This window comes from Vanessa cardui, chromosome 21, assembly GCF_905220365.1.
Source record: "Vanessa cardui chromosome 21, ilVanCard2.1, whole genome shotgun sequence".
Taxonomy (NCBI): Eukaryota; Metazoa; Arthropoda; class Insecta; order Lepidoptera; family Nymphalidae; genus Vanessa; species Vanessa cardui.
In genome coordinates, this window is record NC_061143.1 from 6,693,479 (window position 1) to 6,765,567 (window position 72,089).

General features: G+C 32.7%; 1 protein-coding gene across 1 annotated transcript; it reads right to left on the reverse strand.

Annotated features, from left to right (window-relative positions):
• Positions 1 to 1,519: 1,519 nt before the first annotated feature.
• On the reverse strand, positions 1,520 to 35,866 carry LOC124539096 (dopamine receptor 2-like). The gene is made up of 2 exons (XM_047116419.1): positions 34,443 to 35,866; positions 1,520 to 1,616 (listed from the first exon to the last, which is right to left on the reverse strand). The coding sequence occupies exons 1-2, from the start codon at positions 35,699 to 35,701 to the stop codon at positions 1,520 to 1,522; spliced, it is 1,356 nt and encodes a 451-aa protein (XP_046972375.1). The 5' UTR covers positions 35,702 to 35,866.
• Between the last annotated feature and the right edge of the window lie 36,223 nt (positions 35,867 to 72,089).

A 72,089-nucleotide genomic window follows, 5' to 3' on the forward strand; every position in this document is an offset into this window, starting at 1 on the left:
GAGAATAAAGGCTCACCGCTGTGAGTTTGCGGAAATGCGGACCAAGGTAGCAGGGGCAAATGATGCTTCCGGCTCGGCACAGGATGCTCAGATGGAGAAATTTAAAGCCTCCATAATTTCTTCGGTCGGTGATATGTTTAACGCACGGTTTGCCGTACTAGAGGAACGGTTGCCTCCCGCAAAAATACATCGCCCTCGGTTAGCGGCGGATAAGAGGCGGGAGTCAGTGCAGCAGATTGCTACACCCTATACGCAGGCAGTCTAGCCTGCTCCACCGCCGAAAGCTGCACCCGCGCTAAAACGGGCGCCACATGCTGTTCCCACGGCATCTATTGGTGTTCCCTACGTCGGAAATGATTCCGTCACAGATGGACTAGGAAGTGTCCTGGTCCACTGTGGTTAAAAAGGGAAAGAAGGGAAAGCAGGCTTCCCTTCCGACTGTTGCAAACACAACAATTGCGCCTACGGTGCCTAAGGCAGGACGAGCGACTAAGCCTAAGCTGTCCGCAGCTCGTACAGCTGCAGTGGTATTAACGCTGCAGCCAGAAGCGGAGCAGAAAGGCATCAAGTATGTTCAGGTCAGCGCGCTGAGCAGAGCGTGAAAATCCAAGAACTTGGGATCAATGGTAGGCTAAAAGTTCGACCCTCAGCGACGGGGGCCAGAGTGTTGGAGCTGCCGAAAGCACAGACGGAACAGGCAGAGAAACTAGCCGACAAGCTCCGTCCGGTGCTGGATAGAGTGGCCAACGTTGCTCGCCCCATAAGAAAGGTGAACATCAAGGTGACGGGGTTAGACAACTCCGTCACTAAAGATAAAATTATTGCCACAGTCGTTCGCGAGGGGAGTTGTCCCGCTGAAACGTTAAGGTGCGGGGATATTGCACAAGGACCCGGTTACATGGGTATGGTCATCGTGTCTTATCCAATAACTGCGGCAATAAGCTGGCTGACACCGGTCGTCTTTTGGTTGGGTGGAGCTCGGCCAGAGTGTACGTGCTGGAACAGCGCCCTCTGCGCTGCTACAAATGCATGGGTCTAGGCCATACAATGATGCTCTGCCCATTCAGTGCGGAACGAGGAAGCCTTTGCTACCGGTGCAGCGTTGATGGACACAAATTGTCTGCATGTACCGGAAAGCTGCGCTGCGTAGTGTGCTCAGACGCCGGCAAGCCCTCAGGGCACGTGATGGGGTCGAAAGAATGTAACCCCCCCCATCGCGAAAGGTAAGGTGGTCCTCGCTACCCAGACTACCAATAACTTCGGACGATGCCAGGCTGAGGAGGAAGCTGCAATGTCAACATGAGCGCAGACTTCAGCTTTCTTCAGACGAATATCAACTACTGAGCCGGGGCTTAGGACCTACTACTGCAGTCCATTGCGGAGTATCAGGTAGATCTGGCGGTGGCCTGTGAACCCTACTTTGTCCCTCCCCTACCTCACTGGCTGGGGGACTTGGGTGACACCGTGGCGGTCCTCACGAGAACGAGGCCCCCCTCTCACTCATCGAAAGGGCTTCGGGCTAGTCGTGGGATGGGGGGAGTTCGCCGTCGTCGGGACGTACTTCTCCCCTAACCGCAGCCTGGTTGAGTTCGAGACCTTTCTCGGCTTGGTCAGAGCTGCGATGGCCAGGCAGTCGCCGAAACCGATAATGGTTCTCCACGACTTAAACGCGAAGTCGTGTGCCTGGGGTAACCCCGAGGGCCGTCCAGGTGTGGGTCCTGCTCTCCAACCTGTCCCTTCGCAACAGGTGACAGGTTCACACCTGCTTGCGCCATCAGGGGGGTTCCGTTGTGGACGTTGCAGATGCATGCAGAGTCATTGATTGGAGAGTGGAGGACTGGAGGGGTCCCAGTACCCTGGGAATCCCCTCTAGGTGTTGGAGGCCCGTATAGGCGAGCCGACCGTCAGGGCGTCACGGTAGCATGCGTAAGCGATCCCGTGGCGTTCGCCGAAAGACGGAGAGGGTATCGCTGGTTTTTAGTGGGTAAACCCGGTGTGCTTGGGCGCACTCGGCGTTCAGGGCTCCGGGGAGTCCCACATACCCCCCTACTTTCCATTACGTGGGGGAAGCGCGTAATGCGTTTTTCCAGCGAGAAAAAAAGGTATATGTACCATGTAAACGCATTTAGTAAAAGACCGTTATTTTAACATTGCAAATAAACAATTTTATTATACATATAAATGTGTGATGTGTTAGTTTTTTACGAGTCAACAACAGCCGTGACTGGCGTTGCGTGTAAAAGGTCCCTTTGTCAATTCGAATCACTTAATAACTACTATGATTTGAATAACGAATTAATATGTAACCGGGTAAAAATTACAAAAGGTTTTGAGTGATTACCTTTGATGTCATTGAAAAGTAGCTGAAATCGAAAATCATTCTTGAAAATAATCATTGTTATATATTAGGTATATAAATGTGAAAGTGAGTTTGTTTATTTGTTACGTTTTCGTGTCTTAATTGTTAAATCGATCATCGTAAAATGCCCCATATAAAATTTATAGTATATCATAATATGATCTAATTTTCAATATATATTTTGTGTTTTATAGGATAATACTAATCCAACAGCTAATCATTTAAAAAAGTACAACTATGCTGTTACGCGGTAGATACTAAACACGTGACGTAACGAATCCTACTATATTTTAGCCAATATATTATATGTTTTATGTAAATTCTTTCTAAGTAATGAAAAAAAAATTATACTGGTTGAATTGTATTAATGTTCAATTAATTATTTCTAACACGTTTTATCGAATAATAGTATATTATTCCACTTAATTATGCAAACCATCGAATCTTAATTATTATAACAATTATAATATACATTCTCATTTTGATTTCGTTCATTTATCACGTTTAGTACGACACAACTTATATGCAGCATCGGCAAAATTCGTAAAATCGATCACATCCGAATTGATACGCTATCCCAAATTATCAATATTTATTTCTCATAGCGTCATATGGCGCGATAGGGAGCTATTTCTATTGGTTATATAAATCGGCGGTAATCGGTTTTTTTTTATTTCATTGCATTTTCCGATGCTACATTTGTGTCGTATTATACATGTGTCGCAGGATCAAGTTTACAATTAGAACAGGGATAACCCCTGTCGTACATTCATTAGTGTCGTACATTTTTTCTTAATAATAATAAAATTTAATAATAATAATGACTCATTCATCTACTGATATCACATTCTATATTATCTGTAATAAAGAACGAACTTATGGAATTAATATTAACAATAATATTAGTAATATAAATCAATTTTATGAATTACATTTAATATCTCACGCATAATATTTATTTTTTACAATGAAATGCTACATATGAATCCACCAAACATATTAAAGCAAATAATAATAATTTTAATTACTAAAACATTTGAATAAAACTTTAATTAAATAGTCCTAGTGACATAAATTAAAGTAGCTTGCAACACTATTTCACAGGAACTTAACTTCACAATATAAACTTAATGTAGCACTGCAACTTGTCAGTTCCGGTGACCGACTTCACACGACGGAAGAGTAACAATATAGTTGTGTATTTGACTATTTAATAGCAGAATAGATAGATTTAATAGTTTCTGTATTAAATTAAATACGTTGTTTAGTGTAGGGAGCTCATTCAATTAAATGTTTGTTTTGTAAACATAGTTACGATATTGATTTAGTTTATGTATCTTCAACAAGTCTTCACTGACGTTTTGCGATTTATATGTATCTTAGTATTTTAATTAAGTCTATTCTTATTCAGCTGAGATGGTCCAGCGATTAGAACTCGTGCATCGTAACCGATGAATTCGGGTTCAAATCCAGGCAAGCACCACTATGTACATGTGCTTAATTTGTGTTTATAATTCATCTCGTGCTCAGCGATGTAGGAAAACATCGTGAGGAAACCTACATGGTGTCTAATTTCATCGAATTTCTGCCACATGCGCATTCCACCAACCCGCATTGGAACAGGCTTTACTTTTAGAAATAAGAAATTACAGGCTGTTACTTTACTACTACTTATTCTTATTTTGCTTACGTGTTTTTGTTATGAGGCAGCATCACAATCTAAGCTAAATTTCAGGATCACGATTTTAATTGCCTTCTGTGGTTAATTATAGTTTAGTTGTCTTCCTTGGAAGGATGTTATTGATCATAAATTATGCTTTTGTTGTTGCTACGTCTGTTAATAACGTAATAACACCATGATTAACTGCTTCCTCGTAAGCAATGCTAAATTTCTGAACGAATATAATTTCATTATATATCAAGAAGTCGTTGCAGTAGCAAAACTAGAAAAAGAATATGTTTTATTTGTGAAGGCATTGCTGAGCCAAAAAATCTTCTGTACCATTTAGATTTCATATTACTATTGGTGAGAAAAATGTACTCTATGTACTAGATTATTGTCATAGATTTAATAACAAATCGTTGATGAGTTTAAAATAACTCATTTATCCTTTTTCACTTCCCTTAGGAAATAGAGTATCATATTATTAAAAACAATTGGTATAGACAACGTACGATACTGTAAGAATTCACTTTGTTTCTCATTCGAGCAATGTTGACAATCAACTTACGCTATTTTATATTATTAGGTTGGGGAAAAAGTCTTTTCGCATATAGCATGTATGAACTTGTAATAAAATCTCTTTGGCTATACCATTTGTATCTGGTTGGTTTTGGTATCATTAAAAAGTTTTAATTTTAAAGAAGGCACTTCCAAATTCAAATTAGGAATTTGTGTGATTTTTATTTGTTTTTGTTGTTGTTAAAATGAGTGAATAATCTAAAGAAGAAATTCGATACATTTTAAAATTTTACTATAAAAAAGGTAAAAATGCAACTCAAGCCGCGAAAAAAATTTGTGATGTTTATGGACCTAATGCAGTATCTGTGAGAGTAGCGCAAGTTTGGTTTAAGCGTTTTCAAGCCGGAAATTTTGATATCAAAGATGCATCTCGCTCTGGTCGCCCTGTTACGGACAAAATTGTTGCCATTTTTGAAAAAGTGGAGCAAGATCGGCATATTAGTAGTTACGATGTAGCTGAAGAACTGGCAATTGACCACAAAACGGTTTTGACTCATTTGAATAAAGCTGGGTACACAAAAAAGCTCGATATATGGGTGCCTCATGAACTCACTGAAAGAAACCTAATGAACCGTGTACTCATTTGTGATTCTTTATTACGACGTAATGAAACCGAACCATTTTTGAAGAAGCTGATAACTGGTGATGAAAAGTGGATCACATACGACAAGAACGTGCGAAAAAGATCGTGGTCAAAGGCCGGTCAAGCTTCACAGACTGTGGCAAAACCCGGATTAACTCGCAACAAGGTAATGCTGTGTGTATGGTGGGATTGGAAGGGCATCATTCATTATGAGCTGTTACCGCCCGGCAGGACCATCGATTCAGAACTGTATTGCGAACAATTGATGAGATTGAAGCAAGAAATTGAGAGAAAGCGGCCAGAATTGATCAACAGAAGGGGTGTAGTTTTTCACCATGACAACGCTAGACCTCACACATCTTTAGCCACTCAACAAAAATTACGAGAGTTTGGCTGGGAGGTATTAATGCATCCGCCGTATAGTCCTGACCTTGCACCTTCAGATTTTCATCTGTTTCGGTCTCTGCAGAATTCCTTAGGCAGTGTCAGGTTAACATCACGAGAGGACTGCCAAAACATTGTCGCAGTTTTTCGATCAGAAGCCCCAAAATTTTTACAGCAATGGGATAATGTCACTACCAACAAGATGGCAAAAAGTTATGGAACAAAATGGCACCTACATACTTTAGTCAAATGTAAATAAACTATAAAAAAAACTTTTTGAATTTTCATATAAAATACGAAGAAACTTTTTCCCCAACCTATTATAATCCATTATAATTCATCGCGTGCTCGGGGGTGAAGGAAAACATCGTGAGGAAACCTGCATGTGTCTAATTTCATCGAAATTCTGCCACATGTGCATTCCACCAACCCGCATTGGAACACCGTGATGGAATATGTTCTAAACCCTCTCCTTATTAGGAGAGGAGGACTTAGCTCAGCAGTGCGAAATTTACGGGCTGTTACTTTACTTTGTTTTTTAAGTATCCTGTAAAGTTAAAATTATATGAATTTGAATGATTTTTTTTACTCCAATTCTAATGAATTCCAAAATCTAAATATATTTTAATGATCCAATATAATATAAAAAAGTCAGCTTTAGTCGAATCTAGAAAAATGTATGTATATTAGTAGTTTGTATAGACTTACCACATAAGATAAACACATAACAGCATTATCGTGACTCACGAACGCAAAATACATAAAATTCAACTCTTTATTCCATCCCCAATACTACTTATGCATACAATATTCTCAACACATTTTTCGATAGTGTTTAGCTCAGATCGATATTATGAATACTTGGGGTATATAAATTTCAAATTTCGTAAGGGAATATAAAATTCATCGATTTTTAAGTATCCTCTGTAAATATAGTGTAGACTAGTGTTTTAAATAGTAAACCAAATTATTTGTCTGATATGTGTTTATAAAAATATTTATATTAATAATAGTTTTCTGTTCTATAACTTGCCGTTATAATACAAATTTTACTATAATACTTGTGACGCATATGTACATATATATCACAATGTTATATTAATATCTTAAATAAATTGAAGCAAATTCTCATTTTCATTCTCATTTACGAAAGTGGGAGACGTGTTCAATCATGTACACTAATATATATAATATTTAGAGCATAAAAAATATAAACACATTGTATTAAAGATTTTTATTAATTATACGCAATACTCTATGTACCTCAATATGACCTAAATCTAAAAATAAATGTAAAACTCTTCACTTGAAATATGTTTTGAATAGTTACACTGGTAAACCCAAAATTGCTAAGTCTAGCTTGACTTTCAAACTGAAAATGCAGGAAATTAATCACCTGCCGCCGCCACACACATGATTACGCATGCACGAAGGGCTGTATGATCAATAACGTTAAAAGTCTTCATCTTATTTATAGTATAAAGTAAGGTTTGTATATTTTTGCCAATCGACAGCTCAAACGTCTTTTATGTCTTTGACTTAGCCAAACATAGATCCATATGGCACACTATCGTCAGTGAAAAGAACCTGAGAAAGGTGCAAACTTAACCTTACTGAATATAGGATTAGAGAAAGGGATTAAATTAGAAAAAAAACATTGGTAGGAAAAGGCAGGAAAATAGGTACAAATTTTGACCAACAATTATTCTAAAAAAAAAATTATTTGGTGGTAGGGCTTTGTCTGCTGGATTGAAACCTCTCGCTCATAAGATATATAAGCACCAAAATAGTATCTTTGTGTTCCACTAAGAGCCGAGATGGCCCAGTGGCTAGAAGGAGTGCATCTTAACCGATGATTGCGGGTTCAATGCGGGTCCACCGAATGTGCTTAATTTCCATTTATAATTCATCTTGTGCTCGATGGTGAAGACAAAAATCGTGAGGAATCCTACATGTCCACCAGACCGCATTGGAACAGGGTAGTGGAGTATGTTTCAAATTTTCTCCTCAAAGAGAGAGGCCTTAGCCCAGCAGTGGGAAATTTACAAGCTGTTGTTTTTGTGGTTGTATTCCACTTATATACGAAATGGTCAAATAATATACATATATATCTTAGTTATAAATTCAGTTTACTTGGTGGTAGGGCTTTGTGCAAGCCCGGCTGGGTAGGTACCACCCACTCATCAGATATTCTACCGGCAAACAACAGTACGCAGTATTGTTGTGTTTCGGTTTGAAGGGTGAGTGAGCCAGTGTAACTTCAGGCACAAGGGACATAGCATCTTAGTTCCAAAGGTTGGTGGTGCATTGACGATGTAAGGAATAGTTAATATTTCTTACAGCGTCATTAAAATAAAAAAACGTGCTCTCGGGAAAATCGAAGAAAATAAGTAAAGAAGTGATTTAACATATCATTATTTCATATTAAATATACATTTCAAAACAAACTCTTCTAAGGGCATAATGACGTCGACCGCGTAACACCACAGACTCATGAACATTGGTATTCTGCGTACGACGAAAGGGGAATCGGAATGTTCGTCGGAGATAAGAGACAAGTAAATACCTTACGAGGACAAAACGTAGGTAATTATAAATATGTATTAGGTATCTACATGAAGGCTTGGTTGTAAGGCTTGTACTCATCATATAGTCTACTGGTTTCGGTTTGAAGGCAAGCACAAGGGTAGTATTTTTTAAGACGCCTATTTCTATTTGACCACTTATATGGCCTATCTATCTTTTATTATATTTCATTTCAGTGCATGTTTATTCTTTATAAATGTAATCAAAATAAGGACAACGTCTAGTCATTTACATAAAACGTCGTAAACCACAAGAATATCAGCTTAAACAATGCCTTTTTGGCCTCCATTAATTGCATCCTTTCATATATAAAATAGTATAATAAAGCTGACATAAAAGTGAAATTAAAGTAAGATAAAGTATTTGTTTTTTCTGTCCTTGCTTAGTTCTAGAAATAAATAAGAGAATGTATTTAATACGTATTGATATGTAATTTATTGTTTTAATTGACCTAGCAATTGAACAAAAGACTACGTGAGGGCTGGCACTTTTATAATTATAGACACTGGCACTCTAAAAAGTATGAAACGTTAGTGTGGTATTAAGATGTCAAATTTTTCGTTAGGAAAATCCCCTTGAAAAAGTCTTCGTAAATCCATCTCACGTAAATAAGTAAGAGTTAAATAAAAATAATGAAATACGTTTTAGACTTGCAAATTATTAAAATTAAACGTCATGTGACATCATAAACATTGAACTTATAAGGCGTTGATAATATCTTATCAGGATACATCTACATCAACACATGTATTTTTCAAGTATGCCCATAAAATGACTTTTGATCTAAAAGTCAATTAATTAAATATAAAGCTGCCGCTACCACTGCAACCAATACAAATCAATATGTAATATAATCGTCTAAAGTAAGACTAAATGACGAGATTTAGTCTTTACCGACGATTAAATTCTGTCTTATCAGTTTTCTTTAGTAGAAACTACGAATAGGATTGTAAGTGGGTTGTAAAATTTGTTTTTTAAAATAATTATTTAAACGTGCTTGTCTTATCCGACCTGAATAATTTGATTTTAACTTCATATAACATATGTCTTTTTATGAAATTTAACAATAATTTATATTTTATTGTGTTGTAAAGATACGTTTATTCGTTCTTTAGAATAAATTAAAGCGATCAAACTGCTGAATTCATTATTCTCGTAACATCTCTGTCGTCACGCCCAGGGGGCGTTGTAACAGCTCCACACCACGCTGAATGAAGTATTGCTCAGTCTGCTTCGATATTCGATGAACGATCGTTCACACCTCACTCAAAAAAACTGAATAATTTTTTTTAATAGATTCAGTTATCTTTTATTACAGGAACATAAGAAACATAGCAAAAGCAAATCGATTAGCTGTCTGTTATATTGTTGATACTTTTAATTACATGGAATAAAAAATATCAACAATAAGTCTATTGTACCGGCTATACAGTTTGTTTCGATTAAAACTAAGAGTCGATGGATCATTGATGACTTAAGGAATAGTTAGTATTTTTACAGCGCACTGTTTACAGTGGTAGTAGTGATCACTAACCATCAGTAGAGCCATTCGCTATTCCACCTACCTACTCGAATATCATCAAATGTAATCTATAAATCGATACGTATCTGTAATAATAGTAATCGTAATATGTAACGATATAATAGGCTATTTGACAATGCGAAAAATAAATTGTGAATTATTGTAATCAGTGTATTTTATGAGTTTAAAAATGGTTATTTACTAAAGTTGGGAATAATACTTAATTTATTCAAAAATCCATAAATAAAAATGCAAATTTTCAAACGTTTGTCACGAGACACAATACGCTCCTGTTTGGCCGGGCTTATGATGAAGTAACTTTCTTGTAAAGCTTTTCTGCTATATGTACCACAGATTAAAATACAGCAAAGTGACGTCACCCACCCCATTGCAGCGCCATGTTGTCCAAATAGCGTTTAGCGCGCTATTTAAATATAGAATTTTTAATATGATATTTTTCGGCAAATATGTAGTAGAAATAAAAAAACACAACTTTTACTAGGTTCCTTAACTTCTACTAAATAATATAAAATGGATTTTTAAAAACCAGTCAAATGTCCTATTTGGCACTTCACTTGTTTTATTTTCCATAACATTAAAAATTCAATAAACGATACTGTCACGCCCTTCATAATAAAATCACGCAAGCTGTTATTCAAGTTCGCCAACTTGTTACATATATTCTCATTGCCTACATCGAATAGAATTTTATGATACATGCGTTATTTTGTTTCATAAAACGTATGTATTTAATTTTTTTTATTTAATATTTAAAATTGGTATTGGTCATATATATTTTGTAAATTCATAAAGACAAAGTTTCGCTATTAATCTTTATGTGGTCAATCTATATATATATATATATATATATATATATATACGAGTTAAGCTATATAAATTTTCACGAAATTTGACATACATACATTGGAACCTAAATATCTATGTATATAAGTTAATAAAATATACCATAATTACACTATTAATGTGAGAAATGTCTACAATGAAGTTGAACTACAATGAAGTTGAAGGGAATGAGTTTGTCAAAATTATTTAACACGTTTATAAATTGCAAGTATTTCAATTTTGTATCTTAACAATTTTATTTATTATAGTGGTGTACTAGGATTTATGAAGATTTATAAATACAATCTCAAAGTAAGTCACGAGCGTATCGGCTTCAAGCAGTAGGAGAAAAACTAAAGCAATAACATTAACTAAATGACATTACCAGATTCGGCCACGCCGCATTCATAAGTGCAAATAATAATATTCTTATTTTAAATATTCCCATAAAAATACGTAAGAACGTAAGAAGCAATTAATTGGAATTAGTTTCATTTTCCGTTCACAAATTAACCCTGATGCATTTCCTTTTATGCGTAGAAATTGATCAATATGAGTTTTGGTCCCAAATATAACACGTACATTAATAATATATGTTTCAATTAACTACATAAACGTACTATTATATTAATAATAACAATTGTGCGCAATAATTGTGTATATCGTAAGGTTGTCTACATTTTAAGAAATCGAACTTATCTACTTATCAATCACTTATTTACGTGCCATACCTTGATTGGATTGGTTATCTGGGTGTTTTAAAAAGATCAAAGAAAAAAATACAGTCTGATTAAAATTGAGCCTTTGTGTTTTTATTTAATATTTTTTTCTTATATTCAGAACATTTTTTCGACGATCACTATCAATAGCTATTATTTTCAACCGACTTCCAAAAGGAGGAGGTTATCAATTCGTCTGTATATATATATTTTTTTTTTTTTTTTTTTTTTTTTTTATGTTTGTTACCTCATAACTTTTCACTGGGTGGACCGATTTTGATAATTTTTTTTTGTTTGAAAGGTAGTGCTTCCCGTGGGGTCCCATTTTTTTTATTTTTTTTTCCGATGATGGTATCCATGTGAAAACGACATAAGTCTTAAATTTGCATTATGTATATGCGCGACAAATAGGTGAATAACTGAAAATCACGTTAACCAATTTTGATAATTCTTTTTTTATTATAAAATATATACTTCAAGGGTAATTTGGTGAAAGTTTGGTAAGGTTCTGAGCACAGGATCCATGACAAAGTAACGGAACGGAAGGGAACGGAACAATTCTGAGGAGCACGTTAGCGATACTCGGTCGAATCTTTTATTTATAGCTTATTTGGATATTTGAGTCACCTTCCGTAATGTGGTTATGTTTATGTAATTATCATAGTCGAATATTATAATCAACTAGCTACCCACCCCGGCTTCGCACGGGTGCAATACTGATACTAAATATACTACAGAATTTGTTTATATACGATATCACATCGCAAACTTCTAAAATTATCAGTGTTTCTTTACTATATTGTTCATGTTTTATATACACAAACCTTCCCCTTGAATCACACTATCTTTTAAAAAAAAACCGCATCAAAATCCGTTGCGTATGCGATTTAAAGATATAGGGACAGAGAAAGCGACTTTGTTTTATACTATGTAGTGATGGAACTCCTATACGGCTCGCAGTTAGGGTGCGATATGGGGCAGAATTTCTTACTATCTTTAATCAAATTTTGTGTATGTGATGTGATGTCATATGATGTACGAAATATAGTTGGTCTTTTTCAAAGTTTTTTTGCTGAGTTCGATTACAGCTCTTTCGAGGGATCCTTGTAGTTTACGCCGCGTGACGTATTAAATCCGCATTTTCGAAAGTCTATTTTTGCTTTATTCGCAAGTTTCCTTTGAAATTGTCCTCGAAGTAGTTTCTGACTCATATAAACGGAACGCTTAATCTATCCATATTAAAAAAAATTAGTTAGTCTACATCAGCTTCACTTAAAATCAAAAAATAAATAAAATTTTAACAAAAAGAAAAACCGACTTCAAACAAAACACTATTTTAAAACAAATGAATATGCACGAAAAAGTAATAAAAATAATTGCGTATTCAACATATTTTTTAGAGTCTTCCTAAGTTAAATGAAATGAAAAATATTACACTACTTAAAAGTCGATTAACGATTATATCATGTAGTTATAATTATTGTTATATTTGGAGTCGGTGTCAGCCAATAAAACCCTACAGTATATCTAACAAAAAACAATACGAGAATACTTTGACAAATATGTTTTTTACAAATTACCTTTTACACAATAATATACTGGATCAATCAAGGGGCTCGTATCGCTTCTTTCTTTTGATTGTTGGGGCAAGGGCACCGTGGCTGACACCGGCTCCAAATATACCAATAACTATAACTACATGATATAATCGTTAATCGACTTTTAAGTAGTCTAATATTTTTCATTTCATTTAACTTAGGAAGACTCTAAAAAATATGTTGAATACGCAATTATTTTTATTACTTTTTCGTGCATATTCATTTGTTTTAAAATAGTGTTTTGTTTGAAGTCGGTTTTTCTTTTTGTTAAAATTTTATAATATGAAAGAAACCTTTAAGCCGAAACACAACAATTCATTAATTCAATTTAATGAAAGTGCTTTTTTTTATTTAAAGTTTTAAATGTACTCATTTGTAACGCATTTTTTACTGACTAACACGCGCTCTTTTTGATACGTCCTTATAATTATTTGATAATTAGGTCACTGGTTTCGAATAGAGCTAAGTAAACTTAAGCTCAAATTTAATTAAGGTGACGAAGTAACATTTAGATTTGAGTTGATTAATTAATTAATGTTGCCATGATTAATAATAATTTGACAGTTTGAATTAGAAACTCCTCCTAAGATAATATAATACACATATAATTATAGTTACTAACGAATACAAGAGCTTCTAGTCTTTGTTTTAGAGTTAGGGGAAGATTTCAATTTACGAAATTAAACCGTACTTTGTGATATTTTTAATATTGAAGACCTTCATGGTCTAGTAGTGTGTATACCGTGTTTCATGGATACGCCACTCCGAGATCCCGGGTTCGATTCCCGACCGAGTCGATGTAGAAAAAGTTCATAAGTTTTCTATGTTGTCTTGGTCTGGGTGTTTGTACTATCATTGTTACTTCTGATTTTCCACAACACAATTGCTTTAGCTACTTACATTGGGATGACAGTAATATTGTCTGATAATGATTACTGACCAATAATATATATATATATATATATATATATATATATATATATATATATATATATATATATATATATATTTTATTATTATTTTGATGAATGTCAGGATAATGGGTCATCTGATATTAAGTAGTCATCATCGCCCATAGAAAGTGTAACCATACCTTAGGTCACCAAAGCAGCACCAACCTTGGGAACTATGATGTTAATAATGTTATTCCCTGTGCCTGTAATACACTGACTCACCCATCAAACCGCAACCAGTAGACTAAATGATGAGTGCGAACCTTCCACAAGCATTTATATAGATACCTAATATCTACCTACGTTTTGTCCTCGTAAGGTATCATGTACAGTATTTACTTGTCTCTTATCTCCGACGAACATTCCGTTTTCCTTTCGTCGTCCATAGAATATCAATGTTCATGAGTCTATGGAATTACGCGATCAGCGTAATTTTGTCCGTAGAAGAATTTGTTTTGAAATCCACATTGAATTTGAGTTCATTACATATTTTATAAATTTCGTCAATACTTTGTAAACTCGATTTTACTCAAGAGCACAGAATTCGAATATATAATTAATTCGAAAAACACGTGTCCAAAAATGATTATATTAATAATTTAAAACTGTTTGATTGTTTAATTAATAATTATTAGTGAATTTTGAAATGTTAAATTAATCTGAAATATTTTAGTGTTTGTAAACAGCTGTTATGTTGAGTGAATAAGTCTACCCACCTATTTTTGTTATAAAAGATCAAGCGCCCGCCGGTATCGAAAGGCTTGGTCGAGCCTACGGAGCGATCGGACCGCCTCATATTGGAATAAATCAGAGAAGCATATTCCCTGAGTTTAATTTAAAACCTCCGAGGATGGATAAAGATCGAAACATTGACACTCGTGACATCAGCTATGCTGACGTCATGTTTTTTAAAAACGGGCTCGGACATGCAGCAGCATGGAGCACCATTATATATTATACAGTTAAAAAAAGAAAATTGCATGCAAGTCGTGCTCAACCCATTTAATATAATAAATGAACGGCCTTATTTATAAATTTTGCACAATGCGTTGCCCTACAATACCTATCTATCTAGGTAAACGTAAGTCGATTTTTACGAGTGAGATACAAAGTGAGTTCCTACAGAATACTGGTGTTTACTTTTTATTATATAGATGTATCATGATGACGGTGACTTATTATATGTATGAATTCAGCTGGGTTCAGTGTAGCAGATATTTTCATACCCAAAAGGGCTTTATTACATTTTAATGAGAGCAAACGTCAAAATATTTAGAACGCTGGGGGCTGTTATGAAACATAATACTTTCTTACCCCCACACCGTACGTTGATAATGTTTCGTATTATAATAAAAGCTTATATAACTTATGGAGTAGGATGACCTTTTCAGTGATCTATTCACAAAACAGTCCCACGTCAAAATTCATTCATTCAATCTTTAATAAGCTTGGAGTTTTTATGTTATTGTTAGTTATGTTTTAGGTTAAGATTTTTATTGTTAGTTGTTTCAGGTGAGATTTTTCATTTAATTTTGTTTTTGAGACGTGATTGATTTGATGACGTTATGATGCTTTGTCATCATACCCCCTCTTGGCCGCAGTTCTCTGCTCCTTTGTGATTATGTGACACTTTTATATTATAATTCGTTCTGAGTGTGTGTACTGCACACGAAGCAATGATATACGTATTTATTTCATTAAATAAACTCTTCGTTTTATTTTATTGACATCTTTAGTTATAAATTATTTGAATAAACATTAATCTCGATGTATCACGTCTGTTTAATGTTCCGTAGCGGATAAAGTTATAATGAGTTTAACAAATTGGGCCATATCGGTGAAATTGAACTATATTCATAAAAATGGACGATAAATACTTTATACCAAATAATAGCTTGCATCATTTTTTTCAATACTAAGGAATATAAATCGATTGAGTACAATTTTGTATATCTGATCTTCAGTTTTAATTACTTAAACTAGCGAATTTATCTTTTTTTTTCTGGAGTTAAAACACGAATCAACACCTAAAAGCCAGGATCAGGAATTTATTTCCGGTAGCTAATATATTCAAATATATGTGTTAGCTATGTTAATCTAATTTGTTAAAGGCATTTGTTTATATACATATGCGTCTTAGTATTTTACTTCCAAGACCGCGAAACAATCGCGTCATGTATTTTATTAATGAAATATATTTGTAAGTCGTAACTTAGCAAGAAAAATATTCGAATGTAATATTACAGTTTTGATCTAAACGTTTTTAGTGGATATAATCGTTTTCATTCAAACTTGTCGATCTGAAGAATGTTGAAATAATAAATACTATTTGGTGGTAGGGCTTTGCGCAAACCCTTTGGGCAAGTACCACCAACTCAGATATTCTACTGCCCAACCCACCCTAAGTTTTGTTATGCTTCGGTTTGAAGGGTGAGTGAGCCAGTGTAACTACAGGCACAAGGGACATAACATCTTAGTTTCCCAGTTGATGACTCATTGGCGATGTAAAGAATGGTTAATATTACTTACAGTGCGATTGTCTATGGGTGCTGGTGACCTTACCTTCTTACTTACCATTAGGTGGCTCACATGCTCGTCCACCAACTTATAAAAAAATAATAATATTTAAATACCGTTTGTACGTAATATATTTATATGTTGCTATAAAGTAATTACCAACGCGCTGTGTTTCAACGGGACCATTCCGTTAAAAGAAACGAGTGAAAAATCCCCCAGCTTAATATCCTTGTTCGACACTAAGGGGTGCTCGAAATAATATCCCTTTCAATGAAAAAATAATTATTCAAATTGATTCACAATCTGCAATTACATCGCGTAACATACAGAGAAAAAAAGATTCGAATTGATAACCTCTTTATTTTGATATTTGCTTAAAATACATAATTTAGTGATTATTTGATTGGACTCAATGCAAAATTCTGTATAATTAACTACATATCAATAATTTACTTATTATTAATGAGTTCTTTTGGAAACAATACTATCGATTTTGCTATTAATATTTTGAACGTAAAAAAGTCGAAGTAATTAATAGTCTGTAAATAGCGTATTATTGAGCACACCTTCACAAGGAGTTCTTCTTGCAAAAGTTGGAGCCGATACCTGTTTGAAAAATCTAAATATTCTTATTCGAATCCACTCGAGGCGAATTTCCATCCGAAATAAACCGAAGATTCACGATGTTTTCCTTCAACACCGAGCATGACATTAATTGCGCGTTAAATTTCAGTCTAAGACTTGCAATTTTCTTTTGACCACACCACGTTCACATGTAAACCACAAGGACCTCAATTTGTGGTATTGTCGGTTAACAAAGTAGTTTTCTTCCAGGGTACTCCATTAGCGCGAGAAAAGGTCACAAGGCGTATTTTTTCACATTACAATACAAAACGGTAAGGTAACGCCTTTCGTTGCACGGAACCCGTGAGTGCATAAAAGTGTACAAGTAATATTGTTGGGTGAACTTGATTTATGATGTATACGTGAACGGCTTCGCTGATGGTGTTTCGATTACGTTCGGTACTAACACTTCCAGTAAATTTCATTAGTGTTGAACAAATTGGCGATAAAATTTATAATATATTTTCGTTACTTTTATTCCGCTTGTTTCAAGCTGTGGTCACTTAAGCTCCAATTAGAATTATAATTATTTTTCACTTCATTATTTCCTGTATTTTTTTAGATGGTTAAATTAAGATGAATAATCAAAGTATGTTCCAAGGATTATACTTGAATTATGACACTTATGGCAGAAGGTGTATTGTATATTTTGGAGACCTTCAAGATATTGGTTAATATACTTGGTGAAATAATAATTATACAAGTTCATCTGGGTAGGCACTACCCGTTCATTAGATGTCTGTTATCAAAAATAATACTTATGAATCTATCTTAACCTAGCTTCAAGGATTAGTGAGCCACTGTCACTACAGGCACAAGAGCCTTAATTCCAAAAGTTGGTGGTGCAATAACGATATTAGGAATCGTTATTTTTCGAACATCACTAATGCCTATCAGAGTTAGTGGCTCGCTTACCAATATCATATAATAAAAACTTATATAAAAATAATTGCATTCATTAACGACTATTTCGAATACGATCGAATTTGCCTGTTACATAACGATTGCGCTTTGTACAGATTAATTTACAATATTTAAATTCGGAAATTATATTTCATCTTAACAATGAATGAATTGAAAATTCAGTCACATATAAAATAAATTTAAATTACAAAATTTTCAATGTGAGGCTTAATTATGAGTAAAGGCCGTATGATTTTTTCTAAGTGAAAATGTCTTCGTTTGTTGGACACGAGGAGGGGAATGATTCAGTATTACGGACTCGGTCTTTGAGATTGATTGCTTTACATGGTTCTGTGCTGCTCTGATTCAGTTTACTGCCACATGGGTGAGCCCCTACAAGTATATTAAGGCGCCATTTGTACCATTACTCACAAATGTGGAAAATTCTACCACATATTACCTACTACCGCATTCTAGCAGCGTAATATTGTAAACTCCATTATTCTTTTTGAATGCAAAGTAATTGTAAGATAGAAAAGGATAGAAAATAGATCGCCTGGTAAGATAAAACGAGAGAACTAGATAAGTTTGACTTATATGACGTGTGCTGAATGCAAGCGTTCCATTGTTATAATTGATTTACGCTCTTAAACTTGATTTACCAAAGGATGCTTACTGATGCATACAAGTCTACCACCTTAAGTAATTAATGCACAGTCATGTTAACGAACGAATTTACATAACATAAGATATATGCGACATGAAACAGCCATTTATAACGGCACACGTGCTCTGAAACTAATAGCAATAATCTTATAACTTAGACGTATGTTCGAAATATAACAATGCTGTCGAATAATCGCCGTGTTGTTATCGGTAATACGGCGAACGTCGAATCATCTACGAATTCGTGTAATGTTTCAATTTCGTGCTGCGGTATTAATGATGATATTTTGGTTTTGCTGATGTGTCTGTTGAAAGATCTAAATTAACATTCCACGTCTATTACGTAAATGTACATTTATATACTTTTGTCAGATTTTGTCGGAACCTGCGGCTTTCCCCGCGCGAAATTTATGAAACTCTATCTATAGCACACAGACCGTCACACCTCAATTAAACCCCTTGAAGGGGTGAATTAAAAATAGTAGCCTGCCCTTCCTCGGGAATCGAAATATCTCCGTACCAAATTTTATGTAAACTAATTTAGCGCTTTAAGCGTGAAGAGATAAAAGACAATTTCACACTTAATATATTAGCCAATAGTCAGAGATACATCAATGTCTCTGACGTAAAAGTAGTTGGGAAATATGTATTTGTAATCGACAAATTTTATAATTTCAATATTCATACATTAACATTAATAGCATGCTAATTTCCCAATGTTGGGCTTAGGCCTCCTCTCTCTTCGAGGAAATGGTTTGAAGCATATTTCACAACGCTGCTCCAATGCGGGTTGGTGGATACGCATATGGCCGAATTTCATTGAAATTAGACACATATAGGTTTCCTCACGATGTTTTCCTTCACCGCCGAACACGAAATATAAACACTAATATTTATATCAATATCCATCTACACTAATATTATAAAGAGGAAAACTTTGTTTGTTTGGTTGTAATGAATAGGCTCAAAAACTACTGGACCGATTTTAAAAATTCTTTCACCATTCGAAAGCTTAATTAATCCCGCATAACATAGGCTAAATATTATCTTGAAAAAAAAAATAGGGTTCCGTGAGATATTTTAGGTTTTTCGGACAAAAAAGGAAAAATCTACCAAAAATGTTGATTTTTTGCGTATGATGCCTAAACTATAAAAGATAGAACTATAAAATGTTCTAATTAAGTATAGATCTCATTAATATCTACATAAATAAAAATTTTAACAAAAAGAAAAACCGACTTCAAACAAAACACTATTTTAAAACAAATGAATATGCACTAAAAACACCGACTCCAAATACAGCAATAACTATTACTACATTAAATCGTAAATCGACTTTTAAGTAGTCTAATATTTTTCATTTCATTTTACTTAGGAGGACTCTAAAAAATATGTTGAATACGTAATTATTTTTATTACTTTTTAGTGCATATTCATTTGTTTTAAAATAGTGTTTTGTTTGAAGTCGGTTTTTCTTTTTGTTAAAATTTTTATTTATTTTTTGATTTTAATAGAAGCTGATGTTGACTAACTTTTTTTTCTTAATATGGATAGATTAAGCGTTCCGTTTATATGAGTCAGAAACTACTTCGAGGACAATTTCAAAGGAAACTTGCGAATAAAGCAAAAATAGACTGTCGAAAATGCGGCTTTAATACGTCATGCGGCATAAACTACAAGGATCCCTCAAAAGAGCTGTAATCGACCTTAGCAAAAAAACTTTGAAAATGAGCTAATATATTTCGTACATCATATAACATCACATCACATACACAAAATTTGATTAAAGATAGTAAGAAATTCTGCCCCATATCGCACCCTAACTGTGAGCCGTATAGGAGTTCCATCACTACATAGTATAAAATAAAGTTGCTTTCTCTGTCCCTATATCTTTAAATCTACGCAACGGATTTTGATGCGTTTTTTTTTAATAGATCGTGTGATTCAAGGGGAAGGTTTGTGTATATAATACATGAACAATATAGTAAAGAAATACTTATAATTTTAGAAGTTTCCGATGTGATGTCGTAAATAAACAAATTCTGTAGTATATTTAGTATCAGTATTGCAACCATGCGAAGCCGGGGTGGGTAGCTAGTATTATAATATAATTACAAAAACAGTTAATGTCATCATTAGTAATTGACTATAAGTGACTTCAAAATCAAATCCTTCTTTTCATTACAAAAAATATTAAAGGAATTTATTTCTCCATTACTCAGAGTTATCAGCATTGTAGGTATCGATGTAGGTATAAGTAGTTCCGACGCGTGGGTGTTCACGTCATTTGTGAAGATCGTAGAATTGGAGCTGTACTTTTGTCAAACAATACCTATAGTTCTTAGGCTGACGGCACTACAGTTCTTCTGAGACAATAGATAGAGGCTTTATACCTTTACGTAAAGCATTCGAAGAATACATCTTAGGAATAAAATTTTATATTGGCCTCAATGCGAAATTCACTTGATATGACGAAATTTTTACATGAAAATGTTTAAAATTCGATACTATTTTCAAAGGAATGAACTTTATTTAATATTTATTATTATGTTAATGAAAGCGCAATGGAAATACTGTCACTTTAAAAAGATCACTAATGAATATGTATAATTTTATTTGGCTCTAGTGCGGACAATCTCTATAAAAGTAAACTAAAACAAGTCATAATTTGGTGAAGTACAAGTTGTATTTGTTTTATAGTGTAATAATCATTGCCATTAATACATTAAAATCAGATATCAGCCAGCTTGCGCGAAGTATTACATGGTAGTAGTTCAATGTTTCTATAACTTGCTCAAACAGCGATTGGACGCCTCGTCACTGTGTCGCCGAATCGCGCGGGGTCCTGTGACGTCACGGCATTGGCAGTCGGCCACACGCCAAGTAATTTAAGAGCGGAAAGAAAAAGTATCATAACAACGTTATTTATAAAGATAATTGAGAAAAAAAAAACACCGAACATTATTCTTAGCATAACATAATATAAAAAAATAGCCTTAATTTAATTTTAAATCTCTTTCGTTTCCTGAAAATAATCAAATTTACACAAAGAGCCTTGCAGATTGCAGAGCCATCAATTTCCAAGACGGAGTTTGTAATACGGATATTCCAAGAGGAATTAAAGTTGGAAACGTTAGATTTACGGCGATCAATCTTGAGTGAAGCTGAACAGGACATGTGATTGAGAGAAATGACAAGATGATGACGGTATTCTTGGTGACGAAGAAACAAGAGAAGTGAAAAGGTTACAAGATGAGCCGAATAAATTTGCAAAGTCTGGAATAGATAGCGCAGGACCTAAAAGCCTATATTATCAATGGGATAATGGTTGTGCATGGTGATGACAATTAGTATTATTAAGTTTCCATCTCTTTAACTTTAAAATCCTTGTAATTTTATAAAACCGCAATTCGTATTCCTATTTCATTGCGCTGATAATATCCGTAATTTTTTTACGTCGTTGACCTCAATACACACTTTTTTTAATTTTAGAAAGGTCGTCAAGGGATAAGGATAATTTTCTGGTCGACTTGCTCTGGTAATTGCACCCTTCCTTGGGCTAATCGGATACTACAGGGCAGATGTAAGTGATACTCGTTTAAGTGTTTTCCTTTTAGACCATTGCCTGAGTCAATTGGGCGTGATATTGTGGATGTCGTTTTGTGTATTTACAATATACATTACGTACAATAGATTAAAACTCGTTATACTATACAATTATATTGTATAGTGTATTAGTGGCAATCAACATGTAATCAACATTTATTTTCGTATATTTTTCTTTATTTTGCAATGATATAATGATATGAGATTCCATTTTTAAATTTCATTGTTTCTTTTTAATCCGATGCAAAAAGGTTAACTTACTTAAATCACAGAGTTTAGTATGTATTTGCTTATGTTGACTGTCTGTTATCTGTAAAATTATATGTAACTTGAAAGTTAGTTAGTGATTATTATTGTATTATTGTTAGGAATAAACTGGTATAAGAATGATTTGATTGTTTTAATAAGAATAGGAAAAATATTTTTTAAGATAAAATATATCACAGTTCAGCCTTCTATCTATAGATTTACTGGATATAGATTTAAATAGTATTCAAAAAATCACATAGTGTATCTAGTAACATTAATTGACACGATACCTAAAAGATTTTGATATAATATTTCCTTAAAATAAAGAAAAATCCGCTTCCATAAGCCACTGAGAATATTTAGTGCCATTCCCAAACATTTGTCGTGAAACAAATAGAATATGACAGAGTGACTATAAAACATTTACTCGATTGCGTGGCCAAGAATGATTCAGCCCACAGAATATATTTTTACGTAAAGGTATCAGTGTGTAACGGACCCGAACAATGAACTCGTGATGTATCAGCGGTTTTTCCGAAGGGAACACGAGGTTCTTTCAAGCTTTCGTGTCTACTAATACTTATAATGATCGTATTGACTTTTATAAATATTTACTGTTATTTTCTTGAAGTGAAAAATAAGGTGTAAAATGATCGTTGGCTGTACAATAAAAAAAAATACGAAATTGAGCCGTGATGACTGTGGGTTCAAACCTAGGCAAGCACCACTGAATTTTCATGTGCTTAATTGGTGTTTATAATTCATCTCGAAGTCGGTGGTCAAGGAAAACATTCTGAGGAAACCTGCTTGTGTCTAATTTCAACGAAATTCTGCGATATGTGAATCGACCAACCCGCATTGGAACAGCGTGGTGGAATACGCTCTTAACCTTCTTCTCAAAGGGAGCGGTGGCCTTTGCCTAGCAAGGGAAAATTTATTATTATAATACCAAATTAAAAGTATCTAAGCTTAAATTTACCGTAAACCCGTAATTACATTGAAAATAAACTTTTTAATTTTTTGTAACAATTAAATACAATTTATCCAGTGTTTATAAATAATAACTTTTAATTATAAAGTTATTTGAACAACTCTTGAAACAAATGCTATAATTTTTCACCGACAGTTCAAATCGAGATGATGAGCTTCGACCAACTTTAAATGGATTATGGGAGCTGCTGAAAATTGCTAGAGGCCTTCGCTCCGAGATTATGATTAATAGAATTTGCTTGATGAATTAAAGAACAAAATATTGTTAGCGCGCTATTGTATTTAACCGACAGTGTAATTATTATAGTTGTTTCGAATGATTGGAACTCTAATATTGTTCCTTCTTTGTATAAAATCCATTTGATAAGAACATTATCTACAATATAGGGCAATATGTAGGTGTATATGTTTGTAAACATCATCAAAGTTTACGTGTATTTTTCATTGAAAATTTAAATTTTAATATTTTTTTAAAAGTATGGGACAAATAATAATAGTAAAAAAATCGAGAACAAAGATGTTTTGTCTTTTATGTCTGTGGTTACACTGGCATACTCACACTTTAAATAGGAATACAGAAATACTATTGATATTTGGCTGCAGAATATGTCTCGAGTGGGTAAAACCTAAAATAACGGGCTTACACTAGGACGTACCCCCAAAAAATAACTACCTCTACTTTTTTGTGACTCGCCGCTAGACGACGCTGCAATCTTTCACCTTAAAGTTTAACCGATCGAAATAAAATTAGTATAATACACAGACGGCTGGGTTTTTTAATCTCATAGAAACCCTGTTTTTTATATATTCCCTTCAATGGATCGATCATCCAATCGAGTTAACACTTTGAAAAGTTGTTCTTGGGACTTACGTTTCAAGGACAGTATCAATGTTGAGTGGGAGGCGTGGAAGAAAGTACGTTGTGTAATTTTTTTAATATAAAATGTAGATGGCCACCTAATGGTCCCCACCGCCCACAGATATTGACGCAGTAAGAAATAGTAACCATTCCTTACACACTAATGCGCCACCAACTTTGGGAGCTAAGTTATGTCCCTTGTAACTGTAGTTACACTGGCTCAATCACCCTTCAAAGCAAACTAAGTATTTCTGTTTACTATATAGTAGTAGAATATATGATGATTTGATTGTACTATCCAAACGGGCTCCAAATAACTACCATAAAGTTGTAACATTAAAAAAAATATTAAAAACATCGCAACGCACGCTGAGTAATACCAATGATTTAAAAATTAGGTTCCAATATAAAGTAACATTTTATTACATGCGACGTGAACAAGAACAATAAATTTATCTTGATTGTATGTTACGGTATAGCAGCTAAATTTTCGAATAAATCGTATTAAATGTCGTTATAAATATCAATAAAGGCTTTTGAGGGATGTGACATCACCAGCCATATAGAATGGTTGAGAGTAGGAGAAAATTATAACAAATGAATGTCGAAAATCAAAGGCTATACTAAAATAGCCTATTTAGGATCTGTACAACCGTTATTCCTGATTGATTATCAACGCACATAATAATTATTAAACCTAGAAGTCTGAAATTTGAAACATCATCAAAGGTTATAATTACGTAACATATCTTAGGCTTTTGGAAACTTCAACATGTGTGTGTCTATATCTCATTTTGTATGAATATTAGCCATATGATGTATGGGCGATACTCTATGTTAATATATTTTTTACCATCATCCTATATAGATTTGTCTGGTTAATTACCACCAAATAAACATTAATATATTTTCCTAGAAATTAAACCTATCTTAATATATAATAATTATTACTTATATAGCATGCAACGTTAAAGTAGAAATTAATAAAGACTAAATATCAACGTACCTTCATTATAAATAATTCTCAAAAGCGTGAAGTTATTATTTCATTTGTTTCGCGCAAGATGTTTAAATTTGTACCGAGTTTTAAATATTTGAATAAAACCTTTTTAATAAAAGGAACCCTAACACCAGGACCTATAACACACTTCTTAATTTGATTTTTTTATTATACATGTGTTCGTTGCTCTCCATTTAAGGTTACCGCATTCGATGCTAAATTAATTTAAGAACACGGAAAGTACAATTTTCGTGCCAAATGAAAGCGCCTAGCTGTAATTTCGTTTACGCCTGTAACATAATAAACAGAAGAAGCGACATTCGAGGCCCCTCGTGATAAAATCATAACAATCATTTTATTCCAACGAAGATTTTTTTTGTTTAGAATTAACAACATTTTATATGATCATCAATGAGTTTATGATTACTAAATGAAATCATATTTATTAAACTGCTTATCATTTAATTTTGCGATTGTTTATTAGTTACAAAATTTTAGTTAAACTAAATCTTATAGGAAATAATTCACTTAAGCCAATAAGTCAATGTTATTTTAAAAATGAGTTCTTATATTGTATTCTTAATGTAAATAATTTTTATGATATGAATATTTAGATCTGTAAATTCTGCCGCAAGAATGTCAACCAATTCGCATAGCGCTCGCAGCCGCGTGGTGAAATAAGCTAAAACCTTTTCCTTTAAGGGGCAGGAGATCTTAGCCCAGTAGTGTTGCTACTGTAACCATGTCCCAAATTTCTTAAGACATAACTGAATAAGCACTTACAGTTTGTGGTAACCTCTGCCCACAGTCACAATAAGAAATATAAAGTATCTTGGAAGTAATAAAATATAGCGTGAGCTATAGATATATATATAGCGCTGGGACTGACGAGGAGCAGAGCTTTGAAAAGGTGTTTAAATCTTCTTGGTTTAAATAGCAACGTTTTGCAACATGAACCAAAGAAACATTTCAGTGTGCCGTGTTAAAAACTCAATACACACAATCTACTACAAACGCAAATTGTTTCGTGTGACTGTAATTACATTGGGTTACTAACCCTTCAAACTGAAACACAGGAATACAAAATACGGATCTTAACTTAATATCTTGTCCCATTAATTTTCAATACGTCAACACATCGCGCACGAAGTGTTATCTTAACCCCAACCTCGTTACTATTGTAACCTCAGAACTATTGTTTTAGTGATATATAACATTACCTAATATGTTATTATAAGCTCAATTAGTAACGTTATTACGGACAAAATAATATCTGGTTTTTTTTTAAAGAACCAATATAGACTAGTGGTGAGATCGCGAAAGAATCGAAGAAAGGAGGTTCAATTACAATATTTTTTATTTCTTGTTTGATGTCTTAAAATTCGCACTGAAGCCTACATTTTTCAGCTGAAATTGTGCTATAATTTCTAGAGTAACGTGATGGACCGAACACCTTTTCTTTAAGAGGGATAAGCCATTAGCCAGCAGTTAAATATTTACAAGTTGCCATTGTTTATTGTTATGAAACGGGATAAAGAAGATTTCGATGAACCTGCAATTTTCAACCGACTTCAAAAAGGAGGAGATTATCAATTCGTCTGTATTTTTTTTTTATGTTTGTTACCTCATAACTTTTTACTGACACACCGGCTCCAAATATAACAATAACTATAACTACGTTACATAATCGTAAATAGATTTTTAAGTAGTCTAATATTTTTCATTTCATTTTACTTAGGAGGACAAAAAACATATGTTCAATACGTAATTATTTTTATTAATTTTTAGTGCTTATTTATTTGTTCTAAAATAGTGTTTTGTTTGAAGTCGGTTTTTCTTTTTGTTAAAATTTTTATTTATAGGTTATGATTTAAATGCTCACCACTGCGCCATCTTAGTTTCATAATATAAGACATGATTTAAATTATTAAATTTTAATTACAACGAAACGCCAAACGAAATTGATTTATGTCAGACTATATGGTGTATATCATGAGAATTCCGAAATGTATTCGCCATTATAATTTCGTTATTAACTAGTACATAGTTCATAGCTGTGACGTCACTTGCACAATGAACATGATTTGTAACCGCCAGCTCAACATTTCATGGGATATTCTGCTTTGTCATAATTACCATTGGAAAATATTTATTATATAAACAAGTCCTTACCGTCGCTATAATTTAATATTCATTTTTTAAGCATATCATTGACTGTTTTAACTTTGACATAGTAAAACTAAGAACTTTCATGCATACTTCTTTATAGAGGGAATATTTCCAAGAATAAGTTTGTGTTTCAAGCACGTTTATAAAAAGTTTACTCAGAAAACCGCAAATATCTGTTTTATTTAAAAAACGTACGAGATTTTGCCTGCGTCTTCTCTTAAATTTGAGAGGGGAGAGCAGCAGGTGTCCTTTTTCATACCTCTGATAACATGTATGCCAAGTTTTATAATGGTTTAGTCAAGGTCCGTCCATGAAAAGGCGTCGCGGCCAACTGACGTGTAATGTGAGACCTCTGGAATTGCTCAATTTGAGTGCATTTTATGAGTTTTTATTTTTATTTCAAGCAAGAAAAACTGATTCCTAAAATTGTAGGCTTGAAAGTTGTAAAAAAGCAGTAAATATTCAAGCATTATGATTTTTTCAGGAATTTTCTAAAGCAATAAAAATAAGTTCTAAAGTTGTCGCTGCCATTTTTTCTACCGTTCAAAGTTTCTGTAATCGTGGATCGATTTCTATTTTCTATAGAAAACTCATATAAAGCCTCAAAATTTGGAAGTCTTATATACAGAAAAATATTAACTGGAGTTAATCGTTCTTCTGTGTTATAAAATTAAAATTATTTTTAAAATGACATCAAAATTAAGACTATAACACGTAACAAACTAACTCACTGTAATATTATTAAAAATAATATAAAAATGCCTAATAATAAAAAAGATTAACGTATGTCTCGAAGATCTGTCTCCGAGCTTTTATTAAGATTAAGCTCTCCGAGATTTCTACGGGAATAGCAATCGATCTAGTTTTATGTATTCCCAATATCATTCTAAATATTCATTCATTATTACATACATATGCATTTATATTTTTATGCATATATTTAGAAGAATAAAAGTAAATATTTGAATACATTTTTATAATATATTGTTTTTATTGTATGTTGTAATTATTAATTCAATAACAAAAGAAAATGAGGTCAATAGTTGGAAAAGTTCTTATGTACCAAATAACAACGTAGGTATCTGAATTAGATATACATATAGATTAATATACTTACAAGTCATTTTACGTTTCGAGTCGCTTGATGGATGCCTTTCGATTATCCATATAGATAACTGTTTTCTATTGTTGTTCGAAAGATGAAAATTAGGTATTCTTTTTTTAAACGATTGGTCCATCCAGGATGGTTAGGTACGTAGCTGACGGTTTTATATTCTTTCCGAGTCGCGGCAACTTTCTAAGACTCCTGACTTCTACTGAGAATTTGTTTAACTATTTTTCTGATATAGGTAGTCCAACGAGCAAACGGGCTAATGGTTAGTAGTCACCATCGCCCATGGTCATTGAAACTATAAGAAATAATTACAATTCTTACATGTATAAAATATTCATTAAATATATAAAAGATATGTTACGTGATAAGTTGTTTGTATAATAACCGCTTCTATAAACAAATTCGTCTTTATTCTATCATGATTGATGTAAGCGGCCTTAATTGGTTTGAACAACGAAAACACCATTAGTGGTAACGTCGTGACCTAAATTATTGCACCTTTCTATAACAGTAACAATACAGATAAAGAAAAATAAAAGTCATTACTTTATAGAACAATCCTTCACGAATTGCGAACAGCTTTGTGCGTGACTTTACCATGCGATATTTGATTCTGATTACGGTTACTTCGTTAAAGAATTGAACGTTATAAGGGCAATGTATTCGATTTTCAAAATTTTCAAAATAAAAGTTCGTTCTACCTTGTCAAATTTGCCTTATACATTATACGTTAGGGCAAGTATTCGATTTTCAAAATAAAAAGTTCGTTGTGTCTTATAAAATTTTGTGTTTCATTATATGCTATTACGAATAATATATTTAAGTAATGAAACAATTATGGGCATAGATAATCCATACACGATTATAAGTAGAAAGTGGAGTAGTAACTATACCAATTTTAAGACTTGAGCCAAAATTATTTATTCGCATTTAAAACCTTACGTGACTACGTAGACTTTGTATAGTAGTCCAATATTTAGAATTATACGCGTTACGAGGTCTTCGCGTACGTGAGCGTGCAGCTTATGAGCCGATGAGTATATAGATATGGAAATTTGTTCAGTTGAAATAAGACATTAGGCTAGCCGTAACCTCAAAAAATGAAAGTCGTATTTTGGCAGAATATTCACATTCCCTTATCCACTATACGGATATTCCTACACAAACAAAGCTATTAACAGCAGAGTATATCGAATCAAGGATAATAGAATTTACTATTATTTTATTATTATTTTTTTTAAATTCATTTTAGGAAAACAGGTCAATGATATAGTCACCTGATGAATAGATCCATTGACTAAAAGTGCATATGCAGAAATGTAATCCATCTATCTGTGGTTTAAAGCTGTGTTGCCAGTATCAGAATGCTCTATTGAAACTACTACAATATATGCCAAACATAGAATTTAAGATGAGTCCATATAGTGGGATTGTTATTCGAAATTCAAACTGGATTATTTTCAAATTATAGTAACTGGTGTGTTGCGAGCGAATCAGTAAGTACTTAAACAGCCATTAGGACGTACGAATGTTACAATAGGTTTCTTCGTGTAATTACATGATTTTTTTTTTTGGAATAGAAGTTCTTTGTGAGGTATGTTTTGTTTTTATACGAGTGCTAATTAAAAATAAAATACGTATATAAAAATAATAATTAAAAAAAAACAAATGTTGCTAAAGATATTATTATTATGTGAAATGATACAATTTTATCTGAATATTAAAAACTGTTTTAATCTTCAAATATATCAAATCATATAAAAGTCAAGAATAAATTTAGGTATTTTTATATTGCACAATTGTGTTATGGTGCGATTCCATTACAGTTTCTGTGTTTATATCTTTTTAGCTTTATCAGAAGTCCCGACCACTACACGACCTTTAATCAATTTTTGTTGGCAACTCACATTTACAGAAACTTTTTTCATCAATGCGTGCTGACAAAACTTGCCAGTTTCTCTTTGGTGGAGTCGAAAAATGTGTACAACACACACAATTAATCTACAGATGTGTATGTCCAACAAAAAGTTTTCATTACAATAATTTAAATATTTGTATATAGTTACCACAGTCTACTAATATTCAGCAGAATTAGAAAAACTAAATCTGTACCAACCGTTACAGGCACAACAATAGGCAAGTGTAACGCTTGTATATTGAATAAAGAATTTTGACTTTTGCCTCTAACTGAACTTTCACACGCTTAATGCTATAAAAATTATGAAAGGAAACCTGCATGCATTGAATAAACGCACATGTGTAACCTTTCCGCATTAAAGCGATGTAGAATAAGATCCTAACCTTCCCATCGAACGGTGAGCTTTCGCCCCACATACGGATATTTATAGGCTACTACCAAAATAGCGATGAAACAACATACTTTACGAAATAGATTCAAGTTAATCAACGCCAAAATCTTTTTCAAATCATTGCTTATCTTATTTATATAACTGTCAAAATATATCGGAAAGGAATAACTCAAACCAGAATCGAATCGTCGCAAGGACCTCTCATGTTTATTGTATTTTAATCTTCACATAAATATTATATTACGACGAAGAAACGCAATTCAACTAGCACTTCCCTATTAAAAGTTGATGAATCGCTAGTTTGGGGCAAAGGGAATAAGCCTGTTTCCATTAGGTCGACCGAATCAGGGGCATGTTTTATTACTGTATTCAGTTTCTTGATATTCAGATATTTGTCGTGGGGTAACATTTTGATTATTTCTTTGATATACTTATGTGTATATATATGAGAGCATTAAAGTTGCCACATATATTTTTTCATGTCAATTGTTTCATGGTATTTATGTACTCCATTTTTTTGTAAATCGCTGTATGAGTTGTAGCGCATATTCTTACATATATTTATGACAGTTGGTATATGGGTATACCAACAGGACAACGTCTGCCGGTTTTGCTTGATTTTTTTAAATGTTATAAAACCTCAAACTGCTTGGACAAAAAAGAAGAAATTTCGCAATTCTATGTAGAACAAAAAAATATAGGATCTGTCCTGAGATGATTTAGTACGGCTTTTAGGTAGCATAATAATACACGTAACGTGATTTACGGGGCCTCATGTTGGTCACGATTCGATAAGCCCTGAAATCCGAGAGGATTTCGTGTAATTGACGGCTTCTGTTCGACGATTTTATAGTCTGTGGGCCTAGATAAAGTTAGATACGAATCGGCGATTTCAAAGGAACAAAGAATTATTTAGATCAAAACCATTAAAAATTACAATCAAATCGACACCAACTTTTTATACTAAGCTTACTCGAGAGTGTACGCACACTTCGCTAATAATGGTTAGCGTAATTTAAATCGATTGATTTCAAAAATTTCCTTTATTTAGCGTTGTATATAATTTGTAGTTACGTTAATGTTGTCACGATATTTTTTAATAAATATAGAAAAGGCATTTTATTCCACATTAAAAACTGATAGTTACTAATATTCGAGATAGCGTAGTACAAAATCTATTAAAAATATAAACACTTCATCTTCAAGAATCTAATTGTGATCGAAAGGCTAAATTCATGGCATCCTTGTTAGTAATTCATTTAATTTTCATTTGTATATTTACATAGGTCTATGTAAATGTTCAATAACACACTACATAAATTCAAACAACATATCACTGTAAAAATCTGGTCTGTTGCGAAAAAAACTATTCGTAACAACCTATTGCGGTTTGTTTGTCTGTCTCTTTTTATTTCTTTTATGCACTTACTGATTGGATGTAAGTGAAGTAGCACTTTAAATATCAACACAAGTTACCAACGAATGTTTTAGAGTGCATTTTGTTGCTGGCTTAAATAAAGTAAAAAACTAAATGAATTGTCAATGCTTTGTTGAAATCGCTAATGATAATTTTTTAAGAGATTTTTATAGAATATAATGTGGTTATCGACGGTTTTGCTCGCGTTTTAAGGATTGTTTGCCTGTCGCCTGGTATATAAAAATATATGTTTTTCCTAGGGGCTTAAGCTAACCTAACCTTCATATTTTATTTTATCAAATTTCGTTTATTGGTTTGCTCGTGAAATTGCAACAGACAGAGTTACTTTCAAATTTACATTAGTATATATTTTGTTCACACCTACAGAAATTCTGTATTGCATGTATGGAAATTTGTTTTAAATATAGACATTCGAATTATTAGATGGGTAAAACCTTTTTATCTGTTACTTTATTTATAAATCGTAATCTATTTATCAGTGTTTCCTTATTAAAAAAACAATCTAATAGTAAATAAATATGACTTTATATATATATATATATATATTTGAATTGTAATGTTTACTGCTTATCTTATTATATATTAAGCACTAAACATTACAATTCAAATATATATATATATATATATATATATATTTGAATTGTAATGTTTACTGCTTAATATATAATAAGAATAAAGTCAAAGAGCCTGTGATTATATATCGTAAAACAAGAGGAAAACAAAGAACGATTACGTACATCCCATCCTCCCTATTATGTGCGAGTATGTTACTGGGTCAATGTTAAAGTTATATTAAACATAAGTTGACACGTCAGACTTATGAATAGTTTTAAATATACTTTTCGCGATATTATATTTCTTTTAAAACAAATGCGTATCATTTTAGTCTCAGTTGTAACAACAATGATTTCAATGTTTGTCACGTCGAAATAACTTTTACTTGAAATTTCAAGTAATTTGATGTTTAATTTCGTATGTTACTTTTTAATTACGTTTTTGTTATTTAATTAAATATTCTGTAAACTTGGTGAAATAAAAAAAATATTTTATTTTAAGAAATTATTTCAAACAAATAGTATCAAAAAAATTATTCAGATACATACGAAGGCATTAATCTATAATAAGTTAGGTACCAAAACCTAGCATATTACTAGGAAGCACTAGTAATTGAAATTATTGGACTACATAGTATTAATTTCATTTTAATATAATAATGTTCATTATAATTGCTTAAGATTTTTAGTAAATAATGTAACATTATTTTCATGAATATCACACTAGTTCATATATTCAAAATGTAATGTATTGTAATTTAAAAAATACATTAATAAAAAAACATATTATTTAACACAAGATTCTACAAATGATACGAAGCTTGTTGACATCCAGGCAGGATATGTTATTGACAAATATAATTTTATTTAGTTCTCAAACTTTTATATTTTAAATGATTAGAAAGAGTAACTACTGAGTTTCCGGTAGTTCGCGGTAGAATCTATGTCTCGAACCGGCGGTAGCTTCACTTAATATGGTTTGTGAAATAACAATACAAAAGTGCTTGTAAAACCTTGTTCTTGAATAAAGTAGGTTTAATTAATTAAAAATAGTTATATGAATCTTTACCGCGTGAATGTTAGCAAGATTGATAGCAGCATTTTCCCGTTGAATCGCAATTCCGATCCTCTCATCTAGAAACGAACTAGCGCTCCTGTCACCAGTAGGGGCAAGAATAGAAAAAGAAAGTTATACTTTTGATTAAGCTTTTTGCACCACTACTTCATGGGCCATGTATATATATATAAACACTTAATGTTATTAATTCTTATGTTAATAAATGTCTATTTATCATCTAGATGGCTTATAAAGTTATAGAATAACTATTAAAGTTTTTCTAGCTGAAAGAGTTGAGTGACCATGCATTTTATTAGTCCGCTGTGTGCTTTTATATCCCAGTCATAATGCCCGTTCGTTTAATTCAATTTTATATGACTAATGAAATGGAATAGCACTTTGTTGACGCGTGCTATCGAATACTTTTGAAATATGATAAAATATAAATTAACTTTAGCTGAAAATGTTTTTTCGTAGAGTCACGAGTAAAATTAGTTTGTGAAAATTCTGTCCTAGTTACGAAGAAAATTCCCTCTAATTTGTAAGATTGTTAGGTCAAAGTAAATTAAATCTATAGAATTATTACATAATTACAAACCTTCTAAAGTCTCTGCTCCAGCATGCGTAGATCACAGGGTTCATGGATGAGTTGACCCACCCGAGCCAGGTGACCACCACATTGACTATCTCCTCGTGTGTGATGCATGACGAGCATATACCGGATAGGAGATTAACTACGAAAAATGGTAACCAACAAACTATAAAAACACCCATTACAATTCCAAGAGTCTTTGCGGCTTTCTTTTCTTTTGCAAATTTAGCAAGCTTTCGTGAAAGGGAAAAGTTTTTGGGTAAATGTTTATTATGAGTGACGTTTGTTAAACGCGTCGATGACCTTGAGAGTCCATTATTTTGTAATGCGGTCAATGGTTCCTGGTCCGCTTCCTCGGGAGTACACGCACCGTGACACACATCAGTTCTTTGACGCACCGTGCCACCCCTATGTATACGTAACGTCAATTCTAACTCCCCACTCGGTCTCATCACTTGTTTTGTCCCAATTTTCAAAGACCTAGTCTGAATCGTCGCTGCACGATATATACGGTAATATGTAAACACCATAACAAATAAAGGTAAATAAAATGAAATTGTCGAAGAAAATATTATGTACTCTAAATTTTCCGTAAACGGGCATTTATAATCTGGTACTTCTTCCAAGCGCACTGCACGCCACCACGCGATTGCCGGAAACGATATAGCACCTGAACACACCCACACTGCTGCTATGAGAAATGCAGCTTTCCGGCCACTCATCCGCATCGGATATGTGATAGGATCAGTGATGGCCCAGTAACGGTCTAATGATATAACACACAAATTAAGTATCGATGCAGTGCTGAAGAGGACATCCAACGATCTCCAAACATCACACCAATCCACGCCGAAAAACCACGTATGTTCCAAAACTTCATAAAGAGCTGAGAATGGCATAACTACTAGACCCACGAGGCAGTCAGCTACAGCTAGTGACGTGACGAAGTAGTTCGTAGATGTATGAAGATATCGCTCCCTCACAACTGCCAGTATCACTAACATATTTCCAAAAACAGTCGTCAACGAAAACAGAAGTAAGATAGAAACGAGTAGAGCTCGGTCACGAAGGAGATTTATGTAATCATTCCAAACCTCACCGGAGATGTTTGATGAATTAAAAGTGTTATTATTGTCAAAAGTAGCATTGAATTCTAATACAACGTTATATGGCAGTCGTGGGTTCTCTAGGAAGTACTCAGGGCCTCTTTGCAAAATGTCCAATTGGCTTCTTGCCACCAGTATTTCTGGTTTGGTCGTATTCATATTTCCCTGATGGTTATTCGCTTACTAGCGCCATGGTGAGTCTTTATGTTTTCCTTGTTTTGTCCGCAGCCATTTGGATATTAAGTTTTTGGCAGGCATTCTGTTCTCGATTTTGAGTATCTGGCACATATTGCGTTGGCATGCTTTTAGTCTTCACTGATATGTCGTCAGCATCCTGAAACAAGTAAAAAATGCGTTAATAGACATGCGTAATGACAAATAAAAAAATCAAGGAAAGGAGAATTTATTGTAACATAATTGACATAAATTATGTATGTGATCAAGTTTCAAATTAGTAATTTTTGTTTATTTTCAGATAAGAAAGATATCTGATTATTTACGAATACATATTAAAGGATTCCTCATTTGGAGGTCTATCTGTGACTATTTTATAACTTTATAAAGTAATATTAGACGACTTTGTTTTATTGGAAAAAAATGTATTCAGATAAATGTGTCATTGTCATGTGTCATTTATATAGTCATGAATGAATGTCCTTGGTTCGCTGGGACATAAATAGTGCTTAGCGAACAGGCGGCGAGATCAAACGAATTGTGCTCCGTGGGCCGTGATCAGCCTGTGCACATGAGGGCACTTCAATCGACCCCTCCCTATCCCCTTTACATTCCCCGTGCCGTGATCAAAATTTATGTTGACTGGCTTTTGAGAAATCCTTAATATACTTAAGCAAATATATATTTCGAATAGGTTACGTCTAATTTGAAATAAATTATACATATATAGATAATGCTGATATAACTATTATATTTTGTGTACTCAATAGTACACCAAATACAATAGTTATAACAGAAAGAAACGTAAAGAAATTTTAATAAATATATTCTTACAAAGTTATTTAATGTATTTTCTATTCAATGTTTCTTAAATCATTGTAATGTGTTGTAGTGGTTTAAATTTAATAGTGAATTAGTAAAGTTACATGGCTGCATGAAAGGTCTAATAAAAAGGTTTAATCCCGTGGCAAGTACCGATTTTTCAGCCGAAAAATTCTCAGTATGTAATCATTAAGTAACTATGTTAGATGAAATTGTTTTTGGATCAATAATCATTCATACTCTTTTAACGTAAAATGATATTTTTGCTATTAATATAAAATTATTTATTTACCTATTACATATTAAAAAGGAATTAGCCAAATAAATGGCCCAGAAAGTCGAGATTACCTAGAGGATGGAATCTATGTAGGATTTCAACCGAACCGAAGACCATTAATTCGCAATCTTTCATGTGCTTTATCGATATCGTATAAAAACCTTTCCACATCGGATACATGTACGTTATTCTGACAACAGGATGAAGCAGCGTTTTGGAAATATCACCGCTTTTAAGGTACCTTAAAACTGGTGATATTTTTCCGGTCGTTGGATATTTACGCGGTATCAACTTTACGAAATTTGTTTTCACACTTAATAAAAATTAATTAAGTACGTAATACTAAATTAAAACCATCCATTTAAATAACTTTGGAATTAATTATCTGCTGTTCGATAACTTCTTGGAATAATTTTTAAAAAAGTACGTCTTTCTGCGATCTGTCCAATGGCTACAGTAACTTTACAGTTCTTTTATTAAATACGCTAGTATTATTACCTGTGGCTTTGCCCACATGGAAGTTGGATATATTTACAGATGAACCAAAAATATTACGTTAATTTAAAAACTCGCCGTCGGATACAATAAGGTCTTATCGGTGAATATTTTAATTTTACCCCATAGGGTGAATTATACACTGAAGAAAATGACTGACTTTCTTACAAACTTTCAAATACTATTTCACGACCTTAAGTATAATTTCCAAAATTACAACTCAATAAAAAACGATCCTTCTGGCCAAATTTGATGGCCCTAATAGTTTTTAGCGATGAATCAGTCAGTCAGGACAAGTTATTTCAGAAGTATAGGTTAAGTTTGGACTCTGTAGCAGAAACAATTTGCCCAATCTCATTCTACGCTTGAGTCATTCATACGAGATCTTATAAAATTGGATATAACCTACAAAATGAGCAACATTTTTCAGCAGGGTAGACCTACTTTGAACTTATTTGCAAGAGTTAACCCATGCCCACAAATGTATGTGAGTTTATATAAGAGCTTTTAGTAAAATGGTTTTTTATATATATTGAATATCGAAATGATATAAAATTTTTACAGCTTTCAGTTATAATAATATCTGAATGAATAAACGCCTATTAAAAGATGGCATAAAAACTATCTAACAGTTACGTGTATTTGTAATGTACCGGCCCTGAAATTTATTAATTTTAAAAATTATCATACTTAAATAATTAATTTATTTTGTGCATGTTACTTTCTGTGAATACAAAACCAAAATTTTTTGCGAGAAAGTATTTTGAATAATATTGTACCAAAGTGTTCAGCAAATAACTATATAATATGTTCTTCAATGAATTCAATTGTTTTTCTTTTGTTTTTTTTTATGGTATAGATTGGCGGACGAGCATATGGGCCACCTGATAGAAAGTGGTTACCATCACCCATAGACAATGACACTGTAAGAAATATTAACTATTTCATATCATCGTCAATGTGCCACCGACCTTGGGAACTAAGATGTTATGTCCCTTGTGCCTGTAGTTACACTGGCTCACTCACCCTTCAAGCCGGAACACAACAATACTGAGTACTGTTATTTGGCGGTAGAATAACTGATGAGTGGGTGGTACCTACCCAGACGGGCTTGCACAAAGCCTTACCACCAAGCGATTGTTTGATAGAAAAATCTTTAAAAATCATGTTTTTCTACATAGACGTAAGTAATATATTTTAATCGTGTGTTGCTTTTGTCGTATGGGCAAATTTTGCACAAAATGAAAGTGTGCCTCACCCATAGACAGTTACGCTTTAAGATATATTAACAATTCCTTAGCAGCCTTGGAACTAATATTTTATGTCCTCTATGATAGTTATACCGGTGTTCTCACCCTTCAAACTAAAACACAATATTACTAATTGTTTGGCGGAAGATCTGATGAGTAGGTGTACCGCTCATCGCATATACAGACGGGTTCGCACAAAGCCTCACCGTAATGTGTAATGAGGATTATTACGATCGTAGATCATAAGTTAGATTTCAACAGAATACATTTGAATAATAGTTAAACATTAAATATGACTACGAATCACAAACTTCACAATAATACAAAACGTTGCAGTTTTAGCAGAATCGAAATGAAAGAATAAAAATCAAAAGTCTGTATAAGTATTATTTTAATTTATTACTCAATATTTCCATATTGAGTAATAAATTTTCCGGTTCGAAATGAAATACGACGAAATATCAGATAAGATAAGATCTGGCAAAAAAAATTCACCTGGATTATATGTTTGTTTTATAGGTTTTTTTAATGAAAAATGCCTCGATGTCCCCCAATGTTCAGCATAAACAGTATATTTAATACGAATAACAATTATATTTTTTTAATAAATTCAATTATAAAATATTTATACAATTGTCTTTTTTCAAGTAATATGTAGGTAAATAGCCCACTTGACTTTATTTCTGATAGCACCCATAGACCCATTAGCGCTGTCAGAAATATTAACCATTCCTTACATCGCCAGTGCGCCACCCTCATGAACTAAGACGTTATGTCCTTTGTTTCCTAGTTCAATAGCTTACTCACTTTTTAAGCCGGAAAGCAACAATACTAAATATTGCTCTTTGGTGGTAGAATACCAGACGAGCTTGCACAAAGTCTTCTATCATTTGCAACTCTGTAATTTATACGTCATTTTGATTCCAAAGTAAAATTTCAATCTTGATGCGCCTAAAATAGAACTTCAAAGGTATTAAGTAACTGTTCCATCAACCACAAGGTCATTGGTTTCTGAATAAATATTCAGTAATTTTAATGGCGTATTCTTCAGATCAAGTGTGAAATATAGTGGCGCGAAATTTTCTCAATACCAAGAGACGGGTAACGCTATCAATCAGAATGAACTCCCTTGTGATTAATTGTTCTCGGCAACTCGGGATTGGCGGCGAATCCCGGGTCAGACCCAGACTGATAGCTATGTCCTCTGTAACTTTGACTCGAGCGAACGTGTGTAATTAATAAATGCTCCGGATACATCGTATAAGATACTTTTTTAGTAGCGATATAAATTATATACCCTTTGACATTAAATGAAGAATACCGGAATACCGTTATGACCTTGTATACGGTCCTAGTTGTACGCAATTGTTTGGGTATTCAATATCATATTTTTAATAAAAAATAATGTACTGTGTTCGTCAATTATAAATTTCTCAATTTGAGATAACTATTAATTTCAGTATTTTGCAGAAATTATTATTATTATTTCCTATTTCGGGAAATAGGAAATAATAATAATAATTTAATATAAATATTAAGCTGTCGAAACGCTTGGCCCTTGGAGTAGTGGTGCAAAAAGCTTCATCAAAAGTATAACACCTCGCCTCATTGCCTCCACTGGTGACAGGAGGGCTGGTTCGTTTTTTGCCCAGAGGATCGGAATTGCGATTCAACGGGGAAATGCTGCTAGCATTCTTGCCACCATTCCACGCGGTCAAGATTTATACAGTTACTAGTTTTAGTTCATATTTGTATATATATATTTAAGCATTTAATGTTTTTAAAATTTCGGGAACGCCAAAAATACAAAGAAATATAATTCTGATGAAATAAATAAAATGTTAAGTTAAAATCCAAGTTCGAATAAAAATATTTCTGTATAGATGGAGATTAGATAACTTGCACAGAGGGTAATTAATATTTTTAATGCATGTGTACAAACTCAGATACAATCTCGAATTCCGTAATATTTATATTTATATTTATAATTTCCGAAAATCTCGGAAGGGACGGGACAGAATAGATACTTCCAATTTTAGAAATCGAACTGGTACTGCGAATATTTCGACGGAAAAACCCAATAACGTTTTATAGGTCCGACCGGGGGCTGTAAACTTAGGTTTTGCGGCCTTATTTATTTTATGGTATAAATTGGTTGACGGGCAAATGGACCACCTGATGGTAAGTGGTCACCTCTGCCCATAAACAATTAGAAGAAATATGAATCATTCCTTACATCTAAAAGTCACTATCAACCTTTCAAACTAAGATGTTATGTCCTTTGTACCTGTAGTTACACTGGCTTGCTCGTCCTTCAAACCGGAACAACAATACTGAATACTGCAATTTGGTGGTAGAATGTTTGATGAGCGAATCTATATTATATATCATATTATATTATTACTGGGCTAATGTTGAGGATAATAAGAGTCACTAACTTGTAACAACTATACGGACTGTGACTCACTTGATAGACACTCTGTTTTACATATGCAATGCTTCGACTTTTATACATGATATATGCCAAAGAATATGAGATACACAGATGTGAAATATTTTAGTAATAGAATATGTAACTTTTACTTTAATACCTATGTGCATATACGGCACAATATTATAAATATGAAAGTAACTCTGCCTGTCTATCGCTCTTTCACGACCAAACCGTTGAACCGAATTTGATGAAATTTGGTATGAAGCAAACTTGAACTGCAAGAAAGGACATACTAAAGGCTACATTTTTGGCTGACACATGACAACCAACACCCTAAAACGTGTGCGAAGCCGCGGGCGACTACTAGTATACTATAATCTACCCAGATCGACGAGCCAGACGATATTTTTATATTATAAATAGTATATTGTCTTATATTAAAATCATTTCAACTGTATACGAAGCGAGCTAATACGGCTTAAAATTTGAATAAGTAGAAATTAAAATACAGTTAATTTTAAAGTAAAAAAGTATTCTATTCAATCGTCAAACAATTTACATTTTAGTACTGAATAATGAACTTATTTTAAAGCTTACTTCAAACTGTACAAACTTTCTACAAACCTCTCCACACTTGTGACCCGAGAGTTGCAGCATACTTGGAGACTTGCTATTCAGAAAGGCAGGAATGACTTAACTAGTAAAGTAAAACTAGAACCGAAAAGTGTTGATGGAATCTTCGCTTTTTTTTTTCATTTATATTTTTACTATATAAATCTTAACTAAATAGTACTTTTGTGACAAACAAAAATGTATGCCTTTTGAATTTCCTTCTCCAGTTATTTTCACGTTTAAGGGGGCAACTCTTCTTGATCCTGGTATTCCCTTTTCCAAATCGATGGATTTTAATTTGACAATAACGAAGTGTAATGATTCTATATTGAATAAAGGACTTTAAATTGATTTTTAAATGAACACATTTGTTACGTGTAATCGTCAAAATGAAGCAAACCAACAATTCGAAGCATCGTTACAATTTGATAAAAAATATTGTTATTAAAATTTTATACACAAATGCTACTCTTTGGTTAAGAGAAGTGAAGTGTAATAAATCGCTTACCATTAAGTGAGCGATTGTTTATAGAACGTAATTTAGGTATAAAGAACAATATAATTTTGAGAATATTTGAGTTTCTGCTTTTTATTAATGTACAAATCCTAGTATAGCGAAGCTACTCGATATTGTTGTTAAAAATTGCTAGTATTTTTTAAACAAGTCACATCCACAATACCTGCTACAATCTACATACGAGTATGTTCATTCAAGTTTATTAATGTCATAGATTCGCTTTATTGATCGAATGGAAACGATATTTTTATTGAAACTATAAGTGTGTTAGCTGATTTAAAAATATATTTTTTTTGAAAATTTGATACTTTGCATTGGATTTAATATAGCATTGTTTAAAATGCTATCTGAATATCAATGTTATTGGACCTTTTTAAGTTTATATTTGCAGATATTTGTCAGACTACTGGAAAAAATTTCAAGTCTATTTTTATGTTTTTGTATTAGATTCTTATATAATTCGCATATATATAAGGTCGCGCAGTGGGCAATGGAGCGAGCTATGCTAGGTATCTCTCTCGTGGATAAAATCAGAAATGATGTTATCTGTGAGAGAACTAAAGTAACGGACATAGCTCGGAGAATCAGCGAGCTGAAGTGGCAGTGGGCTGACCATATCTGTCGTAGGACCGATGGCCGCTGGAGCAGACGAGTCCTAGAGTGGAGACCGCGTCTCGGAAAGCGTAATGTAGGACGACCTCCGACCCGCTGGTCCGACGACATTCGCAAGATCGCCGGTAGAAGATGCTTGAGGAACGCAGATGACCGAGCAACGTGGCGCGCTCTGGGGGAGGCCTATGTTCAGAAGTGGGCTGATGATGATGATGATTATATAATTGTTTGTAACTCGACAACTAATTCAGATAGCAGTTTTTGACTCATTCATTTTATAGTTCTATATTCAAACTGAAAATTAAATTTCGAAAGTTGTAGAAAATAGATATGTCTGTACACACACAAAGTTGCTAAAGTCATCGAAAAGGTTTATCGCGTCCTCCCATTTATTGCCGCTGACAGTGACAAATTTGTCAGTTTCTAGACTAATTTATTGACTATCAAGCAGCGGACAGGATAACTTCTATATCACTGTCAGCACCCATTGTTCCCGTTTTACACTTGATTGTAATAATAGAACAGTTAACAAGGAATTTGATTGCTGTAATAGGGACGACGACGCCTTTCAATTCAGTTTACGACTATTGGAAAATATATTAGGAAGAACGAGGCGTTTAAATTGGGTGATAAAGTCTTATAAATAAAAAGAATCGAAATGTAATATTTATAATGACTAAATAATTATTGACTTTTGATGACTCTTTTAGATTTTATTAAATATCGTATCCGATAAATCTACTACATTACCAACCTACTATCAACCAATCACTTGATGTTATGAACAGTATTAAGTGGGTAATACGGTATTTATTATATCCTATTTTTATAGTATCAAACATCATTCTATCTATTAAAAAATGCCATCTGTTCGTACTTACGTTGTTGCCGGAAGGAGCTATAGAACAATAAATGTATTTAGTTATTTTTTTAGAATGCACATTCCGAATCAAAGATCATGGTTTTAACTCGTAATCTTCGGTTAAGATGCACTTGTTATATCCACCTATTTATATATCAATGATAATAGAATATTTTTCCTGATAATATTAAGTTCAATGACGAATCATTACAATTCCATATAAAGAGACGTCAAAAATAGCAGACATGTAGCTAAAAAAAAAATATTGTATGAAAACAAATGCATCTACTAATTTTGAAGAGAAGATTTTGAGCTTAATCTAGCATAGTGCTTCGATTCCATGAATACACATGTATAGACTCTCATCTGCCTTTTCTAAGTCTCAGAAGAAATAAAAGCAGAATTAAGCACATGAACAATTATTGCCTGGGTTTGAAGTCGTAATCTTTGGCTAAGATCCAATAATCCTAACCATTAGAGAATCTCGGCCCTTGTAAATATAACACTGAAACTCAATTACATAAGCGCTTCTGTGCAATTTGCGCTATCTTAAAACTTAGCAAGTAAGCGCAGTGGCTACGTCTCGCCTCAAAACTTGTGAATTAATATACAAAGCTTAAACCTTCTGTGTAAAACACTTTTGTAAGTGCAAGATTTGGCTTGGAGGTGCAATTTAATAATAGTTTAACGTAATTGCAGCTCGACTTCTCTTGTGTATTTAGAAATAGTCCTAAATAAATTCATACAAACATATATCAGAGGAATTGCTAGTGTGGTATTCTATGTATGTCATATTTTTTAAATAAAGTATGACTGTCATAAAAAATCTATAAATTGAGTTACATCTATTTAAGGGCATCATCACCGCCCATAGACAATGTCGCTGTATGGAATTATAACCATTTCTTCCATAGCTAATGCGTCACCTAGGGAAATAATATGTCAACCAAGAGCTTCTAAATTGAATTATTAATATATTTTTTTATCTAGCACTTAGTTAAATGAGATAATGAATAAGAAATCTCAAGCAAGACTTCTTGGAAATACGATTAGTAAGTTTAACATTGCGGGTCGTTAATTATATCTGCTAATAATTTAGTCGCTTACAGATATATTTGATAGCACAAGTTTTGATTTTCGATAGATAAAAATCGATTGGCCTTCAGCGAAACTTTAATAAAATATTTATCGTGAAATAAAAAATGTAAATATTACACATGACGTATGAACTAACAATAATTCATCCGATGTCACTCAGATTGCCAACTGCGGATTCGAGGTCGTTCGATCCAACATATATCTCGCTGGTTTAATCTCGAACAGTGGAGGCTGCGAATAAGGAGTAAAGTGACGTATGATGAGCAAAAACTACGACGGATAAGCTAAAGAAAAGATGGAAGGACAGAAACATAACAAAAGTTACGAAGGTTCGGCTCGTACTGACTTTCGTTTTTCTCGTACATGATACTGCGAAGACATGTGTACAACAATTTAGATGTAGAAAATTATTTAAGTTGTAATCCCGAAAATATGTCTGTGGAAGGTGTGAAAAAAAATGAAGCCGTTACGGGTCGCTAAGCTGATTACCATTCATAAAATTGATAGGTAATACGCAAAAGAGGCATACTAGCAATACTCCAAATTAAGTATGCAATTATTATACCCCTCTTTCTTAGCTTTTCACTTGTGTTAGGAGAGGGTACAACAAAAACCAAAGGATCGATCCGACGAATTTTACATCACTTGACGACCTGAAAACCATTGACATAATTACTATATATTTTTTTATTTTAACAATTTCGATAAATTTTGATCTTTTTTTTGAGTCAAGACGGTCCAGTGGTAAGAACGCGTGCATCTTAACCGATGATTGCGGGTTCAAATCCAGGCAAGCACCGCTGATTCGTGTGCTTAGTTTGTCTTTATAATTCATCTCGTGCTCAGCGGTGAAGGAAAACATCGTGAGCATGGGACAAATTTCATAGAAATTTAGCCATATGTGTATTCCACCAACCCGCATTGGAACAGCGTGGTGGAATATGTTCCAAACCTTCTCCTCAAAGGGAGAGGAGGCCTTTAGCCCAACAGTGGGAAATTACAGGCTGTTGTTGTTGTTTGATGTTTTTGTCGTATAGAATATTGGTGGCACTTGCGGTCATATTCTCGTCAAATTTGCAATATTTATAATATAATCTACAGCGATGTGCTATGCCTTTTTCATATAGTTCGCCATATTGGTTGACATTTATCGTTACTGCATCGTAAAGTTATTAAGGCTATGGCATTGATATAGCTCATGGAATAATCAGGTTGATATGACAAATACGTGAAATTTCCAGCACCTGTACTTAAGGTTTAATGAGTAAATTTTTGCTCAAATTTTGTTTACAGAATTCTTTATTTGTTTTTTTTTTTTTTTTGATTTAATAGTACTATTATTTGACTGGAGTTGAAATGACATCCTGTGATTACGCTTCGCACAAAGACATGCCCCTTCCCCTCTTCAGAGATTCTTGTCTTATTGAGAAATGATTATATTAATTAAAAAATGCATTTTTCTCGATAAAGAAAGGTATACCTTGCCGCAAAAATATTATTTAGATAAAACTATTTGCGACCGGTGAACACAAGCCGTAAGTTTGCTTACTCTCTTAAAATACTCGGTAAGTTTTTAGTTCCAAGATTACAAATAACCCCTGGCCGTCTTAAACGCTTCCACATACCGTGCGCTGAGGAGCCGAGTATACTTGTGAGGTATGACGAAATGAGAATTCCACTGGAGCTTCGAATCTAAAGTTAATCTTAAAAATAAAGTGATTTTAGATACATCTACATTTTTAGTACTAGATTAAAATACATTTTACGTTTGTTTTTTGCTCTTGCTTTTGAACACAGTCTAAGTTCATTGAATTTGATTTAAACTTTATTTGAAGGGATTAATGCGGTAGATTTTCCGGTGAAATATCAAATCTAGACATTATTAAATGGATCACTTGATCATATATATTCTAATATAGTCTTAATTATAATTTAAAAAAATCACGAAAATTCCGATTATAAAAGAATTATTAAAGGCAACTAATAAATTGAATAAATAAGGAATATTCAATATTTTTTTTTCTAATAAATTAATAAATTCAGTCAAAAATAAAAACATATCAAATCAATATACATAACTTTAACAATAATATTAAGTGCATGAAAATTTGGTACTTGCCTGGATTTGAACCCGCAAACATCGTTTATGCCCATTTCGGCTCTTAAGTTTACGCGATGAAACATAATACAATAACACAGATAATTAATATTTACCTATGCGTCATAACTAAATATATTTGAACACAATCAGACAGTTAAATGACGGATAATACAAATTGAATAGACGTGTAACTTGTAAACAATAACGTTGAATAAACATAAGACAATATTGTTTGAAATTGTATTCCGTATCCTGCGACGGATCGCAATGTATCAATATGTAACTACGTGGTTATTAAGCGGTTACTATTGTAATACTCCATTAGAATGTTATACTTAATATTAAACGGAATATTACGTATACATATAATAAAATAGAAGTGGCAGTTTGTAATACGTATACACGCCAATTATACCTACTTTTTTATGAATAGTTAGGCTATATATAGGCCACTATTAGTGTAGAATTTAGAATTATTTAAACATTCCGCTGAAATATCCTGATGATCCCAATGCAAGTAGCTAAAGCACTTGTGTTATGGAAAATCAGAAGTAACGACGGTACCCCAAACACCCAGACCCAAGACAACATAGAAAACTAATGATAATCTACATCGACTCAGCCGGGAATCGAACCCATGACCTCTGAGTGGCGTACCCATGAAAACCGGTGTATGCACTACTCGACCACGGTCGTCAGACCACAGTTATAAGTCTTTTAATCGAGATATTTTGATATTAAATCCATAAAGTTCAATAATATGACAGTTCAACGAACGGCCATGTTTGTCGTTTATGGGTGCATTCAAAAGGCATTTTACAAATAAAAATTCCGTACAGTTATTTAATATAAAAAGGTATATGTCACATGTAAAGTAAATGATAAACCGTATTTGTTTAGTTAATTTTATTTTACCCAAGCGCAGTCGAATTTTCGTCTAGTATCATACATAATAATTCGTGGGAGAACGTAGACGGCTACCCGCTGTATATCATTATGGTGTTTGTGGTTTAATTTTCAATGTCTAGTGGGACGTTAGGACTAAATAGCCTTCGCTAATATTATGCTTACGATGAATATTAAATATTGTTCAGTCTCTGCGAGTATGCGCTCCTCATATATACGATGATATTTTATAAAAATATTTGCATTACAAACGAACGCTACCATTATTTTGAAAACTATACAATTATTTTTACGAAAAATGATAAATTTTACGTTTTATATATATTTTTTGTTTTGGCGTTAAATTGAAATAATTTCTTGTTTTAAATATAATCGTTGTTATAAATTTAGCTTGAACTGTGCACCATTCTTCATGATAAACTGACAGACGCCAGGAAAGCAGCTGGACTTTAATAAAATTTTAACAGTGGTTTTCTACTGGTTATATTAGCAATACAAGTTTTGTAATATTTATATTTAAGGTGCTGTTGTACTAAAATTCAATACAGGATATTTAATTTTCTTTTTTAACCCTTCGGGTGCCTGGTGGGTAAAACTTACATGGAGTGCCTGGTGGGTCTGTGGGACCCGGTAAAAAAATGCTTGTTTTTTAATTATTTCATTAGTCAGAACGCCAAATAATGTGTTTATATTTATTTTAGAGCTGTTTAGCTATATGAATGAAATATAAAATTAAACAAAAGTTCTTCTACAAAGTTATATTAAAAAAATTAAAAAGTCTCTAATTTTACGTAATAAAAATAAACACTTATGTTTAAATCGACAATATTAATTTTTTTAATTGAGATCCACAATCAGATTTACATTAATTTAAGGCACTAATTAATCAACTTACAAACTTTTATATTTCAATGTAAAAGTAACAAAGATATTGCTTGTTAGATACAATCAAAAAGATCAATATTTATGTGACAATTTTTACAAACAAAAATTGCGTGTTCCAAGCAAATATGTATTGTGCAAGACACATAGATGTATTTAGACTTGTGATATTTTTGGTTAGGACATACATAACAACGCTTTTTCGTACCAGCATTATATCTTTTGGGTGGTGGCTCTGAGGGTTCCCCTAAATGAGAGCTGATTCTCTTACGTAAAGTAAGATAAGATTTTGCATCTTACAACTATTACGTCGTTCAGTCTGATGTAGAGCAGTCAATACTATGCCCATTTTTTTTATGAAATTCCTTCTAGTATCCGAATTGTTTAACATATGAATAACGTTTGCATTAACATTGCGTTTATGCCAGTAGTGTTGAGAATCCAGAAACAATAATCAAGGCCTTTATATATTGATTGTGACCAAAATTACTTAATGGCTGGGACATATAAATCACTTTTGTTTGGTTGTATATATGATATCCCTGTTATTTGGTTCGCTATAGACTTTTACTTCTTCCTTGTCAACATCAGAATTATGTATCTGACTCATCTTCACTTTCATCAAAAACTACATTCTGATCTTCATTTTCTTCAAAATTTCTCTCTAAAGCTTGGCAAATTTCATCATTTATTAACCGCCCAGTCATTATAACTGCATCAATATTTTTTCCATAAATAATTTACCACCCAATATAAATTAAAGAGACAAAACAAAATTAATAGCTTAAAGATTAATAGTTACGCCGCGTGCCTGGTCGGGTCCCTGAGACCCGAGCGCACACAAAATGCGTGTTGTTCGGATGGGTGTACGTTGTAGACAGCGGGAGAGTAGTCAAAATAGCCGTTAGTTTGTATCGCGAAGCTACTCAGGAGTGCAGCGGGTTTGCTCCAAAAATTTAAAAGTTATCGTTGATTTTTTGAAGTGTCGGGTCTGTCAGACCCACCAGGCACCCGAAGGGTTAAATATTAAAATTATTCGCATCCAATATAATTCAAATTATTTTAGAGAGAGATAATATTTAATCGAGATGTTGAGTCGAGATGGCCCAGTGGTACGCGCGCATCTTAACCGATGATTGCGGGTTCAAACCCAGGCAAGCACCGCTGATTCATGTGCTTAATTTGTCTTTGTAATTCATCTCGTGCTCAGCGGTGAAGGAAAACATCGTGAGGAAACCTGCATGTGACAAATTTCATAGAAATTCTGTCACATGTGTATTCCACCAACCCGCGTTGGAACAGCGTGGTGGAATAAGTTCCAAACCTTCTCCTCAAAGGGAAAGGAGACCTTTAGCCCAGCAGTAAGAATTTACAGGCTGTTGTTGTTGTTGTTGTTGAGTAATTTTACACTCAACTTGTGTCAGATGCTTTTTATTGTTATTTTATTAACTATCACAACACCATCTAGCATTGTATGAGCTATCATGAGCTATAACCTACACCGATGGTTGCCCGGAAGAGATCGCTATGTAGCCACTTACATAAAGCGTACAAATTTGGCGACCTTATCAGCGATACGTCGCCTTATCAACGAACGATAGGTCGCCAGAATTGTACGCTTCTTTTATTCCCTCTAGATATCTGTAACCACGTTTTATCTTTTTATTTTCTCTTTGTGGTGTACAATAAAATATAAAGTAAATTAGATTTATACTTAGGAGATCACGGAAAAACCATTCCTGACAATATTCGTTCCACAATCGCAATTAGTTAATTGTGAGAATTGAGTTCCGTAGCTTAATTAAGTGAATAGTGAATAGAGTAGTCTATTCACGTCGTAATCTTTTCCTCTTGTCTCATTTATAAACTCGAAATGTATAGATAGCAAAATCTCTACACAGTGTAAAACAAAGCTATTTACCGCATTTGTTTTCTCAGACCTTTTAAACTCCGCAACTTATTATAATTTAGTTTTCCTCAATAAACTGAGTGAGTGAAGTAAACCGTTTATCTGTTATCTATTTAATAGTACCTATATATATAGGATAGAAAAGCCAATAATTTAAAATTATGTACACGAAATAAAACAAGTTTTGTTCTTATGATTATTCTTTAATCTATATTAATATAAACGGAAAGTAACTACTAACTCTGTCTGTAACTCTGACTGTCTGTTTGTCTGTCGTTTCACGAACAAACCGCTGAACCGCTGAAATTGATGAATTTTTGTATGAAGCAAACTTGAACTATAGGAAAGAACATAGGGTACTTTCTGTCTTAAACATGGCAACCAACACCCTGAAAAGCAAATGCAGCCGCGGGCGACTAGTCTAAAATTTGTTCATCGTTATTGTACACGCGCAAAGCCGGGGCAAATATATTAAGAAAAGGAGATTGTAACCATGTATTTCAGTCTCATCGGTCTGATCGATCGTCCCGTGCGGTTTCACAAGTTTCATGGAAAACAAACGAAATATAATACAATTTTGTTTGATAGATTGTTTACAATAAATAAAATAAAAAATAATCGTTTTGCAAACTAATCGGATGCCTTTGATCCCTTCTCAATCAGAAATAAATTAGTTAATGTATAGTATGTCTATATTCCTTCCATCCATATCCAGGCAGGAGCTGGATGCGAGTAGATGGAGAAAGACCACAGTGGCGTGCACTTGGAGAGACCTATGTCCAGCAGTGGATGGGTACGGGCTAATGATGATGATGATAGTATGTTTGCTTAACATATTTTTGATGTGTAACAAAACACGTCGCACCAAAAAGCTGTCTTGATTATTATAAAAATCCGTAAATTATACATGACAGGCGCTTCGTGTTGGTCTGATTGCTCGTATAATATTGTTATGTATTTACTACCTTCTCCGATCGTTTATTGGTTTGGTAGTGCTTTCTTAAGGAATTATAAGAAATACGTTGTAATTTTAGCATTTATTAGATAAGCCACTGCTGGGCTAAGGTTTCCTCTCCCTTTAATAAGATGTCAGAAATTCGTTTAAATTAGACACATGTAGGTTTCTTCGCAATATTTACCTGCACCGCTGAGCACGAGATGAATAATAGACACAAATTACGTAAACAAAAATTCAGTCATTACCTGGGATTGAACCCGCGTTCTAATCACTGGAACTTGACTTACTTAATCTTCTTTTAGGTTGGTATTAAAGTATGTTTTAGAACTAGCGCGCACTGGTAACTTTTGTCACGGTGACTGTTTCGTCACTCTTGTCAAGTCCGTGAATATGTACAGATGCAGACACAAATATCACGTCGTAATGTGCGCGCACCTCCATACATTTTCATGGAATGGACAAGAGTGACGAAACAGTCACCGTGACAAAAGTTACCAGTGCGCGCTAGTTCTTACACAGATGTGTAACTGGCGACTCTTAATATACTTTAGTTTTTTACTTTTATAGTTTTTTTATTTATCGATTTTTTGCGAAATTCAATAACTTATTAATATCTGGTCCGCGAATCAAGAGTTCATTCATTTTATATTATGTTTACAAGACGTTCTAATTTTGAAATATAAGTTATATTTTTTGTTAAATAATATTTAAGAATGAAACAAAATACAAGATGTATTCAACATAACAACGAATGCTATTGTATTTCGTTAAGTTATTTCGTTAAGGGTTTCGATGACCTTTATGTAATGAGTACAAAGACCCATAATATTTTAGACATTATTTCGATTCGTATCAGAAACAATAATATTTAAAATTATCAGTATTTTAAATTCATAGTCATATAGTTTTTATTATTCGTAAATATTATTTTATTCTCTGGCAATAAAAATAAATGTTTATTTTGATTTCGTTGAATAAATAAACAGTAATGTCAGCTAATTTTAAATTAAACAATTGCTCATTCTATTTGAGTTTAGATCAATTTAAGAAAGTTATTATGAAACTGCTGTAAATATATGAATTTGAAAAATCTTCAGTAAAGTTTGAGGTTTTTTATACAGCATGTTATTACATTGTGGAGTTAGGAGGATAATGCCGGATTCGAAACTCAAATTAATGAGAAACCGCTTGAGTTTCCTTCAACATTAAAAGTTTTATCACTTTCAGTTACGTATACAAGTTTCGAACAAACGTCAGTCGGAAACTGAGAGCATCTGTCTGTTTCAGAGGAAATTTCTCTTGAACTATTATTAGAAACGCCAAATGTCTCCGATGCATTACTTTTCTCACTTCGTCCGTTATTGTTCGAAATTCGAAAACGATTGTTAGTTTTGTATTTTAAAACCTTATATCGAGTAACAGTGGTTAGTTTTAAAGGAATAAGGAATGTAGATTCAAAAAAAAGTCATACCTTTTTGTCAAAAACCTCTTTGTTTTACTTACAAAAATACGTTGTTGGTAGTATGGTGGTCGGAACCTTATAGCCATGATCAAAAATCAGTATTATTTTATTAACTTAAAATAAAATTGAATCTTTAAACGCGATTTTCACCATCTTTAAGACTATCGATGAACGTGACAATTAGAATTGATGACCGATAGCAAAACTATTTAATAATTTGTTCCCAACATCCTGGCCAAAATCGCCAGGGTATTGATAAACCAATACATCAATTATAATAATTTAAAGAATTTATTAAATTTATGTTTACTTGTTAGCAGGGATTTGTTTAAGCCCATTTGCTCTGTTTGTTAAGTTTATATTAGTCAATTATTAAATAATTTAAATAACATGAATATAGTGAAATAGGTATCAATGAATCTAAATAAATATTGGACAACATCACAAACATTACTCTGATCACAATGTAAGTACCTAAAGCACTTCTGTTATGGAAAATCAGAACTATCGACGGTACCACAAACACCAAGACACAAGATAAAATAGAAAACTAATTAATTTTTTCTACATCGACCCGGCCGGGAATCGTACCCTGGACCTCGGAATGGACGTACCTATGAAAACCAGTTTACACACGACTCGATCACCGAGGTCGTCAAATTAATTAATTTGATATATCGTTGACAAACTAACACTCTTTAATACAAAAAAAAAAACCCCGTTTCGCCACGAGTGGTCTCCGTTCCATCAGACTCGCTGTGGTCTATTGAAAAATGTTGCTTTTGTCTGAAATCACTGAGCGTTTCGCACGTTAAAATTATTCGCTAGGAAATACAGATACACCAAGAGTCCTTTGAAATCTCATAAAATGTGGGACGCTTTTCGAAAATCCTATTTTTAATTCATACTCGAAAGGGTTTTGCATTGAACGTGTAAAAGGTGTTTGGTTTGCATGATGAATTATCATGTATTATCTATTAATATATATTTATGGAGTATAAAATTATTCATTGACTCAAATTTGTGAATAATGGTTACGGGTTGAAATCAAATAAACACTACTAAATTTCTATATACCTAATTTGCATTCATCGTGCATCTCATGTTTAATAGTAAAGGAAAAGAAAGAAACCTATATGTATCTGATGCATTTCGACCACTTGTGTATCCATCAACCCGTATACGAGCAGCGTAGTGGTATACGCTCCAAAGCATTTTAAGAAGAAGGCTTTCATCCACTAGCCAAACATAAATAAACTATTATTGCTTACATCTCATCACATTACTAGGTGAAATTCTCATGAAAATGTATAATATCATTTGCATATACTTCAACGTCTAGCGTTTACTTAAATCTAGTAATTTATTTCCATCGTAGGAAGCACCATTTACATTTCGGAATGACATTTAAAGAAAATTGGCTATGTTAATGAGACGAAGATGAATATACTCGAAGTATCTCAGAACGCTTTGTGTTTGACGGAATTAAGATTGTTAGTTATCGAATGATAAACATGATCCTCATTCCGCGAGCGTCCGTTGGAGTTAATTGATGCTGGCGATTTAAATGTTACAGCTTTAATGGGTAGGCCTTTTGTTCATTTGATTTTGAAATTACAATTTTAGGAAATCAAATAAAAAAATATTTATATTATGTTATATTTTATTGTTAATAAGATTATTGATTGGTTATATGAATTGATATAAACATGTGTTTGTTCATTAATAAAATGCTAAAATAGTTTTCATAATATTGATTTTTTATGCTTTTGATATTCGGATGGGCAAATGTTACTGATATCATCTGATGGCAAGCGGTAATCACCGCCCACAGACTTTGATGCTATAAGAACCACTCTTTATACCAGGAACTAAGATTTTATGACTGAACTGTGTGGTAGTAGAATATACCTACAACAGACAGTAAGACAGGTTCCCAAAAAGCTCTACCACCACGATCAAACAAACATTTATTTAAAGTGAATAAAAAAACAATGGAAGATCGAGCCTACTAAAACATAGAATATAAAGTCAAATAAATGTAAGCGATTATCACGTAATATAATTGAAAGATACTGTTTCGGGTGTAAAGATTGAATGAGGTATCAACGTCTCTGTCAACGGCCGAAGCGTGACATCAATAAAATTGTTTATCGGCGTTGACGAATGTTCGTATAAAAAGGGAATTTCCAATTCCGTCGGTTTCCTTTTCCAAAAATAAGTCAGTCATAAAAGTAAATTTATCGCCCGCAGTAAATAAAGCGTAACATATCGTCTATACTTCTAACAATAAAAGGGTATCTTCCGTGTCTTTGTATATTGCTATCTTGATTATATTATGTATTATGTTTGTTTTATTGATGTACTGGTGATTACGTCATACTTGTTAATTTTGGAACGTTTCTGAACGAACCACTTCTAATAACGTGATATCTTTGAAATGTCATAAATTGCAGCTCTTTTTTATGAAATAGGGTAGGTGGACGAGCAATTGGCCACCTGATAGTAAGAGGTTATCGGCGCCCATAGACAATTGCGCTGTAAGAAATATTAACCATTCCTTACATCACCAATGCCCTACAAACCTTGATAACTAAGATGTTTTGTCCCTCGCATGCATGCATTGGCATATATGACGATCATTGTCCTATATCGAATTTTGTCGATTTTACTACCGCTAGTCAATAGAGTTACATAACACATTACGACGTTAATATTTTATGTAGATCCTTATTGCAATGCACGCAGCAGAAATGCTGAAACAAGTAAAGAAAACATGACTGGAGTGAGTGAGGAGACATATGACAGTGATGGAACGATTATAAGACAATTCAGTACATGGAAATTCACATTGAAAGCAAATGAATAGCAGTGATTGCCTGAGTTTGAATCCGCAATCATCGATTAAGATGCTATATATACCACTAGGCGATATTGGCTCGAAAAAATTAAACACAATTAACTTACTCACGTTAATATAATAATCATGTTAAGCAACGCAGCAAACCGACCTGTGTTACATAATTGGTTATTTCAATAACCTTTGCAAACCGACCGTGTCCATTATAATGATTATATTTAACTTTGCATATAAATAAAATGAATATATTTTAAAATTCGAATCCGAAAGACAGTTTATTGAGACTGGCTTTTACGAGCATTTTTGAATCATTTGCTTTACGTCACGTCAACTCTACGTGATTCCGAATGTGAATTTCACGAGAAAAATCAGCAATCGAAAACATTTATCATCTAGTGTCGAGTTGTTTTTGAAGAGGCAGATGCTCTTAACGGAGAATTTTCTGTGACACTTCGAAGCGGGACTCGGGACGTTATAAAATAATTGTCATAAAAAGTGTTTCTTGATAATTTGAAACGAACGCTTCAGTCTATAGTTTGAGTTACTCTATTTAAATTAATTTTGATGTATTCAATTTTTTCACGTAATGTTAGCTTAGGCGAATATTTTTACGCAAGCTGTTAGTACCCGTGCCATCTTTTACATTGAACTAAGTTAGCAGTAGGTTTTAGGACTATATAAAAATCTCTTAAGGTCTAATAATTTATTTGACATGTAATATTAATCACCCAATAAAATGTATACTAATATTATAAATGTGAAAGTTACTTGGCCTGTCTGTCTATCTGTCGCTTTTTCGCGATCAAACCAAGGAGCCGAATTTGATGAAATTTGATGTGAAGCAAACATGAAGTTTGCTTCACATCAAATTTGATGTGAAGGCTATTTTTTGCTTAACACTTGACACCCCCTTAAACACGACCGAAGCCGTGGGTTACAACTAGTATTATATAGACGATCAAAATGCTTCGATTATCACGCAGTAAAATCAAATATTAAAAGTAATGTTTATCGTGTACAATCAAATTGCTGGAGAAGTGGAACTTCTGCGTTTGTCGTCGTTATCGTTATCGTAATCATCGTTTTCTTTTTCGATAGAAATAACATAACGAGCAGGTGACAACTAAAACGTATTAATCTAAAAGCAGCCTTTTTCAATCCTTAGATAAACAGGTAAGTACATATTTGCCAAATTTGGTTTATGATATAATAATGCCCCTCACTGAGAAATAAATCCATCTTCCTCTTTGACGGTTTGATAATCGTGTATTCAGTTGACGTAAATAGATCGATTGACGTTTGATTATGGACATCCTCGATACTATTGATGACTAGGTAAACCCCTGCCATTACATAGACGACTTATTTTTGTTACACGTTTTGATACCTTCATTTGTTACAATACTAGTTAGTTTAGTTAACAATCATATTAATTACATTCATTCTGAAATTGCAACTTTATGATTTGTGTTTTATCGTCCTCATTACATCGGCTTTTTTTCGTTATTAGTATGATTATAAACTAGGTGACATGATATGATTTTTATATTTCTATAAGATAATAACAAATTTGGGCTAAATTTACCGCCCCTCTAAATCTGCCGCCCTAGGTACTACTTAGCCTATTAGTAAATCCGCCACTGTACTTTTATAATTTAACTTTAGGTTGTTCATGATATATTTTTGTTGTATCAGGTGATCACTATTTAAGGACAACCTACTGACTGTGTGTTATATATAATCTCTTCAGTCTTACATGTATTAGATGTCATATAATATGCTTTGTCACTACATAGTATAAAACAAAGTCGCCTTCTCTGTCCCTATAGGGATATAGTATGTATGTATGCTTAAACATTTAAAACTACACAACGGATTTTGATGCGTTTTTTTAATAGATAGAGTGATTCGAGAGGAAGGTTTTTGTATATAATACATGGACAATATAATAAAGAAACGTCCTAAGATGTCGTAAATAAAAAAAAGTCTGCAGTATATTTAGAATCATTATTGCACCCGGGGCGGGTCGCTAGTGTTTTAATAATAGATAAAAAAAAAGGTATTCATTATTAAATGTGGGTATGTCAAGCACCGTTACAGCATATCTTCTGTAGGTGTTATGCTCTTATGTTTTTTAATTTGCAGACTTTCTTTTTTTAACCTAACATAACCTACCCTATAATATACCCTGGTAGTCTAATTATAAATGGTAACTAAATTATGAGTTCATAATATATAATAAATTAAAAACAATAAAGTTGAATTTTCTTTTAAATTTAAGGTGGTCACTTGGTCAGACGTCAGTAAGGTAGTAATTGTCCGACTGAACCGGAATTGAAGTCCCGGAGAGGTGGGCCTACCGTCTGGGCGTCACAAAAAAAATTGAATTAACAACCAATTTTTTTATAAATGTTTAAAAATACTTCAGATCGAAAATATCTTAGCCGCACTATCTTTACTCAGCAATAGTATTGTACGTAGAAAATAACTATGTGCTTGTGTGAGTGTGGTAGGCGACGACGAGCGATACGACCTCCTTTTGTGAGCGCTTGGTGCCGAATGTAAGGTTGGGTTTTGCGTTTCAATATTGAAGGGTAATTTTGAAATATATAAACATTAATCGTTATTCAAATAAAATAAATAATTTCCATAAACCAAGACTAAAACGATATAGTTGTTCCTTTTTATTCTCAAACTAAAATAAGAATATATATTTTTTAAAAATTCTAAAGAAAATATTCTCCTTGTTTATAAAATGTTTACAGAAATAACTTACAACTCTCTTTATGGATAAAATGATAAACTTATACTGAAACGTGGTAAATTTTAAAATTATGCATTATTAATTAAAAAAAATGTCAAATATCAGTAATGTTTTATTTTCAATATACTGTATTCAAAATATACTAAACTTGTTTACTGTTTTATACGTAACTTTATTGATGTAATTGTTAAATTTTTGATTCACAAACCTTTTAAAAAATCTCGTAAAGCGGCAGCGCATAATAAAACAGAGCAATTAGCAGCTTGCATAGCATATTTGAATTTGAAGTTTATTAGTTATTCTTAACACTACTGACATTGGAATATAGTATATTGACTCCTCCTACATCCCGAACTGTCCCGATGGTCTAATGATCATGAAGATTCCATTCAAAGATAGTGCAACACTTTGGTTCGTGGATTTTATAAATAACTAGCGGACCGCCCCGGATTCGCACGGGTGCAATGTTACTGTATGTATGCTACTGTAGATAAAATCTGTAGGATTCTTCTACAGATTTTACAGATTTTATCTTGTTCTTTCTTTTCTTTACTATATTGTCTATGTACTTACAAAAATTTTCCTCTCGAATCACTCTATCTATTAAAAAAAGCCGCATCAAAATCCGTTGCGTATTTTGAAAGATCTAAAGCAACATAGTCGAGATGGCCCAGTGGTTAGAACGCGTGCATCTTAGCCGATGATTGCGTTTTCAAACCCATGCAAGCACCGCTGATTCATGTGCTTAATTTGTCTTTATAATTCATCTCGTGCTCAGCGGTGAAGGAAAACATCGTGAGGAAACCTGCATGTGACAAATTTCATAGAAATTCTGCCTCATGTGTATTCCACCTCCTGGAATATGTTCCAAACCTTATCCTCAAAGGTAGAGGTGGCCTTTAGCCCATTAGTGGGAATTTAAAGGCTGTTGTTGTTGTTGTAATGCGACATAGGGACAGACAGCGGTAAGCGACTTTGTTTTATACCATGTAATGAAATGATTAAATAAATTTATTAACAATTACCGCCCCAAATAAACTATGAAATTTGATATTATTGGTTTTATAGCTTAAGGTCGACTACACCTGCCGTGACTAAGCGAAGTGGACTAGATCAAGATATAACAAAGAGCCGCTTGGCCTCGTATGGCGGCTTGTAGTACGTTTAGTAACACTTTGACTTTAAAAAAATAAAGATAATCGTAAAAGAATTGATATCAATGAAAACACAAATAAAATACAGTCACATTGTTCTCGATTATGTAATATATTACATAAAAATATCATTTATATAAAGCACGTAATATATTTCGTAGCAATTCTTACAAAATCTTAAGAACGTGCTAAAAGTTCTTTGAAACAAGCTCACTGCGAAATCTTATTAAAGTTCTCTTTAAAAGATAAACGTATCTATATCACATTAATCTTTTACAAGATTTATATCCTTATTATATTTATAAGTTAATAGATAATAAGCACTTTAATGTTCGTTGTATAATTTTGCATTTTAGTTTATATACTAAGCCCAAGATCACGTGTTCTCGCTATATTAAGTGGCTGGAATCACGTGAACCGTAACTGAAGTTGCGGGTTCAAGACCGGGCAAGCGTCTTTGAGTTTTCAAGTGTTCAATTTGTGTTTATAATTCATCTCGTGTTCGTTAGAGGAAAATGTAGAGAAGATTTGCTTCTGTCGAATTAATACTACACATGGTTATCTAATGGCTTTAACTTTGCTACCAGAGGCTGTTTACTTGACTTAACGAAGATCAATATTCAATTACTAAATATAAAAATGATTAGATCTCTATTATATTAGAAAATAGAAACAAATAAAAGTTCAATAAACGAAGAGAATAATAAATTGAAACTGAATATTTGCATTTTATTGAGTACACCTGACTTAGCATAACAAAAGATATTTTTATTGACGTTGAAAACAAACAAGGCGACGGTCTGTATTTTGATTAATCAAAGTCAGTGGAAACGTTATTGCTCTTCGCTTTCATTCTCATCGGCATCTTAAGCAATGGAAAAATTATATATTGATTGGGCATTATTATGAACTGTTTATCTTAAGGACTCATTTAAAAAATAATATTTATCGCTTTGAATAAATATGGTGCCGTACGTTTTCGAAAGCATTTTGGAATTCCATAACGAGTTTTTTTTATTTCTTTTCATTTCAGTAGGACGAGCAATAGTAGAAACAATATCAATTCAAAATTATCTTGACAAATATTCTATTATTTATAGGTAGTCTCACCATGGACTCTTACATTGCACAATATGTAATTGTCAGGAAATAAATTAGACGTAATCTAATAAAATTTTAACAAATTTGTTTTAATATTATATGAAAATAAAGTACGAGTGCGTTACTCTATTATATCAAAACAGAATAATAACCCAACAACAACTTTCTTACATTTTTTAAAACTCATTTGAAAATACTAATTTTGTCAACGAAAAACAAAATCTACAACTGAAAAATTTACATCGTATCTAAATAATCTACTTATTAACTACTAACTAATTAATTTATAACTTATTTGTATATTCATAAATGTCTTGGTCAATGTCTTGGGCAACTATAACATGAATAATGTATATTTGTTATATTAAAATTATTTATAATAAAGAGCCAAGAGGGCCCAGTGGAACACGTGATTCTTACTTAACCAGAGATTGTACTGACCACAGAATTAATTATAAATCTTATGACAGACGGAGAACGTCCGGTTCACAATAAGATAACAGGCCCTTGATCGACAGCTTTTTATTTACTAACTTCAATATAACTACTGTATTATTTTTTACATACTTTCAACATCTCTTAATTAGTGATGAATATACATTCACCTATATTGCCTTACTTCGCCTAAGATGTATAATAATGTTATCATAACATTCGTTTAAAGTCCCACGCACAAGCTAATACATAACACATATTATATATATCATGTGTGTAATACATTATATAAATTTATTCCTAATATAATGTATATAAAGTAAATAAAGACATCAACAATAATTCGCTGTGAGGATTTCTATAGAAACCTCTTTGTTTGTTCATTTTTAAAAATCGATTAACTCTAAGCTTAACAATAACGTATTTTATTCGTTGATAGCATTCTGTATTTTTCCAAAACCAATCGTCGTCATCGCTTTTCTCTCCGCTCGGTCGTTTCTGATCCCTTATTTGATTTAATTCCTAAGACAATTTAAATTGCTCGATGACGATTGGTCGATTGGCAGACAGCCAAATAATAAATTTGCAAAAGCCCGACGACGTGAAACAATATCGTTTTGTTATATCTTAATTAAATCGCAATAAATTATTACTACGTGCAATATAATAGTAATTGACGTTAATAAAGTTATTGTACTTTATTATTAAAACAAAGGACTAAGTTAAATTGAAATGAACGATTAGCTCGGGTAATCTTATCACGTACGATATCATTATTTTATTATTTGAATATGCAAATTGATTGAGATATTACGCAGTTTCGAATAAATGTTATAAATGCACGAGTTTGTTTTTTTTTTTTTTTTCAAGCAACAGTTAAATTTTTTTAGTAGTATGTACGGGAGCAAAAAGTTTTTAATTAAATTTCATAGATATTATAGTGTATTTGTATGTAGTAGTTTAAAAATAAATAATCAATATGCTTTTAAAATATCCTTCAACATATTTAATTAAAATATGACATTACATCAACTATGAGTACGATTCGAAAGCTCTTTGATTTAAAAAAAATAAATATAATATTTTTATCTAGACCACCTTCATTGCGATATTATCCTCAGTTTTTAGATAAATATTATTATTCCAATTGTATTGTTTCATGAAGAGTAAACTACCTTCTCATTTATTATGTTATAAACGTTTTCTAGTAAAATTAATGGTTCGTCCATAAAGATACTTTATAGAGGTTTCTGTTGAATTAAACTGTATTCGGTTTTAATTAAAGTTCAATTTGATGTATAAATTTATAACTATGATGCTTAGAAATATTTATTTATATTTTGAAGAAGAATTTGTATACTGCAAGAAATTAGTAGTAAAAATACATAAATTAAATAATGTGCACTTTCAATTTATAAGAGAGATCACAATATTTTACCTATTCAACATATTATAATTATTTTGTATGTTATATTGATGAAATGGTCCAGAGGTTCAAACCCAAGATTCATGATTTTTTATGTACTTGTGCTCGACGGTGTAGGTGTGTGTATTGGATAAGAATTTGACATGTGTTTATTCATATAATCAAATCGCAATTTATTAAGTGTATACAGTGCGATAGCTTCAAAAATATTATTTATTTAGTGTACAGGAAACAAACAGTGAAATAATTACAATAAAATAAAAAATATAAAACAATTCTTAAACCAAAACAGTTTCCATTTATAAATTCATAATTATAATTGTAAAGAGCAATATCCACAAACCCCTAATTTACGGTTCTGAACTCTAAATCAGTATGAGTTTTAAAGACTGCCTTTATAGCTCATTAAATAAAGAAATACAGTTTTATCTAGATTAAAAATAAATAAAGAAAAATTCAAACGATGTTTGGTATAAGCCATTCGTCAAAAATTGTTTAGTGGGATTCTGCAAAAATTCACTTTATTTCTCACTCATAAAACGTAGAGCACAGACTCAATGTGAAATTATGTTTTGATACGAGTATATTCTTTTTTTAACTTTCGCCACCAACTTCGGGAACCTAGATGTTCCTTACGCTTTGTAGTAACACTGGCTTTAAAACATGTCGTTGCTTGGCGGCAGAATGTCTGACGTGTGGATAGTAATTTCCCAAACGAATAGTACCACCAAGTCAATTTTATATATATGTTATAAATTTTATACTAATCATTATGGTCCTAAATCTTATTCTGACATTTCACGTTCATAATCTGCGGTGAGTTTTGAGATTCTTGTTACAGAATAGCTGTCTAGTTTTGTTTCTCAATTTTCAATGTAAATATTCTGGTGATTTTTTCTTCTTTAGATTTCCGCAACTTGTTAGGTCAATGACGCGAAATTGGCAATCGACTTAAGACGAAGTAGGGCAGTGTTCTTCAGGGGGACGTATCGAAAACTTTATGTTTCCCAAGCGACCGTTGAGGTTTACATGAGACTATATACCTAAACAATGTGAAATGTTCTGGTTTGTATACATGAAAGCATTTTACTTCTAGTTGTGGTATAGTAAGAGCAATATGATTGGAGTAATAAATGGACTGAGAAGTGTTTTGATGTTTAGGTTATTTATAGGGATATTGTAGACTAAACTTAGCTAGTTATTTAGGAATTTCAAACTACGGTCACGTGACTCGTGACACGTGACTAAATATGAAACCTCTTCACGCTCGACACATTTAACTGTTTAAAAAAAAATGCTCTAATTTTTAACTTGGAACTTTACTTTCATCATGGCTTCATAATATGTACAGTCAGAGTAAGAAAACCTTCGTCACTTTTCAAATTCATTCCTTTATCAAGTCTTAAACTCTCAGTACCTTTTGAAACTAAAGCACTAAACTGATAACTGTATATACAATTAAACTTACACAGTATGATAACTCGGTTCAAAATAGTGTAACATATTTGACTCCTTCAATTTTTAAATCACATGAAACCTTTTAAATGGCACAATTAGACTTCCATATTGAAATTAGATGTGATATCATCTACTGGATTGTCAAAATATGTCCGTCAGTGTCATATACGCTCAATCGGTAGAGCAGATTATCGTTCATACTGAGCACACGAAAATAGATCTTAAGGGGACGAACCTTTTCTTACCCCGACTGTACTTCAAAAATATACTTCAATTGAAAATTAAATTGAACAATTATCAGTGAAATTATATTATCTATATTATTAGCTAACAGTCCCGACTTAGTCCGTGTTAAACACCACAAGCAAACGTCGTTTAAACAAACGTGTGAAATTGACACAAACAAGACTCCATTAGCTCTGACTCTATATACTTTGTCAGTGTCATATCATCCTACGACCTACATTTAAACTTATCGGCGTATTGGCTATATTAAAATTAGCCAATACGCCGGCTAAAATATTTTCAAGTCAAAAAATTTACAACAATAAATCGAAAAGTACATTCTCGAAATAAATGGCCACTTTATATTTATAATCGACATAAAAATATTTAGAGTTTACATTTAAAAGCAAAATTAATAACTGAATAACAACAAAATTAACGTCGTACATGTTTTTCGAGTGTTATTCTCGCCCGAGTCAAATTTGGGCCTTGAATTAAAACCTAACGAAGGCCAGTAAAAGGACAGAATAATCCCATTACATAACATTAGATTAACCCTTTTTAGTCTACAGCTTAAACATTTCAAGTCAGAAGCAGCGATTCGACAGAATATGTCTTAATTTTAAGCGGCATAAAAGTTTATGTGGTCTGATGTTTTATAGAATAAAACACAATAACGTAAATTCTAAGAACGTAAATCATATAATATGTACTTGGTGATGATTTCTTTGTGTGGATATTTTTGAATTTATCATTTAACGTACACTATATATAAGCGCTGGTTATCTTTGTGAAGTTATTTTGAAATTTAGACTTCTTAGCTAAATAACGTTAAAACAACGTTTTTAAATAAAGCAATTAGTTCATATTATGCGCTTCACTTATATTTTGCACAAATTAATTATGATCACTGAATGAATAAATTAAATAACACATGGGTACTATGGTCAAAAACATATACCTTTTATAATATAATCGATTCAAAAGGTAAGGAACAGCCTGTGTCAGCCATTACAAGGGTAAAACGCGCTTAGCAAAAACATAATTGTGCACTAAATTAGATTTAAATATTAAAAGGGTCGACAAATATGCCCTCGTAAATATTTTGTGGAATATTGTGTCTTTTGGATATCTAATAACGTGTTATAGTACGACACCATTTAGATGTAGCATCGGCAAAATTTGTAAAACCGATCAAACCGAGTTAAGTACGCTGTCCCAGATTATCAATAATTATTTCTTATGTAAATATTATCTGTACACAAACCAAATAATTATTATATAATAACATGTACCTAATATCACGTGACCTAATATATTCGTCAATTTGGCAGGGCGAATTTAATCATCATCAGTTGGTTTAACTGACGCAAGAATCTATAGCGACGAATAGCGTCGAATGGCGCGATTGGGAGCTATTTCTATTGGTTGAGTAAATCGGCAGTAATCGGTTTTATTCAATTTACCGTTGAAGTTGTGGTGTACTATACTCGTCTGGTCTCAGAGCTAACGGCCTTTTTAGATAAAATTTATTTAAGTAATTGTAGAGTACGATTGAATTATACAAAGTTATATGGGTATTCGATTAAAAAAATGTATAAATACAATTTCATTTGGCATTTCTTGGTATTTCTTCTAGGAAGAGTTTCTCCTGTAAATTAACGATTTAAAAGTGATGGCTCTGTTCAAGCCTGTTTGGATAGGAACCACCCGCTCAACAGATATTCTACCGCCTAATAGTAGTATTATTATACTAGTATTAGGCTACGTACTAGTCTAGTACTAGGCTAGGTACTAGTCAATATTGCTATGTACCCGATTGAAGGGAGTGAGCCAATGTAATTAGAGGCACGAAGGACGTAATATCGCTGCTCCCAAGGTTAGTGACACATTAGAGATGATAGAAATGGTTTATGTTTCTTACAGCGCCTTTGTCTATGGCTGGTGGTGACCACTTACCATTAGGTGGCATATTTTCTCGTACCTTCCTATATTTTCTCGTTCTATCTTTATAATTATCTTTAAATATAAATTATGTATCCCTTTTTAACATTGCACTAATAAAAATGCTTTGGGCGTAACAAATTCTCTGTAGTCTGAAGTTTTAGAAAGTTCCCATTGTTACCGAGGCTCGGAAAGCATATAAAGAAGTCTTATGTGCCTAATCAGCATCTTTATGTGGTAGTTTCGTTGAATCGTTGGATTACGAGTGAGAAAGAATCTCGGGTGTCAGGTACAACCGTTCAAATTAAATCAAATCAAAATAAACTTTATTCAAGTGGGCTTTTACAAGCAGTGAAGCTACCACCGGTTCGGAAAGTAGATTATACCGAGAAGAACCGGCAAGAAACTCAGTAGTTACTCTTTTTCAACATTTAAAAAATACAATCATATCAGTTAAATATAATTATATATGTATGTAATGTATTGTTATGTAATAACGTTGTGTTTACACTTATGTATGTACTACTACATATTTATTTATCTAGCAAAGTTCACTGGCCAATAGGCTATTTGACTGGTTTTTAAAATCCATTTTATATTATTTAGTAGAGGTTAAGGAACCCAGTAAAAGTTTTTTTTTTTATTTCTAGTACATATTTGCCGAAAAATATCATATTAAAAATTCCATATTTATATAACGCGCGAAAACGCTACTTGGACAATATGGCGCTGCAATGGGGTCGGTGACGTCACTTTGCTGTATTTTAATCTGTGGTACGTATAGTAGAAAAGCAAGGTTTACAAGAAAGTGACTTCATCTTAAGCCCGGCCAATCAGAAGCGTTTTGTGTCACGCGACAAACGTTTGAAAAAATGCATTTTTATTTATTGATTTATGAATAAATTAAGTATTATTTTCAAATTTCGTCAGTACATAACCATTTTTAAACTCATAATATATACACTGATTACAATAATTCACAATTTATTTTTTGCATTGTCAAATAGCCTATTGGAAGAAAGGACCTTGTGGCCCCATTTACCATTTCAGGTTACCAAATAAAGACACAAATTTTTACCTTCGGTATTTTAATTAAAGAAATGTGTATGTTTAAAATTGTATATAAGCGAAATGTTATATTTCATATTCATTTGAATCGCCTCGCAAACTAATTGCAGTAGCTATTAAGCTTAGATTATCTTCACAGCGGATATTACAAAATTGTAAACGTTGGTTCAAAGGAGAAACAGTTTTTATTTTATAAATAATTGAAGCTATTTTTCAAATACCTTGTAACTATAAATATTGATTTATTATAAGATATTAAATTGAAATGAACAAGACATTCGTAGATAATGTCGAAACATCGAGCCCCACCCACTAAAAATAAAGAACATGGTAAATATCTCTTCTTAAATAATTGATTTGTTATTATTTTTTTGTAAATTAATTAATATAAAGTAAAGTAAAAGTAACAGCCTGTAAATTTTTCAATGCTGGGCTTAGGCCTCCTCTTCCATTAAGGAGTGGGATTGGAACATATTCCACCGCGTCGTTCCAATGTGGGTTGGTTGTTGTGTAGGAATGCACATGTGGTAGAATTTCGATTAAATTAGACACATGCAGGTTTCCTCACGATGTTTTCCTTTACTGCCGAGCACGACATTAATTATAAACACAAATTAAGCACATAGGTATATGTATAAAGTGGTGCTTCCCTGGATTTGAACCAAAATCATCGATTAAGATGCACGCGTTCTAATCTCAGCTCTTTAATAAAATTAATTAATGGTAGAGATATTTTGTATACAGTGTTTTAGCTTAAAATGCAGCTTGAAATAAATCGTAAAGACGGTTAGAGAATTTATTGCAACGATATGTAAAGTTAGCTTAACTGCATAAGAGTTTATTTTATCTGCAAGTTTAACAACTCAAGTAGCACGAACGATTGATCAGCTATTCACTTTTAGTATTAGTGTGGCCTTCGAGCTATACTAAACACTTACTGAAGACCAGTCTTTATTCAGATGAAAAGTTTTAAAGAGTTTAAATGGCAGTTGTATACAAGTAGAAAGAGATTTTTAATATTCCTGGCATTAAGGTTTAAATTGGCAATTGAATATAGACAGTGCCACTATCAAATTAGCATCAAAAGAACATTTAATTAGTGAATATTGTGAGTAAATAACATTAGCTTATATTGCTTCAGTGTTTAATTTTTTTAAGGATCAACATTATTTTTATATATACTGTGTTGAGAATAGTGCAATGTGAAGATAAACATGCATACAGCATGGCGTAATAACCATAGGACAGTGCGGTATATCAGAGTCCCCAAAGATGGCCTAGTTGGGCAACATATGAAAAAGAAAACATGTAATACCTAACTGTGTGTATTAAGTACTAATTACAAATATATTAGCGATTGGACTCGTTGAAAAACTTTCAGCCCCAAATTGCCTGTACTAATATGTAGTTAATACAATTTTTTTAATGCTACTTATATATTTACAATTGCATTTATTTGCAGGTCTTTAAGGCATTTCATTCTAAACTTATATAACCTCCTTAACAACCAAAATATTTAAACTCTCTCAAAAGGAGAAAGAATAGAACGCAAATTTTTCAAACAAAATCTATACGTGTTCTAACAAAACAAATAAACGAAAAAGTGAAGTTATAGTACAATCATTAGATAAACGTAAATTCTTATTTAAGAGTGTAAGTGTAATGTAGTGTAGCAAGTGTTTTGTAGTGTAATAGCTTCACACTTCGTTTGGTCGGCTTAAAAGGCAACTTGTTACCGTATCTAAATGTTAGTTCTTTAGTTAAATAGAAATTCAATAATTTTAATAGCCACGACATTAATTGGCATATACTAGTCTGTATTGCCAGCTATTATATTATTTGAAAGCCGCTTAACACAAATACTAATGGTCAGGAAAATGTTGTCTTGTGTAACTTCGTAGTTGAAAAAACCATTGTTGATCGTATTTAAATGTGGTAATATTTTTTGTTCAGATGTAAATATTGGATTTGTTTTTTAGTATCAAGTTGCGTTGTATTTGAACGACTCTTTCAGAAAAAAATAGAAAAAAATAAATCAGCACATGGAAAATATATCGCGATAAAATTTTGAATGAATCAATGAGTATATTAAGTTAAACAGATTTTCCTATTATGTTTAAACGAATATCGAACAATCCTCTTTTCGAAATTATTTGACCTTTTTTAATTATTTTCAGCTCAAAGCGACCGAAATAACAGTATAGCATATAATTAAATAATTATACCGTTCGCGTAAAGGTCAGCTGCAGTAACCACAGCTCTGTTTGAAAAGTATCTTAATATTTTAAAAGCAATAAAAAGGAAATAGTATGCAATTTGGCAAAGTTATGGATAATTTCATCAGTCACAAGTCAACGGTTTTCATTAGTCTGCTGGCAGTTCCTAAGTTATCTTTGTAACGGATATTGCATCCCACGCTAAACGGGTTTCATTTTATAAATAGACTAACTTCCCTAAGATTATATGTTTATTATTGAATTTCGTTCGGTAACTACTACAGCGGATTTATATTTAGAAAACTTTATCTTTAGCTTACAAATATTACATAGTCACCCACATTTTATAAGAAGTAGGTACATGAATTAACCTTACTTATTAATCGTCAAACTAACATCTACCAATATATAATTCACGATAGTTTATTTTTATGTTTTAATTAATAAAGTAATGCTATTGATTTATATATAGTCTTTTATGAAAAACATATAAAAATAAAGTCGCCGTCGTGAAAGGCCTCTTCTCGCGGAAACCATATTCGATTTCTCGGATCCGGGGCTATTGAATGTATGAGAATTTCATTCGAGTTTCATCATTTAGGTTTTCTCCCGATTTTTTCACCATCGAGCAGAATATACTAGAATTTAAAACACAGTTGTGTTTACTCCATTTTGAACCTTCCAGCTCCGGTTAAGTTTTACGTGTGTGCCTATAACGTATTTACAATAAATCATAATACAAGTGAAATTTGGATTAAATTCATACAATGAAAACATCATTCAATCAAAAGTAAACAATAGGAACACAATGAATTTTTTAATGAATACAGACAAAATATTTCCAAATAAAACTCATATCAAGCCACAATATTCCATTCATTTTTCAGAATGAACGAATGTGAATGTGTTTCAATGTGTGTCAAAATCTTATTCAATCCGGAATAAGCCGAGCGGGGAGCACAATTAATAAGAGCCCTTATAAATCACGAGGATGTTTCACGAGGTTCAGCTGCCATACGGGAATTCAAAAAACTCCTTTATTTTATGTGAAAATTTGAATTTTATTTTATCTGTGGACTATGATATGATATAATAATACCTAATGGAATTTATAGCACAACACTAAAGGTTATAAAGTACCTTAACGTTGTATTAAAATGCGTTCATATATTCTTTAATGGGGCTTTTTGTGACGATCATTTTAGCTGTGGTAGGCATGTGTTTTACCTGTGGTTGAACTCTGAAGAGCTGTCTGGGTGGTTATCCGTGACTTATTATTCTTCCGCAAAATATTAATATTATATAACATACTAAGAACCCGCCCCGGCTTCACATGGGTACTTTATATGTATCATTATGACCAAATTGCATATAATCATTCATAGAGCCCTATGTTTTATTCTGATTTATAACCTATAATACTATAAATTTCATCGAAATCCGTCCATTAAATTTTTTGGGAAAGAGTTACAAACATACATATCTCCATTCTCACAGACTTTTGCATTTATAATATCAGTAGGATTAGTAGGAAGTAGGATTGAACATCCACTAGGGATATCGTTTTAGATTACATATCAATATTGTTATTTTTTATGATATAAGTTAGCGGACGAGCATATGGGCCACTTGATTGTAAGTGGTCACCATCACCCATACACAATGACGCTGTAAGAAATATTAACTATTCCTTACATCGTCAATGTGCCACCAACCTTGGGAACTAAGATGTTATAGTCCTTTGTGCCTGTAGTTACACTGGCTCACTCACCCTTCAAACCGGAATACAACAATACTGAGTACTGTTATTTGGCGGTAGAATAAATGATGAGTGGGTGGTACCTACCCAGACGGGGTTGCACAAAGTCCTACCACCAAGGAAAATATATTTTTCTGTATTCTATGTATTATTCTATATTTGTCTGTCTGTCACATGACATGACGCTACATAATAATTTGTTGAATTATTTACGATACCGTGACATTCCAATTTCTTCTATTCATCTGATACCAATATCACACTCATAAACAGACTATAATTATGATTATTATTATTTATGAATCCGACTATTTTTAATAGTCGACAGATAAACAATGTTTAATTGTCTATTGAGTCTGCATTGAATTTTATTGTTGTAAATAGACCGTCATTTATTTTATATATGCACTAATTAGATTATAAAGCGCTTAATTTAAATTCTAACAATGCAAAACTTTTAGCGTAAGATTAAATATATGTTAATTTCCAACCATGAACCGTTGGTTGGTTTTGATAGCAATAATTATAGCGGCTTAAAATAGCAAGTGTTTATGAGTCGTCTTATTAAGAACGTAATTTATTAACTGCAATTATGTATGTTTGTGTGGTAAACGGTGGTTATTCATTTGGGAAGGGTTTATTAGTGTGAGTGCTTTTTATTTTATGTAATGTATGTGTTGCTTGTTATCTGATTTTATCCTGGAAATAGTTGTCGATTTTATAAATATATTACAAGGATTTATTTTTAGATTTAAATTGAGATATA

Bases quoted from the DNA above. Each gene is read 5' to 3' on its own strand.
- LOC124539096 (XM_047116419.1), bottom strand. From the start codon at position 35,701: ATGAATACGACCAAACCAGAAATACTGGTGGCAAGAAGCCAATTGGAC. The intron at 1,617-34,442 runs GTTTGTAATTAT...TGGCCATCGCAG, and splicing joins TGGAGCAGAGACTTTAGAAG to CTCTGACCAAGCCGAGAAAG.